The following is a 72,089-nucleotide window of genomic DNA, read 5'->3' on the forward strand; positions in this document are numbered from 1 at the left end:
TCATTCACATCAAATGCAATTATATAATCTGCTGACAGACTTGCATTTTGCTTTTTGAACAATCTATCATTTGCAAAGTCCGTTTTCCTCCATTCATTCTTCCATTAATTTTTACTTTCTCTGCCACTAGAAGTTGTTAAACAAATATTGCAAAGTATCCATTGCACCGCATTCGATTTGTTCAAGAAGAGTGTTTGTTTTGACGAATCAAGCTGAAACATTTATGTCAAACATTTTGGAGAAATATAACTTGACCTTGGTTTATCTCCATTTTCAGTTATGTAAGTAGTTACTGGCAAAATTCAGTGTTTAACTAAGGTTACACACAAAATTTCAGGGCCAAATCTCTTTTATGACCCTTTAACCTAAACTCATGTTTTGGAATCTGTTTCAATAAATTTCCTGCACGATTTGTGGCTTTCTTGTTGTTTTGACATAACAAGAACAGTAACTATGCAGCCTAATCCAGCACAGGTGGACACTGGCATAATCACCTCCAGATAGAGACATGATCATAGACTGAATGTGGCAGAGAGAGAGAGAGAGAGAGAGAGAGAGAGAGAAATGGGAGCATACCATGTTACAATCTTTATTTTGGATTCAGCTTAGTCATCTTACTTGCTCCCAAAAGAAACATTACATTTGTAGTAAATAAATACAGCCTCTATAATCTCAAAAGAAATCCTGTCTGGCTCGTGGTAAATCAAAGTCACAGAGGCATTTAAATTCTGAATCTGAAAGAATAATGGTACTTGCTAATGGTCTTGGTCAATGGTTTATGACAAATCTGGTCATAAATCAAATCAGTGGCAGATGTCAAAATGGAGCATCATCAGAAAAAAAAAGATTTTATTTGGACCCATGTTTATGCATTATGTGATGAATGTTATGAAGAGCAAGCACTCTGCATCTCAAATGCTTTTATATCATATTTAGACAACCTCTGCATCTGGAGAACACTTCACATATATCTATTTTGTTTTTTTAGGATCTTGCTTGATAAATATGATTTCACCATTGCTGGAACCTTTCTACTTGACTAAGAGGCTTTGGCAAAGAAGAGAAGTGAATTGATCAAGGTGTTTATAAAAAAGGAGGCATTATTTGAAATAGCAGTCACTGGAACAAGAACCATATTGAAACACTTTCCAATTACTCTCTTTGGTTTGGTCATTACATAACAGTGGTGACGGTGGAGCGCTCCTTGTGAAGACTGACCTGCGTGGAGCAAATTCTTTTCAGTTCTCTTTACGCAAAACCCATTTGAAATGTCATTAGCGATGAAGACATAAAGGTGCTGTTATCTGTTTGTTTTTGGAATAGCACATATTGAGAAATTACAAGACAATCCCAGGCTCAGCAGCAAAAAAAAAAAAAAAAAGAGAGAGACATTAGACCAGCCTGTGGTTTTTCAGCCGATCAGGAATGGTCCCTTGCTTATGCAGGACTTTGGAAGTAGTGTTGGTGAAATTACCAAAGTGCCGGAAATGAGTACAATGTCTGAAATCACAAACTAGTTGTGCTTAAAATAAATCATAATAAATAAGCATGTCTTGTTTTTTTTTCTTTTTAACCCACAGTGCTTCGGTCCATTAAGGAAAGCAATTTGAAGAGTAGTTGCCATGTATAATGCAAGATTGGGTTTATACAGAAATGCCATGTGTAACTCAACATCAAGAATACAGGAAAAATATTTGAAGTCATTAGAATGTAAGGACATTGAAAATTGAATTGTTGTTGAATGAAAGTTCAATTTTATGTTCCTTTTCAAAACTTGAACGAAGTTTACACAGAAGCAGAGTAGTCCGTATTCAGTGTTGATGTGCTTTGGTATAGAATAAAAAGGATTGTGGGGCCATATTGAAGAACTTTAATCCAGCACCGCAAAACAGATAGACAAAAGGTTATATAACTACGTTTGACTAATGTTTGCAGGTGTAGAAGGCAAAAGGTTTGGCACAAGTCGTGCCCTTAGATTTATGCCCGGTAGAACCATTGATGTCTTTCACAGTAAATTAAAGCGATGCTAGGTCATGTTGCCTGAAGCACTGATGTGGCCAACAGCAGTGGAAAACTAAAAGTGGTCACTGTCAATTTCACGGACATCATTATAAAATAGATTCTGGGATTCTGGAGTTTTTAACATTTTAAGATAGCAGTTCAGTCACAATGAATCAAAATCCCTCATTTTTTGAACGTTATCTGACTTGACCCATTTTTAGGGCTTTCTTTTAGCACCCCTCCAGGGCTGATGTGGGTCACGCAGCCGGAGGACACCAAATCACAAGCAGGTGCTTGGACTCTGCAAATACTGTGATATGTCACAAAAACTTCATCTAGAATGCCAAGGGGAAAATTAAAAACCTCTCATTGTTTCTTTTAGCATGTGTTTGTGCACCTGTTTGCCAAGATTTTCCTTATTACCATCCTTTCACACACCAGAGTTCTTTTTTTCTGAGATAGAAACCCCTGGTATATTCACACAAAATGTCAAGTGAGATGTTATATGCAGTGCAAAAACTTTACAGCAGTTTGTGAACATGGTCATACACACACATACCTGTATAGAGGAACCTAGAGATTCATTTATAAAATGTTTTAAATCTCTGCATCGCAAAATTAAGTAAAACAGCAATGAAATACAGTCATGGTCAAAAATATCGGCACCCTTGGTAAATATGATCAAAGGAGGCTGTGAAAATTAATCTGCTTTGTTAATCCTTTTGATCTTTTATAAAAAAAAAAAAAATTAAAAAAATCACAAAAATCTAAACTTCCATTGGATATTAATAATTTAAAAAAGGGGGAAATATCATTATGAAATTAATGTTTTTCTCTAATACATGTTGGACACAACTATTGGCACCCCTTCTTTTGAGTAAAATATTTCTGAAGTATATTCCCATTCATATTCACATTTTTAGCACTCCAGGGTGATTATGAACATGAAATTATCCAACCATGGCTTCCTGATTCACAGAAATATAAATATGAGGGAAAACAAAGCACTGATGTGCAGCAAAAGATAATTGAGCTTAGAGATGTGAAAATTCACATTTCCACCATCAGGGCAATAACTAAGAATTTCCAGTCAACAGAAAATGTTACGAAACTGCCTGGAAGAGGACATGTGTCTATATCGTCCTAATGCACGGTGAGGAAGAGAGTTGTGTGGCTAAAGACTCTCAAAAGACCACAGCTAGAGAACTGCAGAAAATAGTTGAGAAAAAATTCTCCAAGCTCATCCAAAAACAAACTAAAGCATATTCAGTTTCAGACATGATTGGAACTTCAAATGGGACTGGCTTCTATGTTCAGATGAAACAAAAAATTAGCTTTTTAGCAAATTATAACAAAATGGGTTTGGTGAACACAGGGATAAAGAGTACCCCATGTGTACAATGAAATATACAGCTGTACAGCTTTTATGTCATGGGCCTATATTTCTGCTGGAGGTCCTGGACGTCTTGTTCAGACAAATGGCATCTTTGATTCTATCAAATAACAACAGATAAAAAAATCTAAAAGTGACTGACTCTGTTAGAAATCTTATAATTGGGCCATGTTTAGATTTTCCAACCGTACAATAATCCAAAGACACATCAAAACAACACAAAATGGGTCACTGGGCACAAAACCAAGCTTCTGCTATGGCCATTCCAGTCCTCTGACCTGAACCCTACAGAAAATGAGTGGGGTGAACTGAAGAGGAGAAGCACCAACATGGAGCTGGGGATCTAAAGGGTCTTGAGTGATTCTGGATGAAGGAATGGTCTCTGATCTCTTGTCAGGTGTTCTCTAACCTCATTACACATTATAGGAGAACATTTAGAGCTGTTAAACTGACAAATTAAGGTTTCAAAAAGTATTGAATAAAAGGATGCCGTTAATTATGGCCAATGTGTATAAGAGAAAAATATTTATTTCATAATGATATTTCTCCCCATTTTAAATAATTATTTTCGAATGAAAGGTTAGATTTTTGTGATTTTTTAAAATAAAAGATCAAAAGGATTAACAATGCAGATAACCTTCACAGCCTCCTTTGATCATATTTACCAAGAGTGCCAACATTTTTTGACCATGACTATTTCATTGCTGGCCATGACTGTATAATTACAAAATGAAGTAACTATTATATTTTAATATATCATTAATTAAATATAGAATTAAAAGTGTAATCCTGTGATGGCAAAGTTGTTATTCCAGTTTTCAGTGTCACCTTTAGAAATCAAATTCTATTGAAGTATAGAATATTATTATTAATAACTTTTTGGAAAGCCTTGATATATTTTTTTTTAGGGTTAATTGAGTAATAGTTTTAAAAGAACAACATTTTTGCTGAATAAGAGTATTAATTTCTTTAAAAAAATTAAACAGTGTATATATGTTTTGGAAAATCATATGGCAAATGAGTATTTAGCAGTAAGAATGGAAGCAATGAATTTAAGCAAACTTGGGAGTGTAAGGCTGTAACCATTTACTGCAAATCTTAAAGTACGTAATGTTTTTACAAAACAGCATTCAATAAATCTGAATTGGCACAGAAATGGATGATAAGAACCACTGAAGAGATACAAAATGACTAATACATTTGTCTTTATGAAAATAAACACAAAACATACAGTTTAAACCATGTGTCGAATAGCACTTCAAAAATATTTTTAGTTTCAAGCTACATTTGAAGTCTACCAGCATCCTGTCTACAAAACATTATGAATTCATATCAATGCATGTTTATGCCAATAAAAATACAATACAGATCCAATATCCAAAGGCACAAGATACAACTAAAACTATAGGCTTAAAAATAATATATATATAAGACATAGTCACAAAAGCGAACACTACGAGGCTCAAGTTAAATAACTACACACTCACATTGATATTACAAATGTACAAACTGACACTTTTTAAGGTAACTGTCATCGATACAAAAAAAAAAAAGCATTATGACTACTGAAATGTCATGTTTTCTTTCTGCTCAAATAACTGAACACCAAAGATTGAATATTGTATACAAAATGGTAGTTGCACATATCTGAAACAACATCCAACAAACTAATCAACCCATGCTATATTGATTTTTTCCCCCCATATTTCTTTTTGCACGGAAAACATGCAAGTAGCACAAAGAGCAATCTGGGACAGACAGCCAATATTGTCTTATGGATGAATGCGTCACTACAAACTCTCAGACTATGAAGTAATTGAGTTTGAGCTACAGCCAGCGGTCGCAAAAATGGAGAGAGTGAGATAAGCAGGAGACCGTCTCGAGGGAAATGACATAAGAGAAAGATATTGCAACCTAGTTTTTGTAACACAATGTGATTTCTGTTTGTACACTAACAATTCATATGAAAGGTTTATCACAGGGCGCATGCTTTAGCCTTTTCCCTCGACTAGCACCCTTCCTGTATTTCATTGTCTTCAGTCATTCAGCTCATTGTCCACTGCAGTATAAAAGGTTTTTAATTTTGGACCATGTGAATCATCCAAAACAATATTGCACAACGCTTATTAAAACTTTTTGTTCCCTACAAAATCATACTGGAATGGAGCAGCTTCGAGACTGACTGATTGCCAGGTGCAATATCACACAAAGGAAACGAAGATACGCGATCATTACGACTACCGAACAAAACCAATGCTACATATTCCAAAGTCGCAATCAAGTTACATCTTCGATCAAGGCTCATGCCATAGTCACAAGGTGTTCATAAACTTTGTTTGGGAGAATATTAGGCACATACAACTATGGCATCAAGCCATGGAGGAAATTCCATAGTATAATTCCAATAGCAATAAAATGGGAAAGGCTATGGAAATATCACCTTCCTTCCACTCTATTAAAACGTGACCCATTTGACAATTATTCCATATGTCACAATCAAACGAAGAATGTTAAACCCCAAGAATTCACATACAGCTCTTTAGATTGAATTGACGAGTGGTTCCGAGAGCTTGGCAAGAGGCACAGTTTACAAAATTTAGCAGCATTACACATACAGCAGAAAAGAGGGCTAGGAAAACAGGGCTACTCATCACATATACACGCATTCAAAACAACACACTAAAGCACATTAGATGAGTCAGTCAATGCAAAACAACCCATTGACAGGGTTTCATGGTGGTTTTGCGCCAGTCAGATTCAGTGTTTTGTTTCCGCTCTGAACACACATGGAAGTAGTAACACAGTCTTTCACATTTTTTCGGAACGGTCTTCAGAGGATTGAAGCTTCCCAGTTTGAAACAGGTTAGTTTACAGTCGGAAGGGGCAGTTTGCGATAGTTGGGTACAGATATGAAATAGGAGAAAAGGTCGCATAATAAAAAGAAATCAGTTATAGCTAAACATACAGCAAAAAAAAGGGTATACAATTTGATTCTTTTTGACAGAGTGCCACAAAGTGGTTAAAAAAAAATTGTATATTATGACTTATGAATAAAAATATAATTAAACTAAAAACTGTGCTTCCATGGAACAAATTCATTATAGTCAGAGATATTGATGGGTTACTAATAAAAAGTCACTTTTTTTTATTTCACATTTTCTTTAAATTTAAAACCATGATCACTCTTTCATATAGATTTGAATGTAAATCCAAATCAAATGTGGTTTTAAAACAATTTAAAGTAACCCCCACAAAATAAAAGGCAATACACCAAGTTTATAAGCTGTTAAAACATACACTCTCAGAACAATAGTACAAAAGCTGTCACTGTCACTGTGGTGGTACCCTTTCAGAATGTACCATTTAGGTACCAATATACACATTTTAGATACTTATACATTTAAGATACTGATAAGCGCTCTTTATGGATTATTAAGGTACAAAGGTGTACCTTTTTCAATGGTCCACCCCAATGGCAGCTTTGGTAATTTTTTTATTTTCTGAGAGTATAATTGACAAAAGAAGTATCGAGTGTGCAACAGGACACTGACTGTTACACGTTTACACTTATGGAACGTTTTCACTCAATTGTAATTGACACTAGTCTCTTCTTCTTTCTTCCACCTCTCTCCTTCTCTCCCTCGCCTTCCTCTGGGTCTTGCAGAGAGGTAACAGCAGCGGTGGACTTCGGGTGGTCCCCTTGTGCGGCCTCCCCTCCGTTCCTTGACCTGGGGTTTGGGGATTGGGAAGGAGGTCCAGAAGTGTGGTTGTCATAGTTCATGGTAGAGGAAACTTGAGAGATAACTGGTGTTTGGACTGAGGAAGAGGAGGAAGAAGCTTCAAAGGTCTGCTCAGTCATCTCAAAGTGTCCCAGCCCCTCTTCCTCTTGCATGTGACTCAGGTAGTCTGGGAGGAGGAACTCACTAGGGCAAAAAAGGGAGAGAAGGACCAATGTTCAGAAAGTCATAAACTAACGCAACTTAAAGGAAAACTAACAAGTTTAATGGTCTTTACAATTGTCTTTTAGAATCGTAGTACCTTCATTGGATTCTAAGCAATATAAGCTCAAACTTTTTCATGAAAAATACTTGCTTAATTGCTAAAACACAAAAGTAGGTTAAAGTAAAAGTTATTGCTTTCAGTCTCCTCTGTGAAGCCACAATCTGAGGATGTCAGACCACTCAGACGCAAGGTCAAAACAAAGTTTTATGATACATCCATGATTGTGTTTTAAATCTGGTATATGAGTCTAAGATTCTTTAGATGATTCTTCTTTCTTTTTTTCTTTTCTTTTTTTTTACAGCCAGTCCAAGCATGTTCAAGTCTAACAATTGTCCTCTGGCAAAGCACTGCAGCTATCTAAACGAAAGTCAAAATTCAAACTAGACTGGGGATTGTGGCTTGGCAGAAAAAGTTATATAGCAAGCAATCACGGTTCAAACACTGATAGTTTAATCCATGATAGGACTAATGACATCTTTTCCTATTTTTTTTCACAGCAAGTCTGCACTCTTGACACTATGATTTCCAGATTCAATGTTCTTAGCCGAAACTTTAAAGCAAAACTTTGACAGATATGAATTTTTTAAAAATATTAATACATTTCTAATTTGTGCATTTTTGCACTACTTAAAATGTTACTTAGAAATGAACTCCCTGAAAGTGAAGCACTTTGAAAACTATGACCATAATGCTGGCTGTCTCTTGTAATCACAACACATCAAACTTTATTGAGATAGATGCACGACCACTCCCTCTCTTAATAAGCACCTGCCAGAGTCAAACCTTTGCCTCAACATTGTAACTTGCATAGACACTGTTTATTTGTGCCTGACAAAGATGAACAGAACACAGATCCTAAGAGAGAGGGCTTAAATCTAATAAACGGTTGGATGAAGCAAGGGAGTCTACGTGTAGCAGGAACTCAGTGCATAAAAGCACCTGCCTCCCTTCCCTCTGCTTTAATGAAGGGCTACTGTCATGAAGGTTACCTCAGAAGAGTCTCCTCTGAAATACAAACAATGATTCCACTGAGCTTTTTTGAGCTTCATTTTAAAAATCTATTTAGCAGTAATTAGCTGACGTAGGATTGATTTCCCTGCTCGCTCCAAATGTTTACATCTCAGTGCTTCTTTTCCTAATACACAGTCCAACTCTCGCTACTTCCAAAATGGAATCAAAGCCATGGTTATTCCATTTAGAAAATACTTGTTTGCAAATGAAAGTCGCTTAGTTGGTTTTCTCTGGAGAACACATTTAGGAGGATACACGTGCCAGTTTAAGAATAGAATAAAAGGAAATCTGAAGGGTGTGTATGCCCATGGGTTAAAGCTAGTCAGAATCAAATAAACATTGTACTTTTCATAATACTAATCAAGACAGTCAATAGAGGAGATTTCAGTGATTTCCTGAAAGCTCTATTCATCGAGTAACGTTCAGCCAAATGCAGTACAATGCAACTAACTGGGTGTTTCCCTGGATTACATTAAACCTGTTAAAACTAGGCAGGAAAGACATTTCATCTGATGGATGCATTTTGTCAATCACACCTCAATGAAAAAACCTATCACCTTCAAATCTCTTTGAAAAGACACAAAGTTTTAACAGGAATACTTTGCAAATAGGTTCAATCGGTTGACATTAGTTTATGAATTAGGTTTCATGAACTAACAATTAAACTAACAATAAAAGGTTCATTTTAATTTATAGATGATTTATAATAATTTTAACTATAGTCCATTGGTAATTCGTGTATGTTCATAATACATGAATGACTTTATATTAACTGAAATGTAAAAAATGTACAATAATGTTCAAAGTTTGCGGTCAGTAAGATTTTGCCGAAGAATTAAAAGGGTCATATAATGTTGCTAAAAAGAACATTATTTTCTGTATTTGGTGTAATGAAATGTGTTTATGTGGTTAAAAAAAAAACATTATTTTCCACATAATATACATTATTGTTCTGTTCTATGCCCCGCCTTTCTGAAACGTGTCATTTTTTACAAGGCTCATCAGTCAGAAAAGCGAGGTGTGATGCTGTGATGCATATCCTGGTCAGAATACCGGCAAGACAAAATCAATAAAACCCTTTACAAACAAGCCTTTTGTTGCATCCATCGGGCACAAAATTATGGATTATAATGACTTTATAATGACTAATGTGTTTTTATGTGTTGCATCGCGCCACGTAAATATAAAACCCATGTCTGCATTTGTGATCGGAGAAACGACAAACAACAAGCAATACTCTACATCAGTCTCTCTACACTCAATTCTAGTCTTCGCAACCCCCCACCTCTGCATATTTTGCATGTCTCTCTTTGATACCACACCAAATTCATACAATCAGCTCGTTAGAAGTGTGCTCCTTGCATGAACTGCTCTCCCACTGACATGGAAAACATGGAAAACCCTTTACATATGTAAAGTGACAGTGGAAAATCCTTTACATACTGTATGTAAACATACAACAGCCGGCATTGTAGTCTACCATCCCAGGATCAGGAAACAATCCTCCATCTAAATATTTGGGTTAAACTGTTCTGGAACAGTGTTTTTAATACAACTTAACTACTTATTTCTAGTTATGTCCCCCTTTGCAAAAGGCCAAACAAAGTATTTTCGGTTTTTACGACAAAACCGCTTCTCCACAACATGGCGCTGGCAGCAACGGCAAGGATCAAAGTTATGCCTTCTTTCTTTGTGTGAACATTTGGGCGGTGTTATGCAAATCTTCCCACATCGTGACGTAGACATGTGGGGGTGTGTTTAAACGAGGCGTTTTAGGAGGGCATTGTAGAGTCTTAACTTTTATAAAGAATATCTACTTGGGTTTGAGCCTTTAGTCTTTGCAACTTTAGGGATCTTATCTGTGATCTTATCTTATCACGAACAGCTTGTAACACTCCAAAAAAAAACTTGAAATCGCATCATATGACCCCTTTAATATGTATGCAGCAAGCATGCATTAAAGTTACATGAAGGACTTTTAAGTTGTTAAAATGTCTTATGACTAATAAATGTAATGTTTTATTCATCAAAAAATACTGGGAAAAAAGCATAATTGTTTCCAAAAAATATATTAAGCAGCATTAAACTTTTTTTTAATTTTGACAATAAGAAATGTTACCTGAGCACAAAAATCAAATAAAAATTATTTCTGAAGAATCATGTGACACTGAAGACTGAAGTAATGGCTGCTGAAAATTCAGCATTTCATTTCACAAATTCAGCTATTTCACAGAAATAGATTCATTTTCAAATACGTCTAAGTAGAAAACATTTATTTTAAATTGTAATAATGTTTCACAATATTACTATTTTACCGTGTTGAATTTTGAATTTAAATGAATTTAGACTTGGTGAGCATTATCAGTAATAACAGTGCTATAAAAGTACACTGTTAGGTCATGACACCTAATGCATTAACTTTTTTTAACAAATTTAACCTTATTGTGAAGTTTTACAATATTACTTAATTCACAGATTCTTCAATTACAGTTTTTACAGTTAAATAAATTTTCTACCCCCAATTCAAAAAACGCATCTGCTTCCTCAAATTGGGATGAACGGCCGACCGTACAAAACTAAATTTGTACTATATTTTCTTAGAATGTTCAGCTCTTCCTCACCTGGTCTGGAAGTAGTTTGCTAGTTCTGACGCCTCATGGTTGAGACTCCTCAGGTGTACGATTAAATTGCCGGAGTTGGTAAACATGGCGCCGCACGTTTTGCACTCGTAAATCCGAGGCTTGCGGATGATGTGGCGAGACACCCTCATGTGATGCTTATATTCACCGAAGGAAGTGAAAGTGGCGCTACAGATCTGGCACCGGAAACAGCGTTTACCTTCGTGCTTCAGCCGGTGCATCTTCAGAGAGTAAGCCCGCGTAAACTTTTTCCCACAGCGGTCACATTGGAATGGCTTAATACCTATAGAAGAAAGATGTAAAAAATTATCAAATACTGAAGTCGAATGAGACTGAAAGAAACGTAACAAGAATGCGTCTTTGTTTTAGCAGGCTGTGTGCTAACTGAGGTACACCTGCTAAGAAATCACAAAATAACCAAACACATCATTCTGCTCTTGCAAATAATGTTCATTGAGAAGGTTCAATCTAGCAATATATGTCAAGTTAGGTATGTTGTTTATTTAACCCATATCTAAACCAACTGCGTACAATCGCTTTCACCAGTCCATAACTAATCGCTGTAATGAGGAGCAAACAAATGCCATCTCTGTATAAACTAACAAAGAGATTAGGGTGAATCATGTTGTCTTCTTGTCCAAACAAGACGTTTATGTAACACAGGGCCCGACTTTAAGCTTTTCCATGTTCTAGTGTGAAAGCTAAAAACAGCTATCCTAAAACATTTCAACAATGAAGTTTTAGCAGCTGAAGTGTTAGCAAAATGCTTATAGACAGAAGTTATCCACAAAGTACTGCAAACACTATATTATAGTCACTATAATCTTATTAGGTCATGTAGTGTTTTTACTCTTAAGTAGGGCTGGGTGATAGGACCAAAAATATTCTTACTATTTTTCTTCCTCCAAATCAAACAACATAAATATTTATCATGATATTCATTCACCATTCATTTATATTTATATTTATGCATTTAGCAGATGCTTTTATCCAAAGCGACTGTCAGGGCATTCAGGCTAGACATTTTTTTTTATCAGTATGTGTGTTCACTGGGAATTGAACACATAACCTTTTGCGCAACTCAATGGTTTACCAATGAGCCACAGGAACAACATGGATGAAAAAAATATAACTTGGTTGTATGTATGACACTGATTAAAAATAATAATCTTAATTAATATTATTACTTTTACTTCAAGAAGCACATTTTCGTACGTATATTACTGTAAGTTCAAGTTGAGCTGAACCTTTATTTTGATAAAGTTGTCGTGAAGATCTTTGAGCTTCAGATTGTAGATGACAATAGTTTTTCTAAAAATAAAACTGTGAAAAGCTTGTGAAGTGACTTTCAGAACAGCTCTGATGGAGTTAAAGTTCATGTCTTTATATACTGCGATGGCACATGATAAAATGTGTGACATTAATGGCATGCACTGATTTGCTGTTGTCATGTTTATTTCTGCAGTGTGAGATTGTTAGATTAATCCATAGGTTTAAAATGTCCCAAGCTTATTATAAAAATCTATATTAATGCAGACTCAGTAGATATTGTTTATTGCCCAGCCCTAAATGCCCCCTTTAAAAAAGCAAAATGCTAAAAAGTTCTCTTTCTTTTCACATGCAGTGCCCCGTCAATGTGGAGTCCAGTAATAGCAGAGGTGCTCACCAGAGTGGATGAGCATGTGCTGCTTGAGATTCTGTATTCGAGTGAAGCGGACGCCACATGTAGGGCACTGGAAGGGCCGTTCAGGACCGTTGAGTCCTGGGCGAGTGGAAGGGCTAATGTACAGGTGGTATGGGTACTGGACATTCTCCAGCCTGGAGAAAGAGTGACAGGACAAGAGACTAAATTAGATGAGCCAATTGCACACAGAGGTTAAGTAGTCATTAAAGGGATAGTTCACTCAAAAATGAAAACTAAGTTATCAATTACTCACCCTTGTGTTGTTCTAATGTGTATGCCCTTCTTTCTTTTTCAGACCACAAAAGGAGATTTTAAAAAAAGTCCCGCACGTGCTTTTCCATCTAATGTCAGTATATGGTGATCAACATCAAGCTTTGACACGAAAGTATCACAGAGTCACATGAGACGTGCCAAATATTCCAAGTGTTCTGTGGGTATACGATATGATTTGGTTAGAAACAAACCTAAGTTTAACATATGTAATAAATAAAAAATGGTACACAAAAAACCAAAACGCTTAAAAAAAGTATCTGTGTAGTTTGTTCACTGAGTTGAATAACTTCGTGTTGCGAGTTATCACAGACACAGTCATGCGCAGAAACCAACAGCCAAGTCAGGATATTTGTTAAATAATGTTTAATTTGAGTTTGTTTCTTACCAAACCCTATCATATACCCGCAGAAAACATGGTATATACGTCACTTGTCGCATGTGACCACTCTCTGATACTGTAGCATCTTTTTAAAAAGCCTGATGTTGATTGCCATATACTTTAATTATATGGACAGGTGGGACATTTTTTCTAAAAATTATTTTTGAGGTCCAAAAAAGAAAGAAGGACAGAGTTTTTGAAGCTTCAGTTTGTCTACATCTAGTCAATGCTAGACAGTCTTACAGAGTACAAACAACATGTATTGCTCTCATGACAGATCAGCAGACTTCCTTGTTTAGTGTGTTACAGCATTTAGAGGAAAACAATGATGTCACGACTGGAATTAAACTTTTTTTATTGTAAAGTATCCCCTTATATTTGTAAATATATAAGACATGTCGATTTACTATTTCATGACCACTTTAAATGAATAAATGTAAATTTGGGTGGGAATGTGCCACACTAGTCTTCAAATTGCCTATTGAGTATTTTCCTTGTATTCATGCGATCACTTCCATTTCCTTTGTCTACAGATCCACTCAGATCAACCCACAAAAGTTAAAGGCTAACATATAACACATTTAGTCAGGTATATCAAGTTGTCATATAAAAGCAGACTTCACTGCTAAGACGGAAAGCAGTGTCTTTTTTATCCCATTTGTTTTGCATCATACCATTTCCCTATTCTTCCAATATTCCAAAAGGCATATTCAGGTCCAAGAAGTTTCCAGAAAGTCTGCCAACTAGCTTCTCTGGCCTCTTGGCAAGAAATCCCCATCTAAATAGCCACTACAATATCACAGAGCCTCTTCTGCTTAATAAGTAAGTATACATGAGGAAAGACGATGATGAGAAGACTTAAATATTATGTCCCTCCTCAGAGGGGCCCTTTAGTTCAATCATAAAATTGAGACGTCGTAAAAGCATACTCTGTAAAAACAACACAGACACCAAAGGGGTCTTACCTCTCATCCTCCTCCATGTGACCAGTAGTGTTTGGAGTGCCCTGCATGGACTGGAGACCCTCCGTCACCCCCTCATCCAAGGAGCCTGAACAGAGAGCAGAAGGTTGTTTCTGAACCTCTGTTCCAGTAAAATCTTAATATTTTGTTATCTACTTTTATTTTAACAGATATAGCCTCAGACAAAAACGTTCTCGTAAGTGCATAAAATAATCAGAGAGTAACAGTGATAAATATAAGGTAAATATGACATTTGAAAGTTAAGTAAGTATAAGGATGATCCATTGAAATGTTAACAGCAATAATGAATTTGATAATCTACTGACACACTAATCACGTGGGTCAATGTCATATGAAAGTGCTTACAATAAAGAAATGTCACAGATGTGTTCTAAAATTGATTTCTAAAACCTTTCAACACACAAACTCCTATTCATGTTGATTTCATATGGTTTGGAAGAACCAGGATGGTTTAAATTTAATGACTTAAATGGCATGTGCACCAATCAAGGAAAAAAAAGTTTTCATATGAATGGAAACACATCATTATTGCAAAAAGTGTTGTAAAATATACACTGCTATTGAAATTTTTGAGGCTAGTAAGAGTGAAAGACGACTCTTGCTCACCATTTCATTTTCATTCATATGACCAAAAATACAGTAAAACTAATATTGAGAAATAATACAATAATTATTTTCTATGATCTCATATTTGATGGCAAAGCTTATCACAAGTATTATTAACGATATTAAAATAATGACAATTATAATTAATGCATACATGCATATGCATATATTTGATGAATAGAATGTTAAAAAGAACATTTATTTTTTGTAACAGCATTTTGTAACATTCTAAATGGCATTACGGTCACTTTGATAAATTTTATGCATTCTTGCTAAATACAAGTATTCATTTCTTTAAAAAAAAATATTGACCTAACATTTAAAAAACAGTTGTGTATTTTTCAAGGTAAAATCTTTTTCTTTTTTTTTTTAACATCATGAATGCCACACCACATGATATTTTACAAAATAACCAAAATGTCGATCACTATTAAGTAGAGTCTCACCAATGGATGAGGACTGAGGGCTGATGAGAAGATCTTCTTGGGTGTGTTCATTGCCAGGGACTGTCTGCTGGTCACTTAGAGAACTGTGTGGAGCACTGACTGGTTGAGAAACTTCTTCATGCACTTCTTCATCACTCAGCCTTTCCACCTTCACCTGCACATCTTCTTCTTCCTCCTCCTCCACCCCTGCAGCACCCCCTACGCCCAGGCCACGTGGGCCCTCGCAGGTCAAATACTCCACCAATGCCCGTCCACTAGAGTCCTGCCCCGGTGCTCCAGATTGTTCCAGGAGGCCTTCCGGTAGTTTTGACTTTTCTGCCGCAAACCGCCGGTCCACACCAAAAGGGTATGTCCAGGAGAAGGCCAGAGATGGTTCCAGAGCCTGCGCTGAACTCTCTGGGAAGGAGGAAGAGGAGGGAGAAGGGTTGGGGACTTGCGGAGAGGTTGAGGATGCTGGTTGTGGGCTCGCAAAGCCTTTACGCTTGCGTCTAGACTCGCGGCACACAGGAATGGGCCGCTCCGGTACGCTGCATTCGGATGAGACCGGAGATGGCGAGAGGGCATCTACAGGGGCGAGGGTGCAGCTCGCATGGGCTTCAGGGGTCTCTTGGGGTCTGTGTAAAACTGGAGGTTGGGTGCTACCAGGACCTCCTGCTCCTGAGGATGCAGAGTTCCACAGGATACTGGACTTCATGAACTCAGAGCAAGTGTTGGCCACCGCAAACATCTGCATGTAGCTAGCAGCTGCCAGTACGTCTATGATATTCTCCGTACTAATGGATAGGGTGGACGTGTACGCATATTCCAGAAGAGGAGCGAAACCTGCGACCGTCACATGTTGGAGATCCAGCACATGTTTGTTATCTTCACTTACTATTACAGTGTCTTCTTCAGCTGGCTTCCCAGAAAGCTTTGTTCGAAGGAAGTCACTACAGCAGGCTAGCACTACCTTATGGGCAGAGAACATCTGGCCTTGTACGCGAATGGTGACGTCACAAAAGTGGCCCTCACTGCGTAGGGTGTTGAGCTTATCCAAAAGCTCTTGGCTGTGGTTGGGGGAGTTGTGAGTAAAGGTTTTCACACCCATCCTTCACAGCAGGAAGAGGAGTCTGGACTGCCTGGAAAGAATAAGATACTTTAGTGGAACAAAATGGCTAATAATAGCAAGTTATGTTTACACGGTTGGACATAATTGAGCTACATAAGCTATTTGTTCTGTTGTAGTTCCAAACACGACACAATCTGTAAATGAATATTTGAAGTAGGGATGTAAGTTTGCAGGAATATTCATAATCATTTAAATTAACGGGATAGATCATACAAAACATTAACTCAACATAGTTTAATAAAGTGTCAAATATGTATGACTTACTTTCTTCTGTGAAACATAAAAGTAGATACTTTGAGGACTGTTGTTCTCAGAACATTTTCTTTTATTTTTTGTAGAAGAAAGTAAGTTATGCAGGTTTAATACAACATGAGGTCGAGTAAATGATGACAGAATTGTCATTTTTGGGTTAACTATCCCTTTGACAATCGATTCATTGTTAAACACTAGTGTTGCAAAAACATGAGAACTCCAAATATCTTGCAAACATAGCCTACATAATTTTTTTTATTTAAATATTATGTGTGTAATAATAAAAAAGTACCTGCAAAAAATGACTTTTTCAAATTGTACATTTTTTATGTTTTCCTCCCCAGAAATAGTTCATCCATCTCACTTATGTCACTGGCAAGGAAATTTTCTCCTCACTGCTGATCTAGCAAAGCTACTTATACAGACAGAAGACACGCGGCTTTACACCTTCAGCATTTTTCAGTTCCAGAGGTCCTTATGACACAAAGCAAAAGCACATACTTAAAATGATTCAAAGCTGAGGAATCCTGATTTTGTTACATTTCCAAGCCAAAATAAACTCCCTCAAATAGCATCTGCCGAAAATTGGTATCGCATTGCTTGGATCCAGCTGACAGCTAACAGAGGGATGGCAGATATGTCTAAACTATACGGATATCCAAATGAGTCCGGCTGGGTTTAGAGAGAAAGGGTCCATCTCTGGTCCTTATCTCACGCTGTTAAACTTTGCAACTGTAGTGGAGATGAAGTAAGCTAAGAAACAGCTTAAAAAAACTAATTTAATTCTTAGAAAGACAATACTTTCAATTCTTAGAATGACAAGGTGCATTTCACAGTGACTTTAACTATTTTGAGACAGATGAAAGCTAGATCTATAAAATAGATACAAATCCCTGTTGTTTATGAAATGCACGTTTAAGGATTTTACAGTTAACGTCGTAACTTATTAACAGTAAATAGATTAAATTAGTTTGTTTTAAAGGTTTATAGTCCACATCAACATTATTCAAAAAAAATTAGCAAAAAAGTACTGTGAACAAAGAAAGTTATAGAAGCAAAACTGACATAAAAGCCAAAAATTACTGACATCATTATAACAAAAATATCAGATTCAAAATATAAACTATTATAAAACTGCAACATGCCATAACTATGACTTAAGTCTTAATCATAAATTAAGATGTCACATTTAAAATGTGTCATCCTTTAAACTATCATAAATGCCATACCAATATAAAAACATATAAAAACCAAAATACCTAATTACAGATATCATTCATCGTGAAGGGACAATGGCATCTTATTGATGGCTGTTAGTGAAAGTTAGAGGGGCGTGGCTTTACACACGAGTTGCTTTTGTTTATGTATCAAATAGCAAACATTGATTCACAGTAGTAGTCGTAACAGTACAATGCTCACTTGTTTATATCCAACTCTCAAATCATAGGTTTAGACTGATGCACACTTGGATTTCTGAATCACCAAAAACTGCGTATATTGACAGGTTGGATGTGGCCTGCTATTGTGCGATGTGTAAACCCGAGTTAGGTTACGATTAATATATGAGAACCCATTACGAGTTAACAATGTGACATTATCAGAAACTCGTCCATAAAATATACGTTACTTAAGAAAATGTACATGCATTACGGTTTTCAGAGTCCGAGAACGACGTCCAGCTAACCTGCAGCATTCATTGGCTAGCTCGCTAATCTCCGACGACGACTAAAACGGTCTCGTCAGCGTCAACACAGTGTACGAAACATTACTTGCGTTAGATGTATATCTGTGCAGCTCACCGGTAACAAAGAATGGATGAATCCGTTGAAATGTGAAATGTAAGACAACTATAAGCGCATGAATGTGACCCAGCAGCGAGCTAACTAACTTAGCCGCTAGAATTCTGACACTTGCACAGAAGTACTGTCGCTTCTTGACAGCATCGTCACATCCATATAAACCACGAAGTCGAGTGCCCCGTTTGTATTAAATAGCTAAATCATAAAAAATAAGTCGGTTTAAAATGTAATTATGTATAAAATGCATTGGAATCTCCTCTGACAGGTTTGAGGCTGATGTTTACATATTGTTTCCCAGAATGCTTTTCACGGGGCTCGTGCCGAGTCGTGCGACTGACCTTTCATGCTTTACTGATGACTTCAAAAGCGCTGTGATGACGCAAATTACACAAAATAAAAGCACGATTTTCATTTTTGTAGACCATTTATAAGGTATTAAAGAGTTTTTGTTGTTAAAGATGTTGTTTAAAGTTGTTTCAGACTACATAGTTATAGGTTACTGGTTTTAGAAAGCTTTTTTGTCAAGTGTTGTCTTTGGCCTTTTTGAGATTATGAAATAACCTTACATGTGACATTGTAGTAACTAATGTATTCTTTAAAAAAAGAAAAGAAAAAGAAAAAAAAAGGATTTGATTGAATGTAGGAAACTTACCTTTCTCCTCACAAAATCTATAAGGATATATGCACAAAAGTCTATAGGAGTCCTTATTTAACTACATTTGCATCTTGCAAAATGATCTTAGTTCCCAGTATTTTGTTAAGTCTGAATTTACAACTTTTCATCTATTTGTTCTTTATACACAGTTGTTCATTGAGTTTTATTAATTCATTTGTACACAAGGTAACAATGTAGCTATTGGTTAACAATGTGTTGACATGGAGGCCTTACAAATGAATCAAGAAGAATTTTATTATTGTAGACACATTAAATTGATTTAAATTCTTACATAAATCATTTATAAGACAGACAACAGCATCAAGAAAAAAACATTAGGTGTTGAAGGTAGAAAAATAAATAGCTTGTAAAAGGAAGCTATAACAATAGCATTGTGCAGACCTTCATTGAAGGGATAGAATGCTTTAGTTTCAAATATGCACCATTTCAAAACTTGCATACTTTTGACTCAGATGGAATGCAAATCTTTTCTCTCATATTTGAAATTTTTACAGGTTTTTTTCAGTTACATTAAAGGCCTAGAAAATTTGCAAGTATCCAATTAAATGTAATTTTAGCATATGTGAAATGGCTCTGGCAACAAAAATCAGTGATCGTACGGCTAAAGGGAAAATTTCAGAACAATAAGCCTATAGTTGTCCTATTAAATAAAATAATATTCATTAACGACATTTAGGTTTGTTTTTCTCTTCTTTCTTATAATGTGTGTGGGTGATAGATTTTTAAATGCATTTATACAGTGTCAACTAAAGCTTGGAAGAGTAAGGACAAATTAACAGAATATAGATTGCAAAGATGCATGCAATCTCAATGTGTCTTTCACAGGAAATGTATTTTCTCTTTTTGTGTCTTAGTAATCATTGTAATTATCTTGAGGGCACATGTGTGTCCAATAATATACAGTAATTATCCACTTCTAAATGAACATTTAACAATAAATTACTTTCTCCTGTATACTCACATATGCCAGTATCGGTTATTTTAAATGATCCCTTTTAAGTAATGTGCACCAGTGGATGCCAATAGAGAAATTAATTAATTAAAGGCACACTTTGTAGTCTTTACACGGTTGCTCTTAAACGGGGATAGCTTGTTGCCTCAAGGCTTTATATATGTACAGAAAAACCAACAGTGTGTGAGAGAAGGCAATTCCACTTTGATTCTACATTACAAACTAAAATCATTCATCCAAATCAACAGTCATAACCAGGCAACATTTTAAAGGTAAAATTAGCATATCTGTATCTATTCAGCTTTTATCGGTGTATGTTATGTACATACAGCTATTGTGAGACCAGTAAAGGACTGTACTTCCAAATACTGTTTCCTCCAGTGTTGCAATATGAAAAATCTGAAAGCCTTTGAGGGTGATACCAGTATTAAAAGGAGTAAATATTTATAAGAAACAGACTAAATGCTACAAAACATAAGCTGGCAATTAAAATAAATGTGTGAAATCAATTAGTCTAGCATGTATAAAGATACTAAAATGCAGTCCGTTGTGGACAGTTCTAAAAAGATGGATCATCTGACTTGAATCATTAATGTGACCACCTTTAGGTACCTTAATTTGGACTCATTTCAGCAGGTTTGTGCAAATGGTTTCCAACGGACTCCTCTCTAAACTGTGAACATTATGAAGCTTGTATTGACTGAGGTAGATCTCCGTGGGAGGTTACCTTTGTGGTTAAAAGACAGAATTAGATTAAACCATGGTATAGATAATAACTCATATCAAATGTCCTGGTTATGCTTGACAAGCAATCTCCAATCTAATGCTCTATACCCAAGAGCTTCTTAGTTTGTTTCTGAAGCTTTTTCTCAATCACTATGGATCTCACCACCTTCTCATTCTCTACTACTGCACATAATGTCAGATTTAGCAGTCCTGATAAAAACATTCTGCTATAGCTACCTCTGGCCTTTTGTCTGGGTTGCACTTTTCATGCTCTAGAACCTTGCCCGTGTAGTCCATGCAGACTACAGTGCGGTGCCGCTGTCCGACTCCGCAAGTCCGTGAACAGGCTGACCATGGCCCCATTTGCCACATGGGACAGGGCAGATCCCCACAGGGCCGGATGTCTGCCGGTCTCAGGTCGGCATCACAGAGGTGAGACAAGGATCCATCCCCATCTCTACACTCCACGCTTCTCCTGGACCATCCAGCACCACAGCTCTTGGAACACTCAGACCACTCACCCAGGACCCAGTCAGCTCCCCCAAAGGGCAAGATGACATGTGGCGAAATCCTGCTCTCTGTGTCAGGCTTGCTAAAAGGCACATCCCTCGGCAAAAAGAAAGTATACTTGATTCTAGGGGGTGAGTTGTCCCCAGCGGTGGACAGCAGCTGGATTGTGATGGGCTCCCGAAGACTGTAAAAGCTGAGGAGGCGCTCCAAGGTGGTGGAAGAGCCGCTGTATCGAAGCATGGCGCCAGGCACTGGGATGTCCTGCTCTGCCATAGACACTGAGAAATTCCCATTCAGGATGTAGGTTCCGTGTTCCATCTTTACCGCCAGGTAGTTACCATCGTGTGCGATGCCTCGATGGCTGCGCTGTTTTATGTCTATATTAGTTGCCCCAGCAGGGATGGTAACAATATCAGTGTAGCCAATACTGTGGAGATAGGCATAAACAGTGTATCATATGAATAGCGGTACAATATTGGTCATCATTGGACAATACACACTTTAAATTAACAGATTCTTTTTTAGCATCTCTGGTTACATGAAATATCTTTAACATCCATGGAGTCTTTCCATTGCAGAATTTTCCATGGTTCTTTACTCTGAAGGTGTGGTCCACCTTCTAATAGAATAGGTTACTATTCCAATAGTATTCTGTTCTATCAGAAGTTTTATGGGTGAGGGTGAAAAACTTCCCCTTGCAGGGTTTACTCATTTTCAAGTTGGTCACATGAATTTGCTGCTTCGACCAATAAAAACTTGCTTATTTTGAAAGTGACTTGTGTGTGAAAGGTGCTTCATACATGTCTGTGTTTCTGACAATAGAGGGTATGCATTGATGTCACTTTCATGACCTTATATGACCACTCAACCAGACTGAGTGGCAAAACATCTTGTAACTTGGCTGGCACTAGTAAAACTGTGAAAACGGGAGTAAAACTTAATTACTGATTAAATTAAAGGCAGTTGGACTCAGAGAACTAGTGGTCCATGTACAGTACATAGCATACTTGATCTGCTGGACAACACTATAAATGCAATATAGCTAGATCCAAAAATTGATGATCATTGTTATGTACTGTCATATCACCCAGCACCAGGCAAAAATTACATTATGTCAAAAGTGATGAGAACCCCAATGGATATTTTGGTTGTTTCAATATATTCTGTAGAATCTGCATTTTGTTTCACTGCATTCAAGCTGAACACTAATGGTGCCACTCAGCGGGCATAACCCTCTATAGACATTGGACTTTTTTGTTTGCAAAATTTCATTGCAATTTTACTACTGTGACCACACCTTAAGACAAAAATCGTTCTTTTAAGAACTGTTCACAGAACAATGGTTCCTCTATGGTATCGTTGTGAAAAGAGCTTCTAGAGCTCTGAATTTTTACATTTATAGATATTATATTAGATACTTCATTTGTACATGATCATTTACCCTTTTTTACATTTAGACTACCTTAGCTGTCTTTTAAAGCTCACTTAAAGAAAATTTATGAAAAGAGAATAATTTAATTATGGTTCCATTGGTAATCTCCCTCGAATATCCATTTTTCATACTGTAGATTATAATATCGTTATGTATAGATTCAGTTATATCAGTAGCTCACACCTTTCCCAGTGTGTTCCATCATTTTAAATGGTATTAATAATGCTTACAATCTATACTTACGTAGCTTTGTTTAATGAGCCACTTATTTTCCTACAGTTTGTACCGTCACCTCCGCAGATACCGCACTTATCCAGCTTTTCATTGGAGCCTATCACCTGGTCACAACCAGCTTTGATGCACTGGCCCTGAACACAGATAGATGTGGTGTCTGGCCCACAGGTGGTGCCATCCACGACCTGCACAGCACATATGAAACATCAGCATTAGAATAGACAGAGAACCATAAACAAAACACTTTCATTGCAGTGGCAGCCTAAGTGCTCAAGTGTATTCTGTTCTAACATAATGGCTATTCCACATAAAGCGGAATAGCACAAACTCTGTGCGGATGACGCAAAACCAAGTACATTTCAGCTGTATCTGAAATATCAGTTACAGAGGTGCACTCAAGAGCTTAAGCAAGCAGCTGGACTGTGGGGTTAGGGTGCTCAGGTTTCACATTTTACAACAGGGAAAATATTTCATGCATGAGAGTTTAGTGGGAGTGTAAAGATATCAATGGGGCTGTGGCAAGAGGGAAGTCTAAGAAAGAGATCATCTGACGTCTTAGTAAAGCTTTAGAGCAGGCAGATACACAGAAGAGACTAAAATTTCTTATTTATTATGTTATTATTGCTGATCAGATTAGAAAACATTTTCAACGGATGTGCACCTTAGCTTCAAAAACTTTGAATTCATTGCTCCCTTTGGCTCGGCAGATGAGTTTGCAGCGGTCTCGTGGAGAGACACCGGAATATTTAGGGATCCATTGCTTAATGTTTCCTTGAATGTCCAAGTAACGTTCAGTGTTATACTTCTCACACTGCTCCTCTCTGAAGCTTTGTCCTGTGGATTATAAAAATGGTCACTGGTGCACCACTTAGAATACTGTAATTGTAACAAATGCATAGTCCTTCAAGCTCTTGACCCCATTCACTCCCCTCACTCATTCTCTAGGCCTCAATAATGTGACCTATGCCACCAAGTGTGTGTATGGAGGTTTATTTATAAAATGTTACCATGGTCCTCTGGGCATGTCTGAGTATTGCAGGACTGGTATTTGACCCTCTGTCCCACACAGTATGAGCCCCCATTCTGTGGCACTGGAGCAGTGCACTCACGGCGAGAAAATTCCACACCCCCACCACATGTACGTGAACACGGCCCCCAAGGGCCCCACTCTCCCCAGCCACCATTGACTGGCACCTAGAACACAAATAGAGGCAGTTAGATATACATTTCCTGGTAATGTACAGCACCTTGTATAAACAATACAGTAAAAATACAATAAAATTACTAAATATTATTACAATTTAGTAATTTAGTATCTTTCAATACACTTGAAAATTTAATTTATTCCTGTGATGGTAAAGCAGAATTTATTAGCAGTGTGAAATGATCTTCAGAAATCATTCCAGTATGCTGATTTGCCAATCAAGAATCATTTCTTATTATTATCATTGTTGAAAACAAGCTAATATTTTTGTGGAAACTGTGTGGAAAGTTTTTAAAAGAATAGCATTAATTTGAAAAAGAAACCTTTTGTAACATTATAAATGTCTTTACTGTCACTTTTGCCTTGCAAAGCGCTCCTAAACATCACTTCCAGTAAGCGTAGTGCTGACGGAATGTGAGCATACCACACTGCATTTCTGTCAGGGTTTTTTATGAGTTGGCTGAGGGATGCTTTCTAACAGCCAGGCCGTCTGGGATCACAAGCTTGTTTTTTTTTAACACACTGCACCAAATATAATCACACTTTTTAAGAGGCTTTGCTGAATACATTGCAAATGCATCTTTAATGGAAGGCTCAAAAATAATTGAGGTTCCCTCTATATAAACTCTCTCTCTTTTCCTCTCACTCTCTCTGGCATTTAGAAGCTGAATTTAAAGTAGACTGATTATTTTAAGCTGCTCAGCTGGTTGGGATCCAAGAGGACGAACAAGTTTTTTCTGAAGGTAAAAAAAAGAACTGTCTGGCTCTAAGCCCTCTAAGACTTCTTCAAACATGTAAACACTATGGTGAAAAGTCAAAGGAATGGAAATACGTAAAAGTTGTGAATAATCTGAGAGAGACAGAAGAGATCACTGAGACAGTATGCACAACTGTTTACAATTTTTAAAAGGAAGAGGAGGGCGACGCACAAAGAGGCCATGTGCAAGGCGTCGCCTGCTGTGTTAGATATTTGTTAAAAGTGGTGCCTGTTAATCTGTACATGGGTGTTTTAGATGCATACGTGCTGACAGGTAAACCGGATGACTCACATACACACATCCTCCTGGGCATGCATACCTTCTCTTCTCCCGCCTCCTCCAGTGCACTCGACACACATGAACCCTCACGACATCTCCTGTCCTCCCCGCATGGAGTACCCTCAGCCCAGGGAAGGCTTCCATTCCTGGTCGTGCACTGGATCTTGCCTTCCTCACGACACCACAGCTGTGCACATGCCTGATCTTCAGGAGCATTGGGACAGTGGGTATATTCATCCCCGAAAGCTTGCTGGCACTGGCGGTCCAGACCAAACATACGGCCGGGGAGCTCGGTAGGTAAAGGGATGCTCTTCACAGGTGGATCCAGCAAACAGTCACCTGAGGGTTGCACATGCAGGGTTTTATTTAGCTTATTTGCTTCCAATTCAACTTGAAGATGGTCTTCCTGTAGCTTAAACAGTTCCAAGTTCACGGGTTCGATTACCAGGGAAAGCATTTACTGATAAAATATGTACCTTTAATACAAGATAAGTTGCTTTGGATAAAAGCTTCTCCCAAATACATGTATATAAACTTAAATTATATTATGCTTTTAAGGTGGTTTGGAGTGTTTTCCTTAAGCCTGTTGCTATTGACCAAGTGTTTACTTCAGCTAAAACAATCTCTTACATACAGCAAGTCTAAAACAGGTGTGCACATTAGCTTGAGGGGACTATTTTCATTGCTGAGAGATCTCACTGTACCTCTTCTCATCCCAAATGTGCGTAAGACTTAATAAGTCTCCCATCTGGAGATATCCATTATGTAACCTATTATCGTGCAGCCTCATACTCAGCTATAAAAAAATAGTTTTTATCTGTAACAAAAGAAAGTATAATTTAAGTGTAAGAAATGTTCTTCCTAAACATAGTTTTATCCACATGGATAAAGATATGGAGACAGTATAATGCCTTGAAACACTTATGCAGACTTATTGACTCCCTTTTTGTTTTTCTGAGATTGACCACATCTCATTAGGCTTAAAGTATTGAGGATACCTTAACATATTAATATTAAGAATTTGGAAAGGTTCCAATACAGCTTTACAGACCTAAATGAATGTTATGAATGCTTAGTAATGGAAGGCATTTGGTGAAACGGATACAGGTATGACAACAATGGAAAATAACAGCCTTGAAGCCATATCAGTTCATAGTCTACAGTACCTGTAGGTAAAGACAGCATGTGCTTGGCTACACGTACTGTACTGTCTCTGTGAGGGAAAAGTTGTTAAACCTAGAATGTTTGAGTCATTGAAGATGAGTCAGTGGAAGAGCGGGAACGAAAGTGTGTAGACTGAGATATCGACGGAAATAAATCAACTGGAGAAAATATGTCTTCCATATTTCTGGAGTTGTCACTTTTTCTTATCTGAGTTCATCTTTATTGTGAATTGTCCTGTTGTATTTGAATCATAGTTAATATTAGGTATCTCTAATGGACAGTCTTGATGGAAAGATTTATATTAAAAATAAATGCTGTTCTTTTTGACTTTCCATTCAATCCAGAAAAATTGATCTGAAAGACTGTCATGGTGAAGACTATAGTAACGCTTGCTGAAAATACAGACCAGACAAGAATAAATGACATTTTTATATGAATTGAAATGGAAAAGTTATTTTAAACTGTAATAATATTTCACAGTGTTACTGTTTTGACTCATTTTGATGTAATAAATGCAGCCTTGGTGAGCACAGGGGACATCAGAAATGAGGGATCTTACTGATCCCAAACTTCTGAACCGTAGTGTATACTGTATATTCGTACCATACATCAGTAGATGGAGTGAGAGTGAGCTTACTCTGCAAAGACTGTTAGTTTTGACACTCTCAGCAAAATAACAGAGTGTGGTCCCACCAGCCCATTATTAGTGGTCAGGGAGTAAGTTAAGACAGAAGTGGCATTTAAACAAGAAACGTGCAAAACACTGAAAGAAAGTAAATTCATAAAACACAGGCATCTACATTATAGAGATTTTTCGCCGCACATTAAGATGAAAATTATACTGTAGACTCTCTGTGCCATGTTTCCATTAACTTTTGAATGACAGATATACAATTGTAGCAAAATATCTCAAAACTCTCAGAGTCTCTAGGAAATATGCACCATTATGCTCTAAGGCCAAAACCAAACAAAAACTGAAAACCTAATGTTAACCGAGAGAAAACCAGCTGTTAATAAAAAATACACTCAGAAAGACAGGAGCAAATCAAATGGTACTGCATTTCAGGGAGTTCTTTTTCACTCAAATATACTGTAACTTTAAAAAAATAATAAATTATTAAAACAGCATCCTGACAGGCAGAGAAGGATCATACCGTGGCCATTGTCAAAGAACTCGGTGATGTAGAATGCACTACATGGGGACCAGGGAAGAGTTTTGTTGAGGTGAACGAAGAAAGGAGCCATCATATGATGCCCGTTGAGATGCCCAAACAACTTCTCACAGATTTTGGAATCATCATGTGGCATGCTGAGTACATGGCCTGAAAAAAGAGGAAAATAGAAAGATGCACTTCACCTGTAGAGTGTAATAATTTTTCCACATATGACTATCTTTCATTGATCACTGTTGCTCATTGTGCTTTTTGCCTTTCCAGAGGGTGTCATTACTACTGCTGCTACTGCAACTTGGTGCTTATTCAATGGAGAAGAACTGTACCTCAGACAGTCAACGTAAGTCTATTTGATTATTTAATGGTCCTTTTCTCATCAAATATTGACATGTGATTCATCATTTTGCAATTAAATACTGATATGAAATTAATTGTGATTCATTTGAATTTAGTCTTCAGATCATGTGATGAATTTGATTCAAAATTGTGATCGATCGATGGGAGTAATGGTAACACAAAGTTCTCCGAATATTTTAGCTGCTGAAAACAGCTGGCTTACATTAATTAATGACTCAGTCTGGAACACATGCTCTTGTCCAGACAGTCGGTAAGGCTGAGATGTCTAACTACAGACATGGAGTCTGGTCATGTGTGTGAACATACCGACTTCGTGGGACACGGTGAAAGCTGCCTGAAGGCCGTTGTCCTCTATGACTGAGCAGCTTCTTTTGGGGTCACACATAGTGCCAATGTCAGCTACACCCAGAGTGTCACAATCCTTATATCCGCAAATATCCTGAGGTCAAAAAAAGAGAGAGAGACAAGTGGGCAAATGAGCCAGAGAGATGTGAGAGTAGAGGAGAGGGGGACACATCTGAGACACTGATATCCAGACATCGCTCCATTAGTTCCAGACAGCCCTTTTTTCCCCAAGCAGGCTCTTGCCAGCAAAACATATTTGTCAGTGTTTCCATCGTAAAATGAAGCAAATACATGGCAGACTGCATACTAGAAAAAAGCCAGAGGGGGAAAATTAACTATGAGATAGCTGGACCACACAGCACTGTGTAGACCAAAAGGCCTGCCCAGCACTTCCCTGTCCAGACAGGGATAACCTTGACTGGGGAAGACGTCTCAGTGGAAGCCATGTGAGACGACCAGAGACACCCAGACCTCCTCCGCTAAATAAAAACCACCTGTTTCTCCATCTAGCCTCAGCAGGACTGAGATCTCTCTTCGTTCTGTTGTGTTGCTCTCAGCTGGATGTCCAGCTACATTTTTGTTTCTCCTACAACTATTTTATCCAGTGCTAACCCTCTGGTTTTTGGCAGAGCTACAAGCTCTTGCTTGTTGTCTCCAAGATTGGACAGGGGTTCCCTGCTGAGCATTGTGATCATGACCCTGTCACTGACTCAATGAAATTATGTCTTGTTTTGGAAAAGTGGTAGCCAAGTGAGTTAATCAAAAGCTGAAGGTAATTACATTTGTAAAATGTGTGTGGACTGGAAATGTTGGGGAGAAAAAGTCGCCATCTTTCCTGATGGAAAAATTAATTAAATGACCTACATATTTCTAGTATTAAAAGTAAATCTATAAAAAAAAAGTCCAGTTGTGCCATAATTTTAAACCCAAAACACATTTGATAATTTGAACATGGGTCACTCACATGAATTTCACTTAAATTTGATTCCTTTGTTCTAAAAAGTCTCTCACCTCTCTAGTAAACAGGATGGCAGTGTCATAGTGTTCAGGATGCCTCTGACTGCCAGGGTTGAAAAGTTGTTGCCACCTGCAGAAGTTGCGCAGGGCAACGCCACCGTTGCTTGAAAGCTCAGGTCCCACCTCCTCATCCTCTACAACCACCATCTTCACTACCACCAGACTAACAGCATTTTTCAGGCTAGGATGAACATAGATCTGTGCTGCCATGGACATCACGGTCAGGAGGTAATGCTGTAGAAAGAAAAAATAGAGAACAGAAATGTTGTAATCAAACAAAAATGGTCTGCAGATACACTGCGTAAACAAATTTCAAACCCTGGATATACAGTTCCAAAAACATGATGTATTTTTGGCATTAAAACTAGATGATTGTCTGACTGAACCAATATTTTAGGTTCCACGTTCAACATATTCATTAAAATAATGCAGCTGTCACAAATATCATAGTAGGACCAGCAAAGACAGCTCCTGCGTGAGTATTTTCTTCATTAAACTTGCATTTTGGGGGGAGAGAATAAAGTGGTGGCCCAAATCTGAAGGCTTATGGGACCAAGACATTTAAACATTTGTTCTTCATTCTATCAATAAAAAGGGTCGCAAACAACTCCTGGATGTCATTTTCGCCCTCCTCTGTATTTTATTTTCTCTCATACTGATTCACAGACAAGTTTCATATTTTGTTACACTCTGTATAACCAACCCCACGGTCGCCCTCAAACCACAAGCTTTTAGTGGTTTCCCTGATTTATGTTACTTTTCATGTCTAAATCATAGACTGATCATTAAGGGCTAATTCGTTTTAGCCTTTATTAAAAACTTGATACATTAACTTCGACTTGTGAATACAGCTGCAGTTTTACATGGAAATAAAAACGCCTAGAATGGAAATTTGTCCCTGAATGACAGTTTTGTCCTGAAATCCTTGATAATTTGAAACAGCCCATATGACAGCTGTTTTGAATAGTCATATAGCTAGCAACACTTCAGTTAAAGGGATAAACACATATTCCCAACTTTTAATGTTTAATTCTGTACAGATCTTAAAGGGTAGAAGTGATTTTTTTTTTCATTCACATAATTCAATAAGCAATTCATATCCAGAAAGATTGATTTTTGTTAGCATATTTCTATTTACGTAAAGCTTCGCATAGTTTTAAAACCGGACTATATAATGTAGGTGGAATGGACTGACAGATTTCGTTCAAAGCGTTTTGTAACTCCATCCAGCTCCAACCCGATCTTTCTATCTCCATGAGAGAAACCCCGCTGCAAGCGACCGCGGGAAGAAAGAAATCACCGACGCTTTGACTTTCCAAAACAAAGTCCTGCGTGCCGTTTTCGATATAAGATCCTTGCTCCCTACAACACCTCAGTATATTGACCTAAAATGCCCTCCTTGGTAAAATCAATTTTACGTGTTTACGCACACTTTCCTTGCGTGCTCAGAGATGGTATATTGAATGTTACCTGGAAAACTTATTGAAAAGACTTGATAGGTCTTTGTGAGACGAATTATTATCTATTTAGGTACCTCACCTAACGTTTTATACAAATATTCCATGTAGATATTGCAGTCAGTTGTTCGTATGGGTATGACTGCGAAATATAGGCTTGTAAACTAAATACAATTAAATATGAAAATTAAATTCAGTTAATACTGTTAAGTTGTTTCACCAGGTGGTCAGTCGAAGCCCCTCGGATGAGTGGTGAAAAGTCTTCAGTAAATGAATAAAGGTCGGTCAGTAGCTCAGTTGTACATAGGCTACACGTTTCAGTATCAGTTAGATAACAAAAAAGTAGGTGCACCTAAAGGAGCAAATGTAGTATTAACAATTGCGCATGCATTTCAAAATAAACCTCGGAAATTTGCGACTTCTCTAAAGGCGCGCTTGGCTCACCTTTATCTCGTCTCCATAGAAACGTGTCATAGAAGCGTCAGCGACTATCAGGGTCTCGATGTATCTCGCAGATGAGACGAATCTTTTCGCGCGTCGCACTTTTCCGTCTTCACTAGAGTTCAGGTTGCTCGTTTTCACAAAGCTGTCAACTTTCTCTTGATCAAAGACCATATTTGACGCTCTGTGACAGCTGCTGGAAAACGCTCGCCTTTTAACGACGTGCACCTGCGGGAAAGGTTTGCCGGTGGTCTTGGCACTTGCTTTAGGCTGAATGAAGTACTCGTCCCCTTGCGTTATGAAAGTACCCTGGATGCCGTGACATAAACTGACAGCAACTACCGAGTCCTCGTCGGAGTTGACCGTTCCTTTGTAGAAACAGTCTCTGAGGTCCTCGCCGCTGTCTCCGGACGGGGTCACGTCCCTGAAGACACCTCCGCTCCTGGAGGCGTCCAGAACGGCTGCGAGGTTTTTTGCATTAATGCGCTGGACGTGTAATGATGGAGACACGAACCTGCTGTCCTGCGTCAGGTCAAGCAGAAAAAGTTGACCAAATGCATTGATCTTAAAACGCTGTCTCTCTTCATTGCTCCAAAAAACACCTTTTCTGAATGTAAGGCTTACTGGCACTGTCTCATCTTCCTCGTTTAGTTCGCTCGTGGCTAACTGAGACATAAGATTTACTAAGAAAAACATATAACAAACCACTGTGGATACCATTTTAATGGTGAATACAGAAATATCCAAAACTGTGTTGAAAAATTAGAAAACGGCACTGGAATGACTGATAGCTAGCTCTGTTTTAAAACTAAGATGAACATAATCCAGTGAAAATTAAAAGAACAATATCAATATTGATTAAATAAGAATTCAAATTAGGCTAAGTCTCGAGAGTTCATAGAAAGAGTCTTGTAAGAAATACTCATCATCCAGCTCACTGTGTAAGCGAAGAATGTTCTTGCGCGGGTATTTATACAGTCTTGGGCTTCTCTAGCGTACGCGGTTTATTTTTGATATTCATTCTCTCTCCTCCCCTCGTGCGCCAAAGCAAGAAAAAAAAAAACCTGGTTTGATCCAATAGGGGTACCGGCACGGCCCCTTTTCATTACTGCAAGTCTTGCTTACAGCTATTATTATAACAGCCGGCTGGAATGCTTTAGGACACTCGAGGTATGTGTTGAGTGTCAAGCAGATGCTAGAGAGCGTGTCAAACCAGTGAAAATCTGGGAAGAAACGCGATGTACTCACGAGCTAATGGTGTCTTCATACCTAGATAGCAGGGGGCTGTGAAGGTGACGACCGAATATATCCTGGCTGGAGGTTATAACCACAAATCAAATAGTTAAAAAAAAGTTTTTCCAAATAGACTACGTGCAGATCACGTCTGGTGCACATCAAACTGCGATATTGTTTTTAAAATGTAATTTCAAGTACAACCCTGAGTTCATCACTCTCTCTATCGTTGGCATTGATTAAGTTAAAGCCCGCACGCAACATTTAGGAATTAGCAGAGGAAAATTTAATAGGTGATTTACAATGGAAATTTGCAGCGTGGTGTTGATTATCTAAGCGCAGTACATGCGGAACGCAGCGTGCTGCACAGAGACAGATGACAGGTTGATCTGAAAACTACCGCTGAGGGGCAGCATTGCATCAGTTGCAGTATCAAGTTGGAAACTACATTTTTCTACCAATACAGCAATCTAAAGAGAGATCATATGGGATTCTACAGTATAAAAACACATTGTCCAATACTTCAAGGATATATATATATATATATTTATTTTTTTTTTTTGCACATGGAAAGACGTTGTTTTGTTATTGGTCGTAGTCTAATATTCATATGGCGGTTAATATTTAGCAAGCTGTATTGGAATTTTTTCACCACAACATGTCGCTCTTACACCAGTGCATGCATGGGGTCAATGGAGTAAAGATATCCTATTGACATGTCTTTTACATTCGGAAGTCCTTACAGCAGCACAATGAAGACATTTCTTGTCAGCAGGACTACATCACCTTTGTACTATAAGCTATAGCACTATAGGGTGAATATTACTTCATCAATGTATAAGGTGGACATTGTACTACAAGAATAGGGTTAGGTAAGTGAACCTTTAAGGGTACTGGGTATTGCCACAATAACCCCCCCCCCCCCCCCCCCCCTTTTAGATCAAGTCAACTTTATTTCTACAGCGCTTTATACAATATACAAATTTTGGCAGTGACATAAATTTTGTGTTTTGCACAGTTGCTGTGTAGGCTGATCAGATGCATTTTAAATGATTGATAAAAATTTAATTGGCCAAAATTGTACTTTTCACAAAAATCTAAACAAAACAAATTTCAGTTTTTTGATGCCGACACAAAATGACCAGCTAACATTAATTGACTAATCATATCAACAGCACATGTGAAAGTGTGAATGAGTACCAGTCAGGTAAAACCTGACATCATTGAAGTCTTCAGGATGTCTCAGCGTGTCCAGAAACACCAGGACTAATCTCTTTCTGAGGAGTCAGCTACGAAATCGTGTCACCACCAGTGCAAAGCTTGCTCAGGAACTGCAGCAGTGTGAGTGTGGTGTGAGAGCATCTGCTAGCACAGTAAGGCAAAGACTTTTGGACAACGGCCTGGTGTCAAGAACGACAGCAAAGAAGCCACTTCTCTACCAGAAAAACTTCAAGGACAGACTGAAATTCTGCAGAAAGTACAATGATTGGACAGCAAAAGACTGGTGAAAAGTTCTTTCCTCTGATGAAGCTCCCTTCCGACTGTTTGGGACATCTAGGAAATCGATTGTTTGGAGTAGAAAAGAGGAACGCTACCATGGGTCCTATGACGTGCCAACAGTGAAGCATACTGAGACCATCCATGTGTGGGGTTGCTTTTCAACCAAGGTAGTGGGCTATCTCATAATTCTGCCCCAAAACACTGCCATGAATAAAGAATGGTATCAAAACATGCTGCAAGAGTGACTTCTTCCAACGATCCATGAGCAATTTGGTGATAATCTGTGCAGTTTCCAGCATGATGGCTTACTATGTCACAAAGCAAGAGTAATAAAGAAGTGGCTCGAAGATCATTACTTTTAAATTTTGGATCCGTGGCCAGGCAACTCCCTGGATCTCAATCCCATAGAGAACCTGTGGTCGGTCCTGAAAAGGTGAGTGGACAAGCAGAAGCCGAAAAAGTGTGATCAACTCTGAGAACTAATAAGCCAAGACTGGAACGCCATCAGTCAGGATTTGGCCAAGAAGCTAATATCCAGCATGCCAGAGCAAACTGAAGAGGTTATAAATAATAAGGGTCAACACTGTAAATTAACTCATTATATTTTTTTGCCAATAAAAACCTTTAAAACTTATGATATGCTTATGATGTTTTTTCAGTATACCATAGAAACATGGTGGGGCGGGGATTCTAAATACTGCGCTGTAAACTTTGCAAAACACAAAATTGATGTCACTGCCAAAACTTTTGGACATGACTTTAGATTATATTGATAAAACATGTTTGGTAAACGTCAAGCCCATGCACCATTTATGCTCTTCACAGAAACATAAAAAAAAAAAATTATGGAAAATATTATATATATATTTTTGGTGTGCCATTATATAACCTCCCCTTAAATGATGATAATGTCACTCACTGGTGTAGAAATCACTGCACATTCACTTTCTACCACAGCTACTGTGAGTAGAGAATGTAGTTTATGCAGATTTCAGAAAAGAGAAGATAGAGAGTAAAATATAAGATCCTTTATAATGATTAATTAAATAAAGATACCTTAAACAGAATATAACTTTGCAGTATATATGCAGTAATATATAGGCTATGTAAATGTAATTCACGTGCTGCCCTCTCTTAAGTCACAGCTTGGATGCCATAGATGTGGGAGGGAAAGCCGGCTCTTGGAGCGCTGCGCGCTCATGATGCGCAAGCTCACAGAGCAACAAGTACTTGCTGGCTTAACATTAAAACAAAAGGCATACCCAATGAGCGCACTTGAGCACCTCCCCAAAATCTTCTGATTACAAGCGCTGGATGTTTACAAATGCCGCGCGCACATAAAAGCCACAGATGAGCAGAGCCGCTTCAGTATCCAGGTACAAAAAGGCATGGATAGCAGACCGGCGGATTTCACACTTTGTGGACGCGCAAAGGCAATATTTTAGTGCAACCGTATTCTGGAATATTCTTGCGTTCACATCTCGCTGTCTTTCTCATTTTGCGCTTTATAAATCAGTTTTCTCGCGCAACAAACATGTTTTTGTTGCTAAGGTCAGTTCTTCTTGTTAACGTGTTCTATGCTCAATGGGAAATTGTGCATTCAATGCAGAGTCAGCTGTGCGTGCCCGTCAGACTGGATCATGTCAAGAACCATTTAGTCAGTGCTGAAGACAACACGTTGCCTCAAACAGTTGTATTCAAAATAAATGCATTTGAACAAGATCTTGTACTCGAATTACTGCCTGACTCCAGCTTCATTGCTCCAGTCTTCTCGACGCACACCGACGCAACTGCTCAAAACTCCGCGCCCAGTGAAGATCTGAGCCGGTGTTTTTACGCCGGTGAGGTGAATTCTGATCCCTACTCATATGCAGCGCTCAGCTTGTGCAAGGGGCTGCAGGGCGCATTCGGTTACGATGGCTGGGAATATTTCATCAAGCCGGCGTTGAACGACACCGAGTGGAACGATGCGCATGCCCATCTCATCAGCCGCAGATCTAACGCCAATCTGAGTGGAAACTCCACGTCAAGATGCGGCGTGGACAGTGGTGCAACCCAAACCGTTGCACAGTCTTTGGCGAAGTTTAAGCACCTAAAGGAACAACACAAGTCTAACGTCACTATGTCAGTTCTGAAAAACCGCTCGAAGAGATTTGTCTCCATTCCGCGTTATGTAGAGACATTAGTGGTGGCCGATGAATCCATGGCCAAATTCCACGGTGACGACCTCAAGCATTACGTACTGACCTTAATGTCAGTGGCAGCTAAGCTTTACAAACACCCCACCATTCTTAACTCTATCAGCATCGTGGTTGTCAAGTTTATGGTGATTAACGAGGAAGAGAAAGGACCTAAGGTTTCCGGGAACGCGGCGATGACCCTGCGTAATTTCTGCACCTGGCAGAAGAAGCTGAACAAAAACAGCGACAAGCATGCGGAGTACTGGGATACGGCCATCCTATTCACAAAACAGGTAATGTGTTTCGTCAATAGGGGGCAGTATGAGAATCAACGAATCCTAGAAAGATCAGGCTAATGTATCTTGTGGTAATTATATCAAGATGGCAGGCAACATGAAACAAAACTGAACACCACACAGGCTGCTGCAGTTTACTTAACCAATAATCAAACCAATTTAGACATGATTTATAATGACACTGTAATCACAGCTTGTAAGTCCAAAGGTGAACTGCATAAGCATAAATATGGTTTTGATTGTGTTGTTTGTAAAACCAAATAAAACAAAAAAGCACATGTTTGTACTCTAACCTTAAAGAGCACTAGTACATCAAGTGTGGTTAAACTCTGAAATATGTTTTGTATCTCGCAGAGTAACGGGCAGGTTGCAACAAGAGTGGCCTCTCCAGTTAACCTGCAGTTGCCACGGATGTCCCATCATGTTTATAAATGTTGTTAATGTCATAGGTCAGGCCTGCCTTTGAGCTATTGCCCTGTATCAGCACTGCGAGTAGGAATGTGTGCTCTGAATCAGCAAAGATACAACTTACATATGCAGAATACTTAGCAGAGTGCTAAAATAATTTGCTTATTGATCTCGTTGAACTTTTGGAGTGTTATTTTTAAATGATAGTGTTTTAAGTAATTTTAGCTAATTATTTTTATAAGTTTTGAGATTGGATGCAGAACATCTAAACAGGCTGAACAGTGCAAGCAACATTTCCACAAGATCAGATGTAAAGTAATATGGAGTTTTAGCAGGTTTGAGAAGATTCTTTTGGGGGTAAACAAATAGTGTGATCATTTGGAGTTAAAAGGATAGTACTGATTGATTGATTGATTTTGTTTAGAATATACTGCCATATGGACCACTTCAATCTTCTTTTTTTAATAGGCACATAGAAAAAAAAACTTTTTACACAAAGTAAGATTATTAGTACAAATTATGAATTAATAAAAACGTATTTTCACATGGTTCCTTTCACAAAATGAGTGACCTCAAAGCACTTTTATTATAGCAAATGATTTGTAAACTAAAACATTTTGACATTTGCATCAAATGACCAGCTCCATATGATTTTGCTGATGTAGTAAACTTGCAACGTGACCCACCAGCCAGCCAGACTCATGTTCATCTGTTTAGATTAAAACTGAACACACTTTTAGTAGCAGTCAGTGGACTTTGAAACACTTTGAAAGTGTTACAAATCATACAAGAAGCAATGCAATATCATTTTGCACAAAAATCATTGGCACAGTTTTCCAGTAAACCTGGAATGAGAAATATTCCTTAAATTAAACTAAACCATACAATATTTTTAAATGACTGACTGGCTTCACTGCTTAACAAATTTGTATAAAACCTTGTTTGTTCATTTTTGGTAGCATCAACTTCTTTGAACTTGATATCTACCTGTCCTTATTTAACCTCACTGCAGAATAAATGTAGTTATGTTTTAATTTATTTTGGTACTGTTATTAGCCGTTTGTCAGTGACATTGACGAGGGCAATATAAAGGAATGGCTGCACAAAGTTTAGCATTCAGTCTTCAGATTATGATTTTACTTGCACATAAACCCCTGCTTTGTACCGATTCACCCATGAACTCATTTTATGCTGTCAGCTGTTTTTTAGGAAAACTCATATGTGTGAAAACATTTCCATCTCAAAAAATGCCAGATGAGCACATCCACTGTATCCTCTTATAATCTGCTGCAGTTACACATGACCTGAGCTGGACATCCAGACCAGTCATATCTGCCTAGTCTGGATGACAGCTGTAATGAATCATTCTGAGGGGAGTAAATGTTTTATTGTTTCTTCTCCAAAGGGAACTTATGAAGCATTTTAGCAAGAAAGCACAGTTACTCCCTACATTCTTCCACTCATTATGTTCATTACTCCCTGTGGACAGAGAGAGATTGTTGGGTTTCTCCATGGTCTTGGATGACTCGAGATGAGTTGGAGAGGAGCTAGACTTGTACATCTGCTAATCTATATAAAAGAAAAGTTTCCAACCTGAGTATGGTGCGATTATGCAAGTCTGCATAAATAATACAGTGAGAAAATGAATGAAACTACACATATAAATTGATGGACAAATGAATGGATGAATGGATGTTGATTGGTTAGATGAGTTAATGGATAGATAATTAGACTGTATAGAATGTATACACTGAATGTACAGATATATTGTAGGTATAAAAATTTAGATTTACATTGTTTACTCAGTTAATGCACTGCAACCTATCATATTAAATAGCTAAATTAGAATATTAGCAAACACAGCCTTTTTTTTATGTGCTAGTTGCTGTTTTCCTTTCAGTTATAATGAATGGGGACGGGAGCTTTAAAGCTTAAAAAGACATGAAAAGTAGCTCTTATGACTCATGCACTCCATTTGGAGTCTTCTTAAGACATGATAGATTTGTGTTAGAAAAATAAAATTTGTTATTCACCTTGAGCACTGATAGACTTCATGAGAGAGAAGTACTGATTAGTGACCGAAACATTCTTATGAGTCAGATCTTATCAATAAATCGGTTGATCAAGTTCACAAAGCAGGTTTTTAATAATGTGATCACAAATCAGATTGATCCAGTTCTTGAATTCATGAGGACTAACATTTTGGCTTGCCCTTTCATAAAATTATTATATAATTTCAGATGACTTAAAATAAATTGTACTTTATGGTTCTTCTGCATCCTTGTTGAAGTTTTAAAGTGCCTTGTACTTTAATGGAAAAGTATTACCAGTACAAGTCAAATGGGTTTGGAAGAGCATGAGGGTGAATGAACTATTTCAGAACTATTTCTTTAAGCTGTTTATGTTAGCAAGGCCAATGCATACAAAAGAGGTTAAGGGAGTTTCATACAGGACTATGGGAGATACACTTATGGGAAGTGTCCATTGGTGGGGAGCTTCCCCTAACCACAGTCCCAGCTGCGAGCAATTTGACTCTTTACCCCTCTTTCTCCTCCTACCCCCTTTCAGTCTGTTTCCCATTACTAGTATTTAATGAGGGAGAGGCAGAGGGTTGTGAAGAGAGAGAAATGCTAGAAAGATAGAGAGAGAAAACCTATGTGACCGCTGTGTCCAGGCCCACCTGCTGCAGTAGTCCAATCCCAGCTGCAGCCTGAGAGAAAAACAGTATCTTTCCATTCAGGTTGTTCAGTAATGACCTCATTCTCCGTCAAATGATGTAGTGGCATCAAAACCAGCACTGGATTATTGAGGGTATTTTTAATCACCAATTGAATATTATGGCAGCAAATATGTTTTTAGGTACATTTGTTGCAAGAAACAAGAAAAGTCTGAAAATGAGTCACTGTTGGCCAGTCATGCAAAAATGCAAATGTTCATGTTTAATAAAAACCAGAGTAAGAGTTTTAACTAGGCCACTGTTGCAAGAGAGAGGCCGAGAGTTATGCTATGGCAACATGAAATGTAACCATTACAAAAGTGACTCAAGATAAATTTACAAAACTCTACATGCAACTGCAGCACAAGAACTACAGTTCACAGAGTACATGTGTAATAGCATTAAGTTCATAGTATCAAAAATTCATGAACCTGCTTCAAAGAATCAAATGAACTACTGTTGTTAGCAGCCCAGAAAATATTGCTTCCCTTGCTGTTGAACAAGCTGATGTAATTTAATCTACTTTGTATCATAAAATTTGCTTTTTGTGTACTTTTGATATGCAAATTGCACATTATGTTTGGTTGTTAATATAAAGTATAATATACTTGACATTTAATGTAGAGCATTACTGGTATTTCGTAGTGGATCCTTGTGTTATATAATTTAGGTAATTGGGAACAGCAAGCCAGTTGAAAAGTTTGGCTCCGCTGTTCATCATAGAGACACATAGGCACATCTGCAGTTTATTTGTATTTTCTAAATACAGCCATTATCAAAGGCATTTGTTCCTTATCTGAGTCACTAATAAATAATAAAGGATTTCACTTTACTCACCTTTTTAAAATAAAAATACAGGACCCCCATCCACATCTATCTATCTCAGACACAACGATGAGTCTATAGCACTTATTCGCAAATATCGTATATCACTGCTAGTTCCAAATGAAGTTACCAATATCAAATCACATTTGCCTTCTCAATATTTTCCTTTTGCTGGCAAACTAAAAGTAACCAACAACCTTGGGCTACATCTCCTATTTTTACATAACAACATATTTGGTTTGAAAATAATCACCAGCTTGGGGCTTGTTGACTGCCATGTGAGCTTGTTTTTTGCAGTTCCTGTTTGTCACATGGTACGATAAAACATTTTTTCATTTTTCATTGTGCTTGTTGGAACAACATAAAATAAGAAAAACTGCAAAAACTAAAAGCCTCAGAGACTGTTGCAATCATTAGAAGAAACATAATTTTTTTTCATACTGAAGAACTACAGTACAATGTAAATTGCTATGTGGCCTGTATTTAATTACACTGACTCTCTGACACACAGACACTACCCGTGTGGCTAACCAAATAACCACTACCGCCCCACCGGGGTAGTGTTAGATAGTTTATTAGAGAAACTACAACAACCAAATAGATAGAAAGTGCGAAGGAAGGCAAGAGTTAGTGAGGGAGAGGAAAAGAGAGAAATGCACATATGGAACAGTTTGGATTTTATAAAGGCATAATGAAAGTCTTATGTTTGCAATGTTGGATGCCAATTGGGTCAGTGCTGCTTGTGGCGAGTATGGGCAAGTTCCCCCCCTGTTTTTCAAAGGATAAAGAGATTTCTTTCAAAACATGGAGATTGGATAAAAAAACAATGGATAGATAAGTTAACTGAAATAACTTGGAAGTCTGCTCTCATTGCTTATCTGACATTATCGGTGCACAGGACCATTAGCTAAACCAGAACCTCAAATGGTCTGATTCGGTTTCCTCCACCTGGCACAGACAGATGGCTAGAATCCAAAAGGCCCATTCCATATTTTATTACCCAAGCATGTCATCAGGCACTTAGAGTCTGTACTTTGGGGGAGGGGGTGTATAGTGGGGAAAATAGTGAAATGAATTCACCGGGAATAGTGGAGTAATAAATTAATCGGGTAAAATCTTAAATATGTAGGTGCTGATAAATATTACATTACAGTACAACACCAATCGCATAAAATTTTTTGTCTTCTTCGTATTCCATTTTAAATCCCGGTCACACAAGTAAAAGTTTGTCAGGACAGGGTCTGAGGCTACAGTGTTTCTTAACCAATCAAATGTTTTATATGATACCACTAAACAAAACTTGTGAAGAAAATCATGTTATTTCACTGTCCTTTTCAGTCGAGTTTAGAAAACTTCCAAATTCTAATAATAAATGAAACTATTGTTCTCACAGCTGAACTGCTGGTGATATATGAAGACGACGCTGAGTTTCGGTCAAAAAGGAACTGTTCATGAAACTGTCCATGAATGTTTCTGATAGTTTATGTACAGTAGTCTAGAAGTTTTTTGACTTCATATGGCCAAAGTAATAACCTAAACACCATAGCTGTGAACAATCATGTTCTTTAGTAATCCAATCAGCAAACTGTCTGCTTTCAGATTTGTTTATGTACGTTTGTAATGAGCACTAATGTAAAGTTAAAAACCCTTGTGCAGCTGGTGTTAAGGCAGTGGTGACTAGAGTTATTTAGAGAGATAGCTCACACCTTTCCTGTTACATGCATTTGCGGGAAGAGATCATGTTGCCTTCATTTAATAAAAGCCTACGTTTGGAAAACTTGGCAACATTGCTGTATTTTCATCCTGAAAGTGTAGAGTCAGGTCTCAGAGTGTCACATTTTGTTTAACTAAACTAAACTGGATTAACTGGTGGATGACTTTTTTTTACAGACTCGTGTTTGTTTCATTAACAATTTATTTTGTCTTGGGAAAAAATATTTTTATGCGCACAAAAGTATGTCTCAAGAATACAACTAATATGTTTATGGCAGATAAGCACTTGGACGTGATGAATGTCAATGGGAGACTTTACGATTAGCCCCATGATGATTCTTGGCAGTAAGCAGCTGGATGCACATACATCAAGAAATGCAGAGAGAATGTGAGAACTAGGTCAAATACAACAACAAAAAAGAAAGAGAGAGAGAGAGAGAGAGAGATAGAGATGTAAAATATACAAAGACCAAATGAAATACCGTGTGCTTGTAGGCAATGTTTTTCTCAAAAAAACTTTTTGATGGTTATGTATGAGTAACATGTCACACTGACTTGGAACTTAGACATCATGATTTATGCAGGTCAAAGATGTCAGAGCCTTTGGGTTATTCTGTTGAATAAGAGTTGAACTGTCTCTCCTAAATGTGGTAAAGCTTCTGTTCCCTTTAGTAGGCCGGAGAGAAACTCTACTTTTATTGCTAAACTTATGAGCACAGTCAGTGTTAGTCTACTTTTTTGGGATTGGTATAGGGTGTTGCACCATGGGATAAGACTGACCAGCAAACCTGCTATTAAGATGTTGATTCACTAAGACTCAACAGATATTTTGAGCAAATCCAGTTTAAACGGTGGTAACACAATATAGGTCAAATGGAAATTCTTTTGACTGAGATTTTATACCAATAGAAATTAGAACTATTTTGGGCATGTGAAATATTTCCATGTCAATTAAAAGCACATTCTTCTAGCTACCTATTTCCTATTTTCCACTCACTGTTTCTCACTCAATGCTAGTATTATTCTTCAGTTAAATTGACTGGCATACTGTATCTGTGATGGCCTTTTCTTTATTATTATTATCATTAATAATATACAACTTTACACCAGGATTAATGTCCCAACACCATTTTATGGTTTTAATCACCAATTTAAATATTAGCTAAAAGGTCTAAATTTAATATAAATAATTTAGTTTAACACAACTTTTTATGGGTTAAATATGATACAATTTAATTTGTACTAACATTGACTAACAAAACCAATCCTGGTAACACTTTAGATTAAGGAACAGATTTTCACAAATGCAGAATGTGTTCTTTATAAGTACTAATAAACAACCAATATTCTAGTAATATGTATGTTAAAAAGCTACTAGTTAATAGTGAGAATTGGTCCTTAAAATAAAGTGTGACCCAAATCTTCATCTAAAATGTTAAAAATTTAGATAAGAATGATGACCACAATCTGTTTATGTTCTACGGATCTAGGATCTGTGTGGAGCCTCAACATGTGACACACTGGGTATGGCAGATGTTGGCACCATGTGTGATCCCAAGAGAAGTTGTTCTGTGATTGAAGATGACGGGTTGCCATCTGCCTTCACTACTGCCCATGAGCTTGGTAAGTGTAAACAGATGTATAAAGCACAACTGTAGGGTTCTGGCAGTTAAAATCCCATTCATTTTCTCCAATAAGAAATTGATTTTTAACGACAAAATGTAAACCTTTCAAGAGAGACCTACTGTACAGCACCATGAGCTACAAGATTGTTAAACAATGATGTATGCTTCAGTTGAAGCCACAAGTCAGGATGACTGACTTCAGTTTAAAGGGGTCATATGATGCTCTTTTAAATATCATTATATTGTGTATTTGGTGTAACAGAATATTTTGACATGCTTTAATGTTCAAAAAACAAATTTTTTCCAAATACTGTACATTATTGTAGGTCCTCTATGTCCCACCTCTCTCAAACTTGTAGTTTTCTTCAAAGTCCCTCCTTCGGACAAGCACAGTCTGCTCTGATTGGCCAATTGACCCAGTGCATTGTGATTGACTGAGCACCGCAAGCACTCGTCGGAAATGTAACACCCCTTTCCATAATCACGATCTTCATCTTTCAAAATAAATGTAAAGACAGTTAATGATGTCCTTAGTTTTACCATCAGTTCAAGCCCGAAAGGGGAACAGAGTGGTGTGACAGACAGAATGATGAAGCACCTATGTGTTTGCGGTAGGCTACACAAGCCACAGACAGTTAAGACAGCTGACTCCACTGTGTGACCGTCTCTCTCTCTCTCTCTCTCTCTCACACACACACACAGTGCGCGCATACTGTACACACACACACACACGTTTGTTTTTGTGAAAAGTGGGGACATCCCATAGGCGCAATGGTTTTATACTGTACAAACTGTATATTCTATCGCCCTTCACCAACCCGACCCCTAACCCTAAACCTCACAGGAAACTTTGTGCATTTTTACTTTCTCACAAAAACTCATTCTGTATGATTTCTAAGCATTTTGAAAAATGGGGACATGGGTTATGTCCCCATAAGTCACCCTCTCCTTGTAATACCTGTGTCATACCCATGTCATTATACAGAGTTGTGTCCTGATATGTCACAGATTTGAGACGTTGCAACTTTACAGATCTTCTTCATGCACCAAGAGCTTATTACACTCCAAAGACAAAGTAAAAATTTAAATCGCATCATATGACCACTTTAAAAAATATAGTTAATAGGTAATCTTCTGTAAAAAAAAATTGCTTTACCATAATTCCTGGCTCTTTTCAGGGGATCAAGACTGACTAGCAGTTCTTCCCCATTCTTAAAATATCTTAATATCTTGTAATAAACTCAAAGGGGTTATGAACCGCCTTTGTTTTTTTATTTTGAACTGTTCTCTGAGGTCCACTTATAATGTTATCAAGAATTTTTCAATCTAAAAAACAACCATTTAGAAGTAATAGGTTTTCGGTCCAGTTATTAAACCCCTTTTATTGTAATACTCTGGTTGAATATGCGTGACGGATTGTAGACCCACAAGTAAACACCCACTGCTATGATTGACCAACACGTGTGTATTTGACAGTGTACATTCCTCATAAATGGATGCTGCTGTGATTTGGGTCATAAATGCATAACTACTCAGTATGTATCAAACCACCTGTAATAACAGACAAAACAATGACCACGTAATGAAAACTAATTAGTTACTCGCATTTGTGTGGTGCGACATCGGATCTAATATAATCAGCACATCATTGTCTTTTAGTTTCAGTCTTACTGTAAATCCCATGTTGAATCATGCCTTGTTTGTAAACGAATCAGTGAATAAAGGTCAGCAAGTTCTAAATGACGTAGTCTGGAATTTCATTAAAAAAAAAAGTTAATCTACCCTCTTTCCTAATGTTGGTATCAGAATGAAGGCAAAGCAAAAATTGTGTTTCCACAACTTAGCACTGCACATCTCGTCTTCAGAGCAATCTTTATCTATACAACACTGTCCCAGAGATGACGTTCATTCAGTTCAGATTAGATCAGTGGAGCAGCTGGGGAAAGATAAGCTCTATTGAAGTGGCTTGTTTAGCAGTAGGAAACATCATAGGCGGTTTGCAAAAGTTTCCTCTCAAGGCCAGAGAGGACATGTGGGGAGATGTTGGAGGTGTTGCAGAAGTGACTCAGCATAGCTGTGGTCCAACTGCTGACAGGAAAATTGTATTGTAACGATAGGTGATTTAAAAGGCAAAAATCAAAATTTACATTTGGATGATTTCTAGAGATGGTTCATTTACATTGTGTTCTCACTCCTTTCTCCTCTCCTATACGCCTTCACCCCTACAGGACATGTCTTTAATATGCCACACGATAATGTTAAAGCATGTGAGGAAGTGTTTGGCAAGCTTCAGGACAATCACATGATGTCTCCCACTCTGATCCGGATCAACCGCACCAGTCCCTGGTCACCATGCAGTGCTGCCATTATCACTGACTACCTGGATAGTGGACACGGTAAGTAAAAGAAAGAGATACTGTGCATTTCCTATAGACCTACAATTAATATGTTACATTTCAGGGGACTGAGAGAGGTTTGCATGAATTTTGACAATTTAACTTGAAAGTGAATAAAAACCCACGTAAAGTAAACTGAAGTGGCTTGAATGTGGTTTGTATAAAACATGAATTCTTTATTACCTTTCACAAATATGTTTGGCTTTTATAGGTAACCATTTAATGATAATGCCATGTGAAAGTGAAGAACAACAACTGCAATATAACACTACTTTTGACAAACAATTAATCTATGCTGAAATTTGCGTTTAAATATGTTTAGATCAAAATGTAGTGTGTTCAGTTTAAAAACATTTATTTTCTATTTTAAGCTTAGAAAACAAAATAATTTGCAATAAAGATTTCATTGATTGCATTAGTGTATACTGAAGCTACATTTTAATGTGAGGGTTGGAGCAGCTTTGGCTCTATGTATTCTACTTGAATTTTATTTAAAAAATAATAATAAATTGAATATTCAATGATGGATTAAATGAATGAGGGTAAATACATTTAAAATGTTTTATATACATTAATAACATTCAAATAAGTGCTGATTTAAAAAAAATGGATCAGAGTTTCAGCAAAACTATTGCACAGCACAGCACAGTGCCAAATCAATATATCAAAATGATTTCTGAAGGATTATGTGACACTGAAATCTGAAGTAACTGCTGGTGAAAATTCAGCTTTGATCACAGTAATAAATGACTTTTTATTTTTAAATATAAGAAAATAGAAAACTATAAGTTGTAATACTATTTAACTGAATTTATTAATTTACTATATTTTAATAAAACAAATGCAGCCTTGTAGGGCATAAGAGACTTCTTTAAAAAACAAACAGAACTGATCCCTTTTGAATCGTAGTGTATATGAGCGTGCTCAGGGCAAATAGAGTGATGAGTGAGCCTGGGTTTAACATCTCAGTGTTGGTGATTTCTGAAAAGCTGACTTAGACATCCCAACATCAGTCTACGTTACAGCTTGCAGATCTGAAACTGTGGTGACTGACGTAGCTGTTTTACTGGAGTGTTTCTGTGAAGGTTTACAGTGGGGTCACTGGGGGGTCCAGAACCTCTCTCAGGACTGAGATTTTCCCTCTGTAGATGAAGACGTATATATACACTTACATTTCTGAAAAATATAAATAAATCTAAAGCAAATATATCATGCATACACTCCAGTCATCTAGTCAAACCTAATTTTTTACTTCATGAAACCATACTTACTGTATATTTTAATAAATAAATAGAGGTAAATTGAGTGTAAACAAAAGTCTCAAAAGTGCTGTAAATACAATTACATAAAACTGTGTGTAACAATTCTCTTATCATTTGACATCTTTGCAGGCGATTGTCTGCTGGATCAACCTCAGAAACCGTTAGCTCTTCCAGATGTGCTCCCAGGTGCATCGTATGGTTTAGAGCGGCAGTGTGAGCTTGCCTTCGGTGCTGGCTCAAAGCCATGCCCATTAATGCAGGCACCATGTCAGCGCTTGTGGTGCACAGGAAAGACCCGCGGGCAACTGGTGTGCCAGACAAGACACTTTCCATGGGCAGATGGAACCAGCTGCGGAGATGGTCAACTCTGCATGAGAGGCACATGCATGGACAAACAGGAAATCACCAAAACTAAGGTACCTTCACACCCCTGCAAACAAGCAAAGGGCCAACAGTGGGCTGCCAACGCAGGACCCCTGATAATTTACTCATTGGCAAACCGTTGGGCCCTTAGTGCTGGCCATACACGGACAGCCCTCACTTAGCCCCCAGGAAAGTGTCACTAGGCCCACACTATTAATCTACAACAGGGGTGCCCAACCCTCGTCCTGGAGATCTACCTTCCTGCAGAGTTCAGTTCCAATCCTGATCAAACACACCTGTCTGTGATTATCAAGTGCTTCTTTAGATCCTAATTTGTTGGTTCAGGTGTGTTTGATCAGGGTTGGAGTTGAACTCTGCAGGAAGGTAGATCTCCAGGAACAAGGTTGGGCACCCCTGATCTACAGCAATACATTTGTTTCACTTTTTATAACTATAATACCAACCGGGACATAAGCACAATGTGTTCAGCAGGTAATCCTTGCTGGCTCATGTTACTGTTAACTCCCTCCACACACACTACTTTAGATAAGGAAACCTAAAACACACTAGCTTACTAGTGGTAATGAGGAAACTACACACAATATTCTAATTAACAGGCTCATGTCTGTTAAGCCAAGTTCAGACTGCACTATTTTCAAAGTAGTCGGGTCACTGTTCTTTTCACACTGCATGACTATCTTGGCCAGCATTCAGTCGCTGCCGTGTTCATACTGCACGAAGGATCGACGACAGAAGGTTTAACACTGCATGACTTTACAATAGGAAGAATAGCCGACAACTCTGTCTGGCATGCAAACAACATTTCTCAACCAAACACATGCGAGATGTGACAAGGAAACAACACAATATCACTCGTGCAAGACCGGACTTCTCACGTGAGACTGGGGTAGCTCAAATGAAACATCAAACAGACACGGGTGCTCCTGCAAAAAATATCCTTCCATTTCTTAGGTCCAAATAGACAGAGAAGAAAGCCTTTTTCTGAAACCAAGCCATGTTTGCTGATATTGTGGTCTATACTGTAACTCCTCCCCAAACTCCCTGCTGCTCTGCATCTTGCTCTCTCATTGGCTGTCGGTCATCGCCGATGTAGTTATCAGTCAGAACAATGTTCACATAGCATGATTTTGATCGATTCTCACAGATCAAGTCTTTGTTCATTCACACTGCGTGACTGTCACTCGCGTGAACGAGCACCGATTTGCAAGTGATTTTAGGCATTTGTCTGCGATTTCTCAAAACTGGACTAAAATTGTGCAGTCTGAACTCGGTTTTACACTTCAAATATGGCTCATTAGATCCACTTTCCTGCAAACTCAAACTCACCCACCTGTGATTTTCTAATGATCCTGAAGACATGCTGTGTTTGATGAAGGTTAGAACTAAACTTTGCAGGCCTATATGAAACAACAGGTTTTGAAAAGGTGTCTTGGTTTGAGCTATTCCAGTTCAACTGAGTGGCTTAAGAATGTTCAGTAAATGTTGATTGTATCCTCCTAGTTGCATTACAGGGCTGCTTACACAAAATCTGCATGAGCCCAAAGGATACAAAAGTTGCTCTAAGCCTGAACGGGCTGGCCCATCATGGGATTCATTTGGGCAGTCCGCTAGTGTGGGCTGCTCACAGAGAGCCTGTGGTGAACACAAAGTTGTGGGCCTTGCCTGGGTAAGCCCACACTGGGCCTGTTTAGGTTTGGTGCCCGTAATAAGCCAGCATGGGCCCCGCAAGGACATGTTTGCATGGTACATCTACAGTATTCCAAATACTTGGATGGATGGATAGTTGTACACTAAATATACAATATTTCAATGGTGTTCTGATCATGCTCACTTGCAGAATTTATCATTTTAGAAAAGATTTAAACTTTTGTTGAATGAACACATTTTGAAATAACTCTCACTGCAGTGCAAGAGATGTCATGTGTCCACAACAGAGATTTGACATACCGATGTCAGCCTGTTAAACGTACTGCACTTGACCTGTTACTTGGTTTTTATTTGCCCTGTTGCTTAGCGATCTTGCACATGACCCGTAAACGTGTTCTTGGTTGCCAAGTAATTTGGGATTTAGAAGTAAAATAGAGCTTGTTGTAAAAGGATGTTCAATGTTCAATGGTCAAGTCAATTGTGACAACCCCCCCCCCCCCCTGTTTCTTCTGTATTAGGTGGATGGCAGATGGGGTAAATGGGGACCATTTGGTACCTGCTCCAGAACTTGTGAAGGTGGAGTGCAGCTTTCAAAGAGAAAGTGTGACAACCCTGTGCCAGTCAATGGCGGCAAATACTGCCAGGGTGTGAGGGTCAAATACCGGTCCTGCAACCTCTCCCCATGCCCTGACACAGGTTTAAATATTTTCTGTCTACACAAAAACAGCATCAGTGTAAACAAGATTTAATTAAACAAGGAAAATTGTATTATTTGGAATAATTTATGCTTTTCAGAAGTGCATATGGAATAAAATAAGATTTTCAAGAATGTGCGCCATTTACATCTGCCTCATTGTCCCTTTAGGCAAGAGCTACCGTGAGGAGCAGTGTGAAGCTTACAATGGGTTGAGCCTGAACACTAACCGACTCACCCCCTCTGTGGTGTGGGTGCCCAAATATTCGGGTGTTTCGGCTAAAGATACATGCAAGTTGATCTGCAGGGCAAATGGAACAGGCTACTTCCACGTTCTTGCACCTAAGGTGAGCAATCTCAATTTAAAAAAAAAATTCATTTGGATTTAAGGCATCAAAAATGTATATAAAATATTATTTTAATATCAGTTTCATCAGTTCATGCAGTGGAAAATATGAGTTATAAAATAATATAAAATAATAGGGCCTATTTATTCTAACTAGTAGGGGTAGGAAATATGACTTAAATCTTATAGCACAATATGAGTAATTTTATTTCATGGTAACTTGATATATCATAGTATAGTTATTTTTGCTTTAAATAAGGTATTTATGATATCAAAACTGTATAATTATTGTTAAAAATAAGTACAGTACAGTAGAACAAATAAATAAGAAATGCTACATACATTGTATAAAGTAATCAAATGTTTAAACACACTTCATATTCTTCACTGTGTAAATTAAAAGTATATTTCTTCTTATAAAAAATATTTAGCTTATGTAAAGTGATTAACATTCACATGAAATTTCTCACATTGAAATAATGAAGCTTGAGGACTTTATGGGGGATGTGGGGAATATAACATGTAAGTGAGTCTGGGAGTCTCACTAGACAAAGTGAACTTAACACACCTTAACACCATAAAATACATTTGCAATAGTTTGCTACATGAAAGGCTGCATGCAATATCAGAACAGTTATGAGTTATTAAACCTTCATCTGAGAATTTATTGAAAGGAAAAGTATCATTAAATTAAAGCCATATATTACTATAGGCATGTAAGAGGAGAAAGGCCTGGTGAGCATACCTGCTGTTTGGTGGCTGCTTTACACTTACGTCAGATTTCACTTCAGGCAGAGTTGAGTAGTCAGGAAGAACAGATGAAAGTGAGAGGAAAGATAAGGAAGGTGAAAGGGCCTATCATTGTGAGATACTGTTGTGCAGAGTGAAACTGTACAGACGCAACAGTTACGTCAAGGGTAGAGGTATGTTTATGAGACCGGGATTTGACACTGAAGAAACTATTCAGAGCTTGAACTCTTAAAGAGACAGAATTAACTCTCATCTGCTAAAGACACGTTTTGCCAAAGGCAAAAAAAACAAAAAACCCAAGGAATAATTAAACAATACCAAAGACTAGACTGTACATTAATTGAGTAAGCCCCATTGCTAATTTGAAGGTGTAGCTCATCCAAAACAAATGAGCAACAGAACAGGGGAAGAAATAGCTGAATAGTAGAAAAGCTAGACTTATTTGTTTCAATACACCCCACACGTATTGTCATAGTTAGAAATAGTCCTGTTGTGCAAAGCTGCTCTACAGTAGTCAACATTTGAAGTGAATCAAAAACTTTCATTAAAGTTTCATCATTCTTGTCTTAGGACAAGTTTGTTGAACTTTTTTGATCCACTTCAGATGGTGACTACTGTAAAACTGAGCAATGGGAACCATTAAAGGGATTTATCTAATGTACATTTTTAATTACAAACAAAAAAGAAATGTAATTAATGCATTTAAATCATATTGGCATGCAAATCATTTTTCTCTGCTATTTTATAGGTTGTGGATGGTACACCATGCTCTCCTGACTCCCCGTCCGTCTGTGTCCAAGGCAAATGCATCAAGGCAGGCTGTGATGGAAAACTGGGATCCAACAAGAAGTTTGACAAGTGTGGAGTCTGTGGAGGAGATAATAAGAACTGCAAGAAGGTCTCAGGTCTTTTCACCAAGCCAATGTGAGTGAAGTTGGGTCACACAAATAATTTATGTGTTGATTATTAACCTCATGTTTTGCTAAGACAGGTTTCCTGCTCAGATTTGATTCTGATTAGATTTGATTATTTAGAGTATTTTTTAATATTTTTGTTATTATGTCCTTTATACTTATATATCTAAAATATACTGGAAAGTGTTTGAGAATGATTTTGATACACTAAATAATTGGTTCATAAGTATAAATTGTTTGTCAATTGTACTACACTGCCTTTCACTAAAAAGAACTGGTTCATAAGAGTCAATTTTTGTGAATCAGTCATTTCTTGCCATTATTTTTGGATATGCCATCAGAAACTCACATTCTTAGTATTTATTTAATTTTTTTAATTGGTCAACTGATGCACTAAGAGAGAGAAGAATATCCCCAAACCGTTCTAATACTTCTCCTGACCTTTCTCTTCTCAGGCATGGTTACAATTTTGTGGTCATGCTTCCTGTGGGAGCCTCTAACGTCGACATCAGGCAGCGTGGCTACAAGGGCATCGTGAGTGATGACAACTATCTTGCTGTCAAGAACAGCCAGGGCAAGTACCTCCTGAACGGAAACTATGTGGTTTCAGCCATGGAGAAGGATATCCTTGTGAAAGGAAGTCTGCTCCGCTACAGTGGAACAGTCGGCTCCTCAGAAACTCTTCAGGCTGTGAAGCCTCTGGGAGAAGCCCTGGTAATTGAAGTACTATCTGTAGGCCAGATGACACCTCCACGTATCCGCTATTCTTTCTACTTGCCACGGGAGAGCAAAGATGCCAAGGTGCAAAAGAAAGAAGAAAAGGCACGTGCTGAAAACAGTGTTCTTAGGGAAGAGGGCGGAATCAGTAAAGGTGGAAAAGACACAGATCTTCTCAAGGACACCATCTCACCATCGTATGTCAAAGATATTGCACCAAAACCAGGAAAGTGGGTGGCGGCCAGGTGGGACGTGTGCTCGGTTACTTGTGGTAATGGGCTCCAGAGGAGGATGGTGCAGTGTCTCGGGGGAGATGATGGGCCTGGAACGGACTGTGAGCCTGCCCAAAAACCCAGAGCTATTCAGGCTTGTGGAGACCCTTGCCCCATGTGGGAGGTGGGCGACTGGTCCCCCTGCTCCAAGACCTGTGGAAAGGGCTTCAAACGGCGCCTGATTCGCTGCGTTACAAATGTGGGAAAGCTGCTTCCCAGGGAAAAGTGTGCAGACAAAAAGAAGCCACAGGAGCTGGACTTCTGTTTATTAGCCCCTTGTAAATAATCCACCCTTTCATTTAATATGTCTCTACTTGGACTTTGATTCATATTCAGCAGAGAAAAGTACAAAGAAAGAAGACTATATGTTCTGGTTAAAAGTTTATATTTTTTCATCTGTCTGACAATGGGGAAAAATGGACAGCTGTGAAAAAAAAATGACTGATAAAAGACAAACTGAGGTTCTGAGATAAACAGGTTTGAACACAAATGCAAATAGTACTCTACCTCTAATTCTAACCAAATCCATCACCTGTAAATCATCCAGATGAGACCATATTCAAAATCATGCCTGATGTCATTAATATTTTTAGGTATTAATAAGTAACGGGTACATGTAAATTTTTTGCATATTTGAATATATGATATAAATGTATTGACAGCACCTAAAACATGAAAGTATTGAAATATGTTCTGCATTTCAAATAAAATATTCTTTAATTCTTTATATACTGTAAAAAAAAAATTATATATATATAAGAAATATATTTGTATAGTTATTATAATTTAATCCCACCTCTACTCTAAAGCTAACCACTTCTCATCAACGCAAAATATGACAGGCAATTTACCACATTAAACCATTTTATAGACCTTTGTCGTTAATTTTACTGTAATGTTAAATTAAGTGAAAAGCATGACAAAGAACATATTAATTAATTAAATGCAGTAAAATCAATGTGTTCAATATTCTATCAAAAAGGATTTTCAAACATTTATATGCCTAGAAATCATTTATATGTCAAATTTTTCCATTTTAGGTGCTGTTAATATGTCAATAATGTACATGTATATTCAAGCATGTGAAAATGTATGTGGTAGAACCTTTTGAACGTTGCCATCCAAGTCCCAAACAGCAGTGTAATTATTAAACCTAAACTGCACAAATCCATTGCTTTTAACTGAATGGATGATCAGTGTAAACATCTGTGTGAGCAATTGATGTCTGAAATGGCCATTAATGAATGTGTGCAGTGGAGGCCACACTATATACTGATAAAGTCCATCTGGGGTATGTAATAAACTCGCTCACAAATGCCCTTGTACTGCATGAAACTTGCTGCAATCTACCCTTTGATACCCTCTTTTCTTCAAATTTCAGAGCTGTGGAGAAAATTAATTAGGAAGTGATTCATTATTAACCAAAAAATAAGATCCAAGAATGAGACTGGAGTATTTGTAATAGAGGTTAAACATTTGGTTTACTTGTTTACTGGGTTTTACATTTTCTTCAAAAGGACTGAGAAGTAGCACAGGCTATATTTCTATCAGCACATTTTCTGTCAACAAACAGATCTAAATATTAGCATTTTTTCACAAATAGAGCGAGGAAGCCGGTTCCCAAAGCTTTACGTCATGCAAATAAATGAAGTCATCTGTAACTGGAAGTCTTCTAACTACTTGGTTACCACATGGCGTTTCGTGCAATGCAGCGATCCACCTTTACCACTGAAATATGACATGCAGTAACTCAGAGGGGCCATTTTGACAAAGTACAGATCATGGAAATGTTTAAGTCTTCGCCAGTACAACAAAAACAGCAAGAAGAAATCCTTATGCACACGAGGCCTGTGTTTTATCAGTTCGTGTGTGTTAGCATGTTAGCTGTCTGTCCCTAAACACTTTTTGCATGTCCATTCATCTCCTTAAAACCACTGTTATTTAGCTTAGCAGACCTAACTTTTTTCTCTTCTGGCCAGCATATTTCCTGCTTTCAGCCATGTTCTGTACTGCCAAACACATTCCCTCCTCATCCAGCTTTCAACCAGAACCCTTTTTATAATTTGTTGTAATGCTGTTTATCTCCTCTCCTCTACCTACCACTGAGCCAGAGGCGCAGCTGCTATAATCATGCCCTGTCTGGTACAGTTGCCATTTTAATTAAGTTATTACTATTACAATGAATTTTAAGAACTGGTGGCTGGTGGCACAAGGTTGTACAGTGTCGTGCCCTGTGCTTTAGTGGCAAGTCGTTCTTTGTACACAGTACGTGAAAATCCCTTTAATACGCTAAACATGTTACATTGATGATCAAGGTTCTTCAGAGTGACCATATCGTCCATCTAAAAGATGGTTTCTGTATTACTTTAATGCATATTTTACTTTTGCGCTTTTGTACAGCAAAAGATTTCAATGTCCTGCATGGGCTTGTATACCATGTATACATCCATCTGGCTGTGCACAAACAAGTCATGTAAATACCTATTATGTCTTGTTATACATGATTTTTTTTTTCTTTTCTTTTTTTTTATGCTTCAAGGTATTTATTCCAAATAAAACATGTAGAAATATTTTGTAGTCCTCGTTATTTTTGCTGTTGTATTAATACATAGCTTGACAATAAGAGTGTCTGCATGCAGGAATAAAAAAATAAATATTTTCAAACTCCTGACACAAAGATGGAAAAAAACAGGTATTTTTTCAAACTGTTGAATGTAACAGCTGCACATGCCGTCTAGGGCCTTTTAAGGCAGTTTGACCTCGATCGGATGAGTATATAACATGGAGAGTGATGTCATGGCTATGCATAGTGGGTAGTGAGACAGACTAGTGCTATTACATCAAGCAGAAAGCATTGTTCTGTCAGGGGCCAAAACAGTCTGATTTCAACTGACCTACATAAGGACAAGTATGGACTAAAAAACAAGACTAAAGCACATTGAACAAGGATTTAGCCTCTTCTTTCCTGCTCTAAGTTTGACCACCTTTTACGTTTGTTGGATCCTGATATGAAACACTGTTTGAAGTCCTCTCTTGAAATATGCTGGTATCTCCTTGAATGCGCTGCTCATCTTTTAACACCAGTTTTTGTTTTTTAAAACTTGTGAGGAAGGGTGTAGTTTTTCACTGTTTGTCAATATTCCACCATAACCACCCTCTTTTGTTCCCTGATGTTACGTATCATTAACAGACAAGAAAAGTTAATATAGCCTTCATAGTACAGCGCTGTCTTAATATCCTGTCTGAAACTACTGATCCATGAACCTTTGTCCATAAACCATTCTTTGGGGATCTCATATTCACCCACATGTTGCATGAACAGACGAGCAGAAAAATAGTTGAGGAAAGTTGTCTGTGGAAGTTATGGAAAATAAAATCATATTCCTACTAGAGAACCTGGTGTTTTCCTGATAACAGCCATGATAAAAACCACAAGTAAAATTAATTGGTGAGGACAGATGTACATCAACAAATCAGCCTGATTAAATTAATGACTTGATCAGTTCACAAATGCTTTTATTCAAAGTACAGGAGCTCATAATATTAGCAGAACCACAATACAAAGTTTGCATAAAAGAGTGGACCATAAAGAAGCAGACAGAAAGGAGGTGCTAAAGAAAGTGTAATTATTAGGAAGTGCTTGTTTATGGTTATGGAAGTATTTTGTTCATGGAAGATTGGAGTCTTCAGCTATTTCTGAAAGGCTGTGATGGTCAAAGAAGATAAGCAAAGCACAATTTCTCGTTATTTTGCAAAAGACCAGTAACAAAAGACTTCTGTTATTGTGTCCCAAAACATTTTGTTTATAAAGCTCTGAAATCAATTTTGTCCAGTTACAACTAGCTAAATGCAAAATGTTTTCTCAACCAGGTCCCATATGGTGAGTCATACTGCTGCATGAGGTGAGAGGATTGAAGTGTAGGGACCCATTTCATGTCATGTAGAGTCACTGCAGCTGCTTGCTACAGTAAATGTTTGCACCATATTCACTGTACAAACTATATGCTTTTATCAACAATAAAACTTGCCTGACTACCAGCTATCATTACTCCAGTAGTTGTATTGTCTTTTCCCTGCAGTTAGAAAATTATTGCATAACTCTCAATTAAGTGGACAGAAGAAAATAGAACTTCAAGTTTTGTTTGTGGGTCTGATGACATTGCAGAAGGTCTGCAATTGAACATCAGATCTATGATGAATCCATGATATACACTGGCATAAAAGTATAATAGGAGGGATGACATACTTTGGTTTTTAATGCACGTTTTAGACGTATGAGGTACTTTGGGGAAAAATTATGTATAAAAAAAAAAAACTCCCAAGAGCAAGGGAAATGAGAAAAAAAAGAGAAAGGCCTTGAAACAGACCTCAATATGGAAACCATCTAAAAAGTTTACACTGAATAAAGAATTGGAGCAAACACAAGATAATATATAACATGCTAATTAGGTTAAACAAGACACAGGTGCTAATAATTACAACAGGGAACATGAAACACAAGAAACAGGAAGACTAGGCAGAGGAAACATAAAAGCACTTCAAAATAAGAGTCACCCTACAGGCAAATACTACATACATACTGTAGGTAATGTTTTGTTTTATGTACAATTACATCTAATAAGGAAACTATAATAAGACCAAACCTTAAAGGGATAATTCACCCCAAATGAACATTTTGTCATTAAACACTAACCACCATGTCATTCCAAAACCCCTTAAATGCTTTGTTTATCTTCAGAACACAATTTAAGGTATTTTTGGATGAAAACCAGGAGGCTTGTGACCTTCCCATTTACTGCCAAGTAAATTACACTGTCAAGGTCCAGAAAATTAAAACAACATCAGAATAGTCCATCTCCCATTACTGGTTCAACCATAACGATATGACGAGACAAGAATAGTTTTTGTAATCAAAGAAAACACAAATAAGTTTATTCAATAATTTGTCTCTTCTGTGTCTCTCCGCATCACTTAAGCGCCATTTTGGAGAATATGAGCTGAACGCAAGCAGTGTACACTCTTCTGTGTCAACTGCACTGCATGGATGCGCTGTTTTCAGTTACATCAAAGTGTGAATACACTTAGAAAACATATCCTTGTGTCACAGCTATACAAACAAAAAGTGTTCTCATCACTTCATAATGTTACGTTTGAACCACTGATGGCAGATGGACTATTCTGACAATGTCTTTCACACTTTTCTGGACCTTGACAGTGTTATTTACTAAGAAGTCAATGGGACAGTCTAAAGCCACCCGGTTTTCATCCAAAATATCTTAAATTGTGTTCCAAAGATGAACAAAACTTTTACAGGTTTGGAACGACATGTGGGTAAGTGATTAATGACAAAATGCTCATTTTGGGGAGGAGTAACCCTTTAAACTGTAGCAATGAATGCTTATATTGTCTGAATTCAGTCAGATTTAGAGACTGCATGGATTTTTAATAAGTGCAACATCTTTTAAATGTGTTCAGAATGCTATGAATAGCAAAAAAAAAAGAAAAGAAAAGAAAAAAAAACAGACAAATGAAAGGGTATGTGATGCCTGAAAACTTCCTTCCTAACTTCCCTTCACATGATTATCACTTTTTCCATACTTTGGTTTGCTGTCCTGGAGGTAGGGAACCATTTTCTTTAAAACTGCTTTGAAAAGGAGTATTGTGAAAAACACCATACAAATAAAATTGACTTCTCAGAATCAGCCAAAATGTATCCTGTTTATTTAAAAGTGTTGCCAGAACATCTAGGTAGTGATTTGGATTCGAAGTGATTTTCTAACAAAAAATTATAGATTTTTCATCAGAACATTCTTCAAATGGTATAAGAGTACTACATCTTTTTTGAGAGGTCCTGAGCATTTCAAGTTCTAGAGTAAAATGACTTGAATCTCTTTAAAAACACTAAAGTTTGAATGAACCCCTTGAAAATGTAAAATATGATTTTGACCAAACTTTTTATGTTAGGAAAGCATGGATACAGTTTTGACATATCATTGGCCATTGCTGTCTTAGAACAGAGATAAATGTGACAACACAGAGAGAACAAAAACAGGAACCAGCCAGGAACCAAGGATCAGATTAAAGATAAAGGTTCATAAAGATCTGGGAAGCGGGTAAATAATGAAAAGGGTAAAATGAGACCTGATTCCTGTTGGCTATCACCTGCTACATGTGAGGAGCCAAGCGATGACAACATTTCTCTAAGAAATGGACCTAAACATTCATACTATCCCACCTCAAGAGAGATCTGACCACAAATCAGAACAGAAATATGCTGAAGTCATCCAAACATATCAATAACATCCTGCTGTTTCTATGCTTGAACTAGATTAACATTTGTTTACTTTACAGTTTACTGAATCTCTGAAAGAAATGTGAACTGATACTATACTGTCATCTGCATGTTCATTTTGGCACTGGGTTTTGCCTCATGGCTTTCTTTAGCTTGTGGTTTAAAAGCAGTTGGGCTCTGGCCATGTCAATTTGCCTGCTAGACCTTGAAGACTGGCTCGATGCCTTGCAATGCAAAACATCTTAAGAGAAGCATACAGGGAAATGAAAGAGAGAGGGATGAAGTCATACCCCTGTGCTATAAAGCCCTTAAAGCAGAGCTCTCGGCAGGAGTGAGGTTCATTACAACCTGACACAGTTAGGGGGATTCCTGCTTTCTTAATTTCTCTCAGATGGAAAAGTGGACTTTAAACACAAACATGCATTTTTCAATGTGAGTCTCTGAGTTATGCAGTTTTATGGTGAACAAACAACCAGCTAGACTTAATAAATCTGGGCCTGGGGGCTGCGCGAATAAAGATAATGATTTTTACACTGATTGGATGTTGACTGATAAAAGTGCAAAAGAGCTAAAATGTTAACATAACACTAAAACAGACAAAAAAGAATGTCAGGGTTCCAATGAGAGGTGCAAACACTGAAGAAAATGTACAAAAAAATTGCGGATTGTGGTTATGGAGAAAGTAACAGTCCGCAAAACGTGCTATAAAGGCCATTCTCTGGAAAGCTCAAATCTGATTGGTCAGTAATCACATTCAGCGGTCAGCTATTGGACATGGCAGTGCTATAAATCAGTCCATTTGTTCAGATTACTGCAACTGATGCTGCTTTCATGTCTATTGTATTTTAAAGACTCACATTCACATACAAACACAGCTTGCAGTGAAATTGACCTCAGAGGACTTCTGTATTAATATTACTGCAATAATGTTTCAGCATCTTCAGCATTTTTTGTACATTGTAAAGGAATCTATAAGAAAATATAGAGCTAAAATTGAAAAATAATTTCAGCTTCAATTAATGTACAGCTAATGTACAGTCGGCCAGTCATTATTGCAAAATGAACCGCTTCAGGGAGATCCGAGACTCTTCATTTATTTTCTCAAAGTGTTCTTTGGGTTAAAGAAACCAGACTGTATCTTCAGTAATAAGTCCATGATCAAACAAATCTAGAAATGTTATGCCTCAACTGCACTGTGACTCAAAATATTAAACAAATGACCTAGTAGAGCTGTTTTAATAAACAGAGAGAGGTAAGTCTCATTTTAATAAGTCTTGCTAGAAAAGGGACTGATTTCTTATTTAATTTGGGTTTTGTTTATGAAAATTTAAAGTCGTAAACCATTTTAAGATTAAATAAAAGACAGCGAAGCAGGATATGTACAGCCATTAATTAAGTGCAGGGATGCTGACACAGACGATCAGGGAGGTCTCAGTCAATGAACTCACTGCGTCTCATCAGTATTTATACAGAGTTTCTTGGCTCAAAGGTTCATTCGTTCCAGACATACATGCAAATAAGCCACTTGACTACTCTTGGAGAGAATAGCGTGGCTTAAGCAAGATCAACTAAAAAGCAAATGCAAACAACATCAATTAACTCATGCCTCGTCACACGAGAGGCTGTGGTGCGAGGGATTCGTTTCTCTCGAGGTGAACTGCACTCTCACATCAGCTCTTATGGTGAGGTAAACCCTGAGCAGAATCAAACAAACAAATGACAAACAGATCCTTGTGAGTCAACTTTGTCTCCATAGCTTGGGCCAGTGCTACAAGATATTAGTTTTTCATATTGAAGAATACCACTGACACATCAAAGAGTCTCAGCCAGAATGAAATTCATTCCAAACAGTAATAAAATATTTTAGTATAAGAGAACCTGACTGAATCTTAACTAAGTTCTAAACCATGTTCTGTTTCTTAAAAAAAATATTTACTTAACTACTGTCTGTATACTTTACTACTTACTTTTTCTAATCAACCATATCTGATTATGATGTTTTCTATTGTAAAATTATTTTATTTATACATGCATAAAATCCCAGTGAAAGTATGAGTTTCAAAATTATAACTAGGTGACTTTTTTTGGTTTTCTTTTGTATGAAAAAATAAAAAAATGGGAATCATGACACTATAACCACTGCACCTGCTCCATGCCATTTCAAATGTTCTTAATATTTGCTCGAATGGCAAGGCCTTGGCAGATCTACGTTGATGATGTGGTCTGGAGGTGAAGTAAGGAATTTCCTGACTTTTTCAGCTTCAAGTTGTTTTCCTCAATCCAGTAATCCAGCAGTGTGCAAGTAGGTCCAATGTTAACATTATTTTCACCTGAGAGTGAGTTTTAAAATGATGTAAACATTACATGTGTGCTGAATAAACTAACACATGAACTGACACCACTGGATCCATTTCAGAATGTGAAATTGATTTTAAGCAGGCTATTCTGACAGACGTTGTGTTTTTACATTAAACCGATTAACTAAAGGATACAATTTAGCTTAAATTCAAGAATCTCCTCCAAAAGCTGAGAGAGAACAAATCAAATTAAGAACAAGATCCCACCCTGCTGTATAACCTTAAAGAACCTTTCTCTCACAGCATCTGCAGCGAAACAGATTTAAACCCAAGTGACCTTTTTCAGGCCGTCCCACCCTTGACTGTAACCATTAAAAGCCTTCAGTTTTATAGCTTCCCCCTAAGCAAAATCTTACCCCAAAATGCTAACAGACAAGCGCATATAGCAGGCCCACACCATCCCAATTTAAAACCATTCCCTGCAACAAGACAAAACCCCTAACTTTAAAAACTCAATGGTACAAGAAGTTTAAGTTGCTTGAGAAGAGCATAATATTTTTGTAAGTTATGTCATCATTTTCCATAACAGGTGGAGAGATTTCGATGAAAGAGGCTTTAAAGATGGGAAACACATTTCGAGGAGGCGAGAAAGATTTAGCTTAAGCACAAGCTGAAAGACTCAAAAAGAGACACAAGAAAGGAAGCAGAGGACATACAAATAATCAGCTAAAAAAGATACTTGTAACCGCTGCCATCTTTTCATTTAATTTGTGCGAAGCAGGGTATGGGAATTATGAAACTTAACAAGGGGACTTTTTGGAATTATTTAGTAATACGCAGAAAAACAATCAAATGTAATTGACTGCCAAATAATTGGAAACTCATGAGCCCTGCCCTCCAGAATAAATCAATATCATACCCTGTTTACATTACGGGCTGAGATATTTTACTGGCCATGCCCACCTGGCTAGCATTTGATTGATTGCTTCTTCCAGTGTTACAAATTGTTTGCCTTTTGCTTCATAAACAAGTTAGAGAACATTGTGATTTTTCAATGTTCAGAAAATGAGAAGCCAATCAGAGATCTAGAGTGTCATATTAATACACAAATGAGAGAATGGGCCTGTTTATTTTTGCATGGTGCATCAGACTGTTTTCTACATTCATGCAAATAAAAAAGGGGGAAAACCCCTTTTTATTACAATTGGCGGTTTTAATTATTTTACATTTGTCTAGACGCCCACCCATTTGTCTGGAGACTCACCCAAATGCAAAATCATAGTAGGTATGCTTCTGCTAACAGGCCTTTTAGTCCAGTATCTGACCATGACTTTTAATGAAATAGCACTTGGCATGTGGTTAAAACAAATAATAAAAGATGGAAAAAGTGCTTTTGCTGAGTAATATTCACCTTCTTCAAATTCAGTAAACAAAGTTACTGTTATCTGGATTAGCAGGCCTACTGACTCTCTGTCACACTCTCTGACAAAATAACTGGTACGCATTCTGGGAAAATGAATTCACAAAATTATAATAATCACTACCATCAAACATTAATTTAAAATTGTAAAACAGCTAGGAGGCCCTTTGGGGATTTGGGATTAGGAAAAAAGAAAAATAGTCCAAGATTATTGAGGTTTTATTTGAAACATCTGAGCCTAATGAAAGTGCTCATAAAATCTTCATCTCCCTGATTGTAACCTCTGATTATTGTCTGCCATTAGTAAATTATTGCTCTTGTGAACTACAGTACCCTGTTGGTTAGATTATGGGTTCAGATATTTTACTAGCCATGCTCTTACCTGACTATTTGATGAATTCTGTCTTAGCATTACAGACTATATACTTACATAATAACCAAATCCTTGTAGAAGAATACTTAAGCATCCCAGAGTTTTAATAGCTGCTCTCAGACAGCAGTATATTGGTTTATAAACAAATGACAGATTATTGTGAGTTCAATGATCTCTCTCAGCTGAGACATTTATCAGGGTCTATTATCTTAAACAAGGCTTGGGTACTGAGGGAAGATACATGGGATACAGATATATTTATGCATTATCTATCTATGGAACAACTGATAAAATCATTGCTAGAAGGATCACTAGTTATGTAGATTATTAGATAGCTAGATAATTTGCTAACACTTTAGTTCAGGGACCAATTCTCACTAACAAATAGTTAAATAGCCTAGTATTTTTTATAAAAACACAAAGCCAGAGTCCTCGTCTTTCAACAGCTGTCATACAGAACACAAATGAGAGCACCAGTAAAAGACAAATTGGCCTTTTAGGTTTTTTGGACATTTAAGAAGTCCTGCTTATCTGGACTTGAGCGCTGGTTTATCCTCCAGGGAAATCACTCAGTGCAGTTTCTTTCTTTCCATCCCACATGTTTTGAAGGCCAGTTTTATGATTGATGACCAAATTTAAATTAGGTCACGACCAGGGACAAGTCTCCAGGGTCACTGTCATGACCTCTCAAACAAGCACAGCGGTAAGCGGTAAGAATTCCAACATTCAGAATTCTTGTACTTTACCATCGTGACTCTCTGTAGCCAACAAATACAATTCATGTGCAAATGCATCTCAAATAAGTACAGTTCACAGAGGTGTATGTACTGGAAGACACTCTTGGATATAGAGTGTCAAAGGCCAAAAAATGAATCGCACTTCAAACGCTCCATGACAAATGACATAAATAGACTGACAGATGGAAAAAAACAAAAAAATAGGCCAAGAACAATGATTTACAGCTGGAATTATGTGATAAAATTACTTCACACACAAAAGTAAAATAAAACTGCATTAAAAGTTCAACCATTTTCAACCAGCTTTATATTGCTATGATGTCAGTAGTAGATGTAAAAAATGAACCATGTGTACTCCTCCATGTTACCTGAACCAAGGCCTCCATTGTTTATTTGTCAGCAAAAGTGGACTCTTCTAGGGCTTTTGTTAAAACTACATATTTTGTATCCCCACCAATGTAGCCTTATTTCTCTAAATGTAACACCATTTTTTAATCTGCATTCCTACTGCATTGACAACCCTGCCAGCGTTCAAGTACTCTTTAATCATGCCACATTCAAAACGCTCTGTGATTCAAGAATCTTTGTGTTGGTGGAGTCCAACAAATGTTTGACAGCATCCTTCAACAGTTTTACATACAAACTAGTTTGGGTCAAACACATTTTAAACACTTTAACCTCATGGTATCAAGGCTGTCAAAGTTTCTTCTAAAGAACATGTAAACTTTAGTCTGTTCCTCCCACGGATCATATGGCTTAACATCTGGAATATAATTTTTTAAGGTCTTCATGTAGATATACAAGCAATGTCCCGTAAGCGTATATATAGGGGTCTCATTTTGGTACAACAGGTCACTGGAATATATACAGGCTTTGCAGGACAGTCAATTAAAGCATTTAATACATATTAACATATTTCAGAATGTACCTACATCTGTAAACAACATATCCCATACCTCAGTCATCACCTCTCCTGTTCCAGAGGGCATGGCTGTCTCCATTCCAGCAGCACTAACATAAAGTTTATGGGCCTATGATTAAGATGTTTTTTATCAAAACTATCACAGTAGCCCCCCAGGCTCGTTCAGCCCCTGCCCACCTCAGGAACAGTGGGGTTAAAACAGGTGTTCACACTGAGCATAACTGATGATAAAAACATGTTTTTTTTTTTCTGAGAGAAAAAATCAGTGTTCCAGAAAACTGCACATTTAGGCTAGTCCTCTATCTATCTAGTTGTATACAGTTATTAACTAGATTGGTTAAACCAGAAAGCAAATCAGGAAGAAGTTAAATGCTACACGCTAGCAAGCTTTTTTAACCCCACACCCATTATTTTATCCAGGCTGTCATTATAATAAAGATGTTTCATCATTCTGCTAGACTTTTGTGTAACAGAAATCCGGCAAACACGTTATTTCAGCTAACAGGAATGCTAACAGCATGATTTCTGACAAGCACAGCCAGTTCTGGTATCAAGAGCCTTAGGGAGTTTGTTGCCAGGGGATTGATAAGGTGTTCTGACATAGAAAGACTCAAAGAAACACATTTACACACACTTTTAAAACAATGAGAAGAAATTCATATTTCGTTAGAATAATACATTTTAATGTTCAACCACAAATGATGTTGTTCATTAAAAACAAATCTGTTTGGGATGGGTTGTTTTGGCAAATGCACTTTAGTTAGCTTGGATTAATATGGATAAGGAAACTTGTTGAGGAAAGAATGAGAAACATGCCATTCTCCTGCCCTGAAGAAAGGTGTAATTTTCAGTGATTTACAATGTTAATGAAAAATAGGTCATGGTCACATGTATGAACCTTTAAGTCATGTTATGAATTTAAGTTAATTGAGCAGTTTTTCCCTAATTAATAAATCTGTTAACTGATAGCGTATGGGAGGATTCCAAGCTCCAAAAAAAAAAAACATCTTAAAAATGGTCCATATGATTGTGCATTAAACTGTCATTTTTCCAAATCCATTTGATAACTTTGTGTTGGAAACAGACTAAAATTTGAACCTGAATTTAAGTCGGTATCTTACACAAAGCTATTGTTTATCTCCATATGTCTTGCAATATAGTGCAGAAATGATTTGGACTACATTTAGCATTGTTATATGGTGCTGTTTGTTCTTTTTGGAGCTTCACAGCCTCTGATGACTGTACGCTTTCACTGTATACTTCAAATTGTTTGATGGCACCAAAACCCATTTGTTCTGACCCCCAGCAGGGCTTGTGGTAACCGTTCAGAGTTTTTTTTTTATTTATTTATTTTTTTACCATTGAATTTAATTTAATTGAGAGCACAAAGAGCAAAATAAAAAGTTTTATCAACATGACTGGACAAGTCTCAGAAATTGTCCTATTTCTGGACTCAACTGGACTAGTTAATAACATATTTTTTTTATTTTTTTTTTTATTAAGAAATAAGGACTCCACTGGATAAAAAAGGTTCTACAAAAGATAGCTTTGCTTGTACACTTATGTTGTGTATTTGTGTTAGTGGTTATGAGTGTATGTTTGATCAGAAGAGAACTACATAGATGATCTCCAAGCCCCTTTCTATTCTATTCTATTCTATTCTAATAGTGAACCAATAGCCGAGAGCCTAAATGGTGCCACAGATGGTTCTGCTTGTGCTGAAGATGCAAAACATGATTAAACTCTGGGGAAACTGTTTGTTGTGTAAAACTCACTTACAAAGTTAAAACATTAAAAATAAATTACATTCATTAATTACGTTGGATCCCTTAATTTCTGCATTTAGCACTTTGATCAGATAATTATTTCTTTACAGGACACATTCAATATATTCTAAGGAAGGAGCGTACTCCAAAAGAGTCCAGGAGCTATTAAAGCAGGTTTGATGGAGCTTCTAAAGAGATTCTCTACCTCAGTCTCACTCCTTCTCGAACTTATTGGAGCATGATCTGCCTTGCTTCACCTGCTAAAGTCATTAATGACCTGTAGATTAGTTCCACATGTAAAAATGCTCCGGTGCACACATGTCAGGTCCCATAAAAGAAGAACGCCGCATGGGCAAGAAACCCTGTGAGAAAGTGATGTAATATTTAAAGGGTTTGGGTTACAGTACATTTTGAAAGCATGAAGGTTATGACCCATTTTAAACAAATAAGACATTGGATGAGAAGAAATAATTCCCAGATGGTCACAAGCAAGTGTTTACATGCATGTGTACATTTATATGCAATAATAAGAAACGGTTGGTCACTTTACATTCCTTTTGGCTCTTTCTGGTTTATAAAGACCTACCCAAAAAGAAATAAGTTGCACCAGGTCATCAACTGTATCATTATGGGCTGGACCTTGAATAGTTGCATAATGTATGCACTTGATAGTCATGGCTGGATGGTGGGTCCAACTATGCACACTCATTCAAGCCCCCTCTGTCCAAACACACACTCACACACACACTGGACAAGCTCCAACAAGATGAGTCATGGGGCAGTGTGTGGGTGTCTAATGTGGAGTCAGCGCGACTGTACCGGGAACTTAGTTTAGAGGCTGAAACCACAGCCACCCCAAACTCCTTTGGATCCCCACTAAACTCTCCTAAAATGTGACACCCTTTATTATATTGTTTGGCTATTGAAGAGTGGCCTCAAATCAACTAATCTAGTGTTTTCACAGACAGAATCTTCTTTCACTGAGAGACACTATGAGAGAGAATGGCATTGAATTACTTCTTTAAATATTCTCTAATGCACATGTTTGTGTGTGTACGTATATAGCATGTTGAATATCAAAGGTACTTTCTTAGTATAAAAGGTCACAGATTCATCAAACAGAATACGAAGAACCAGACAAAAACACAGTTTATGATGGAGTTTTCATATATGCTGACATTCATTTTAGACAAATGACTTGGAGAGTTGATTCAGATTTTCTCTTGCTGATGTGGCCAGTAGGCCTACATCCAAGTAACTCCATGAACTCATTAGATGTTTCTCTCTTTTGACATATCATGATCTAACAATAAACAATAGTTTCAAAGCAATGTATTATTATAGGGTAAGTTTTAGTAATACTATAAACTGCTAATTTAACTTGAAATGGTAGAAAAAGTGACACAAATATTGCTCAATGTTAGTTAATAAATGCATTAATTAATGTTAACAAATTGAGCCTAATAGTGCATTGTTAACTAATGTGTTATTTTGGTATTCTGCTCAAAAGATTAAACCATTTTAATACTCAACTTGATGCTATCAATGGTATTTCTATGTGGTTTGGCATGTTACAGTTTAGAAAATGTGGTCTTGCTTTTTTTCAAAAACAGATATTTACAAACATTTTCTCCTTTAGCCTGTAAAAGTAATCCACAGGAGGCAGCCACATGATCTCAAAATAAACAATCGATATTTTCTCTAACAACAGAAATTCTATGTACCAACAGGGGGTCTGCAACAACACTACAGGGGGTCTGGAACAACACCAAAGGGAGTCTGGCAATATTGTTTATTGTCAATCAAATTGCGAATTTTTTTTAAATACAGTAAAAACAGTATTTTTATTTAACTATATATATATATAATTATTATCATTATAATTTTTAAAATGAAGCCATTGTAAGCACAAATTACAGACCCCAGATTTCTGAATGGAAGTAAAAATGTGCAAATACATTAAAACAAAAAATGCCACCATGCACATGCTATTATAAGCCAAGCTTGAATTTTACATGCAATCATTTTTTTTTTCTTATACTCTGTCTCTTTGTCCACCATGGGGTCCTAAGATATAGAGCCCTGTAGAGTTTCTCGAGTACGTTGACGTGAGGGTTTTGAATGCTTCTCTGTTAATTCGAGGAAATTGGACCCCACCCATGAAGTGTTTTATAGAGAGCCAAACTGGCTTTTACTGGAATAAAATTCTTGGCTGGAACTACCTCAGAAAAACCAGACTCTCCCTTTCCAAGCAGCTAAAATCCACTACCCCACAGAAAGAAACAGTACACTTAATCTCAGTGTATGGGCCAAATTACCCTTCATCCTGATGTATACCAAAAGATAAGCACAGTGTATTTCGAGATCATGTGCAAAATAATGAAAGGCTATGGTAAAAAGTTTTCAAAAAGCTTCTTCTTTTTTTTTTTTTTTTTTACGGATTTTTTAAAGCTTTGTTGTGTACTTGTTGAAGAGTTGCTTGGTAGGTGATTTTTGTAGTGCCTGTTACATAAAATTTATATTTTGGCTTTTAGCTTTACAGTTAGTTGTTAAGATCATAAAACACTGGTCTGTACAAATCTATTTTCTGTAATTCTGCGTACAATGAACACCAGAGAGCAACAAATAAATTAGATGGTGCCCTTACAGAGAGCACACATGATCAAGGAACGTGACACATGAAGAGAGCAGTGCAGTCTGTTGGTGATTAGTGTCCCTGTGTCTACTGCCAGGGTCGGTCAGTCTAATGGCATGATTAAAGCCTTATAATGTAGCCAGCTGAGCTGTATTCTGCCAAGGGCCAAGCTTTGGGCACAGCAACAAAACTGATAAAAAATTATGGATGTAGAAGCTCTAAAATCAGAATAATAAAAAACTGCAATTCATTCAGTCTACAGTGATGCATTGTCAAAACATGAATCTGAAAAACAAAGATATAAAGTAATAACAATAACTCAGCCTTATATATAAATATTCTTAAGTGTGTATATTGTAAATGTCAAAACAGTCCCATAACAGCTTTTTGGATCTTTTTAATATGCAGACCTCACAAAATATGTTTTCTGGACAGGTTCTAGAGCCTACAGTGCGTCTTGTCTGTGCAGCATCAAAGCAGTCAGTGGCTGCAAACAAAAGATGATAACATTTGTGTTATATGAACATAATGAAACAGAACAGAATTTCTGAACTAAAGTAAATAGGCTACAAAAGCTTTACTGTAGCTGAAATTCATCTGAAAAGTTTGGGGTCAGTAAGATTTTTGGTTACACTTTATTTTAAAGGCACAGTAAGTTTTCACCACTAGAGTATAACCTAAATACACAACTGCATGAAATATACCACACTTTGCAAGTAGTTTTTGGACATTTGATAATGAAAATCTTCCATATTGTGCCTTAAAGGTGCACTTGCTACAGTGTAATTATATATTTAAGTACGGAGTAATATTAATTAATAACATGTAATTACTATATGGTTAGAATTAGGGTTTGGCTTAATGTTATTTGCATGGAATTATGCATAATTAATTGTTATTATAATAGTAAGGAAATGTAAAGCACAATGTATACTTCTGCGTCAAACCTACGCCGTAGCTACACTGTAGGCGATGTGTAGTATGCCTTAGCCTGACGTGCACCTCTCCAAAATCTAACAGCGCATCAATTTTACGCGGAGTGCAAGTGCTGTGATTGGTCTGCTAGAACCCCGCCCACCGTTAATACTTGAGTTTAACGACGCAGAAGTATAAATGAAAACTGACACATAGCCTACAGCGTAGGTCTGTCACAGAAGTATAAATCAGCCTTAACGTGTAGGACACCTTTAAATAAATTGTTACTGATTTTCTTTAAAGAAATGAGTGTCTAGTCACTTTTAACAGAAAATACTGTCACATACATATCACACTTTAAAGGTTCCCACATAAACATTAATACAGATTCTAAAAGAATATAGCAGAATTATGAGACAAAGTTTGTCGCATCGTTGTAATGTTTAAATGGATCTATATTACTACATTTTGAGGCCTCTAGAGATATAATTTTAAAGCAGCAGAGAAGCAATATAAGCTTATTTACACAGGAATCACAATCTCAAGAGATGATGTATCATGAGCTCAAATGTTTATTACAACTGGCTCACTAAGTGCTCTCTATGACCTATTCCAACCATCTACCACTGTTGTTTTAAATAAGATCTTTGTGTTACTCTCGGGAACCACAGTCTTAACTGTAGTGGTTGCACAACAACAAACACAAAACGTGACAGGTTTAAAGGTATTTTGTAAAAAGAAGAAAAAAAGAAAGAAAGAATAAACACCACTGAAGACATATAAATGTAGTATTTAAACACTATTATTGCAAAAAGTCAAAGGATTTAATTTACTATATAAACCAACACACAGAGAAAGGAAAAAGTATAGGCCTTCTAAAAAGAAAGAGAAGGTATGTAATTCCTAAGGAGAATAGTGTGTCATTGTTATGGAATTTAAAACCATCCATGATCCAAATGTTCTGGTGTCAATTCAGAGAGAATAACAGTGCTGAAGATCTACAGCCCTCTAGAGATGGTGCTGAGTGCTATAACCTGTGCAAGTAGATAGATAATACTTCAATATTCATAGTGTTTTAATTAAAATTATATATTTTTAGGCTTATAAATATATTAACTGAGGTATTAGCATATATGTGTTCAAATTTGGCATCAGGCTTTACCCATGCACACAGGATATTTTTTTAAAACTATGTTGCAGAAATTGTGTGCACCTCACACACATTGTGAGCCAAGTGGATGTAGACCTCTAGTAGTGTGCGATTTGGCGACCCCAAAGGACAAAAACTAAATCAGCAGTAGAAATCTTTAAATCATCTACAGAGTTGATAAAAAAACATTGGCACTTGTGACGTGCACTTGACTAATAACATGAATACACTACACGATTTTTGCAACGATTTTCCACCAATTTACCATTCTGGAGAAGTTGACACTAGTTGTTGGAAGTCAGTGCCAATCTGCAGATTTGAGTTTGAGATTTTATAGAAAATCGCATAGTGTATGATGGTCACAGACTCTGATTTTTAATCTTCAGGCTATCATTTGTCAAATT

The 72,089-nt window shown here is 37.3% G+C and overlaps 3 protein-coding genes across 6 annotated transcripts; 1 reads left to right on the forward strand and 2 right to left on the reverse strand.

Moving 5' to 3' along the window:
* Positions 1-4,456: 4,456 nt before the first annotated feature.
* On the reverse strand, positions 4,457-18,918 carry zbtb44 (zinc finger and BTB domain containing 44). Of its 4 annotated transcripts, none has more exons than XM_026211588.1 (7): positions 18,577-18,916; positions 17,070-17,251; positions 15,418-16,535; positions 14,348-14,432; positions 12,713-12,864; positions 11,029-11,329; positions 4,457-7,317 (listed from the first exon to the last, which is right to left on the reverse strand). In XM_026211588.1, exons 3-7 carry the CDS (start codon positions 16,502-16,504, stop codon positions 6,975-6,977), a joined length of 1,968 nt encoding a protein of 655 aa, XP_026067373.1. In that variant the 5' UTR covers positions 16,505-16,535; positions 17,070-17,251; positions 18,577-18,916; the 3' UTR covers positions 4,457-6,974. The 4 variants fall into 4 exon arrangements, with proteins under 4 accessions (XP_026067373.1, XP_026067375.1, XP_026067374.1 ...); XM_026211591.1 differs by having other exon boundaries at positions 7,103-7,317; positions 11,246-11,329; positions 18,577-18,918; XM_026211590.1 differs by lacking the exon at positions 17,070-17,251 and having other exon boundaries at positions 15,418-16,531; positions 18,577-18,917.
* A 550-nt stretch (positions 18,919-19,468) lies between these two features.
* Positions 19,469-32,270, reverse strand: adamts8a (ADAM metallopeptidase with thrombospondin type 1 motif, 8a). The gene is made up of 9 exons (XM_026211597.1): positions 31,304-32,270; positions 29,397-29,636; positions 28,347-28,479; positions 27,666-27,833; positions 25,388-25,686; positions 24,114-24,300; positions 23,768-23,940; positions 23,116-23,291; positions 19,469-21,867 (listed from the first exon to the last, which is right to left on the reverse strand). The coding sequence occupies exons 1-9, from the start codon at positions 32,018-32,020 to the stop codon at positions 21,132-21,134; spliced, it is 2,829 nt and encodes a 942-aa protein (XP_026067382.1). The 5' UTR covers positions 32,021-32,270; the 3' UTR covers positions 19,469-21,131.
* Positions 32,271-35,297: 3,027 nt separating this feature from the next.
* On the forward strand, positions 35,298-55,748 carry adamts15a (ADAM metallopeptidase with thrombospondin type 1 motif, 15a). Its single transcript, XM_026211596.1, has 8 exons — positions 35,298-36,506; positions 43,662-43,794; positions 46,025-46,192; positions 47,584-47,870; positions 50,004-50,181; positions 50,351-50,526; positions 52,024-52,199; positions 52,645-55,748. The coding sequence occupies exons 1-8, from the start codon at positions 35,568-35,570 to the stop codon at positions 53,462-53,464; spliced, it is 2,877 nt and encodes a 958-aa protein (XP_026067381.1). The 5' UTR covers positions 35,298-35,567; the 3' UTR covers positions 53,465-55,748.
* Positions 55,749-72,089: the final 16,341 nt, after the last annotated feature.

This window comes from Carassius auratus, chromosome 30, assembly GCF_003368295.1.
Source record: "Carassius auratus strain Wakin chromosome 30, ASM336829v1, whole genome shotgun sequence".
Lineage (NCBI taxonomy): Eukaryota > Metazoa > Chordata > Actinopteri > Cypriniformes > Cyprinidae > Carassius > Carassius auratus.

Coding starts and splice junctions, on each gene's coding strand:
- zbtb44 (XM_026211590.1), bottom strand. CDS start 16,504: ATGGGTGTGAAAACCTTTACTCACAACTCCCCCAACCACAGCCAAGAG. Junction 12,865..14,347: donor CACATGGAGGAGGATGAGAG/GTAAGACCCCTT, acceptor CTCTTTCTCCAG/GCTGGAGAATGTCCAGTACC. Junction 11,330..12,712: donor GCACATGCTCATCCACTCTG/GTGAGCACCTCT, acceptor TTTCTTCTATAG/GTATTAAGCCATTCCAATGT.
- adamts8a (XM_026211597.1), bottom strand. CDS start 32,020: ATGGTATCCACAGTGGTTTGTTATATGTTTTTCTTAGTAAATCTTATG. Junction 24,301..25,387: donor AGGAGGCGGGAGAAGAGAAG/GTATGCATGCCC, acceptor TTTGTGTTCTAG/GTGCCAGTCAATGGTGGCTG. Junction 23,292..23,767: donor TCAAAGTTTTTGAAGCTAAG/GTGCACATCCGT, acceptor TGTGCTGTGCAG/GTCGTGGATGGCACCACCTG.
- adamts15a (XM_026211596.1), top strand. CDS start 35,568: ATGTTTTTGTTGCTAAGGTCAGTTCTTCTTGTTAACGTGTTCTATGCT. Junction 36,507..43,661: donor CCATCCTATTCACAAAACAG/GTAATGTGTTTC, acceptor CTACGGATCTAG/GATCTGTGTGGAGCCTCAAC. Junction 47,871..50,003: donor AGGAAATCACCAAAACTAAG/GTACCTTCACAC, acceptor CTTCTGTATTAG/GTGGATGGCAGATGGGGTAA.